The 72,089-nt window shown below is 46.7% G+C and overlaps 1 protein-coding gene across 1 annotated transcript in view; it reads right to left on the reverse strand.

Annotated features, from left to right (window-relative positions):
- LOC144827061 (E3 ubiquitin-protein ligase TRIM56-like) overlaps window positions 1-1,708 on the reverse strand; it is a 2,360-nt gene extending 652 nt beyond the window's left edge. The window contains exon 1 of the mRNA XM_078685510.1: window positions 1-1,708. This exon is cut by the window's left edge and continues 652 nt beyond it. Coding sequence (XP_078541636.1) covers window positions 1-1,708 — 1,708 coding nt within the window.
- Between the last annotated feature and the right edge of the window lie 70,381 nt (window positions 1,709-72,089).

The following is a 72,089-nucleotide window of genomic DNA, read 5'->3' on the forward strand; positions in this document are numbered from 1 at the left end:
GCAGCTTGATCTTCTGAAGCAATTTCTCCTGTAAAGTCAGGAATAGCAGATAGCAGCCAGAGGAGCATACAATTATATCCCCGCACATGGCAAGGCCACATAAAGGTAGGGAACCCTCAGGCTCAGGGGGAAGAATACAGATTCCAGCAATCCCATCTGGAGAGAACCATTTTAGGTCATCATTTGCTTTGTCGCACATGATAATGTCACCTGAGCGATTGACAGTCAACCCAGTTATCTTAGGCATTGCAAAATCCATGTATTGGTTTATCTCAAAACTTCCAACACAGATAGGCCTTGGGCTTGTAGGAGGGAACACTTTGTTCAGAAACCAGTCATCGCCATCGGAGGTTGCGCCTTCATCCGTTGAGTCATACTCGTTAGAGGACACTGATTGGTACAGCCAGCCATCACTTTCCTCGTCTGAACAGCTGTCCTGTAGAAGGATAGTAAGTTTAGGGGTCCACCTATGTCCCCGGTGCAACACTTGCATTGCTTGAATACTCTCTTTTGGAGGCATGGAGTCATTAAATGACAAACTCCCTTCCATAGGCAATGCAACGCTGTGAGGCACAGCAACTGCCAGGGAAACCCTTTTGTCAGCATTAGCATCAGTTCCTTCAAACCTTTCCTTGGTGATCCGTAAAATGAAGTGCTTAAACTCTGAAAGTGCTTTTTCCTTCAAACCTACAACTAGTTCTGGAATGTTAATTTCAAATCGTTGTGGAGTGAATCGTTCCAGTTCCTGGATCCGACCTTTTATCACGTCCATCATGGAGAGCAAGTCAATATCCTTACCCAAGTCAACCACCATTTGTGCAAATATTCTTGTTCTCTCTTCCATCTCCTTCTGGCCCTTGAGCTCCTGTTTCATGGACAGATGCTGCTGCCTTCTCTCTTTCAACAACAGGTCCAGTTCCATCAGAGTGGCTTCTTTTCGTTGGAGGAGAAGAGAGGTAAGTTTGTTCACATATTCATTGATACCTTGGTCGATGCCGGCAGCAGTTTTTTGCACGATTTCAAAGTCATTGTCCAACTGCTCCTCCCGTTCAGCAATGCCTTTAATATGCGATTCCAAACCTTCGATCATCGCGGTCACTTCGGGTTTGTTCTTCAGGACAGCCTCTGCTGTAGTGACCACTGGATGCTGGGGGTGGGCCAGTAGGTGGCATTTCTTACAGAGGACCATTTTACAAGTGTCACAGTAGAAAGTTAAGGGTTCCTGCTGGTGGTCTTTGCAGAACTGCTGCTGGCACTGTCTTGCCTCTACATCATGACTTCCGCTGAGGAATTCCCCAAGGTCAACTACTTTGTGGTCAAGAGTAACACAAGAACTTTCAACACTGTTGGCGCAAGCGTGGCATAAGAAGCCATTGCAGTTTAGGCAGTGGTAAGCAGGGCTAACTGCCTTCTGGCAGGAGGAGCAGCTGCTCATTTCTGGATTATTTATCTTAGACTGGAAAAGGTCTACGAGGCTGCTGAGGAAGGTGTTGGTCTTTAGGCGGGAGGTACCATCTTTGGCTTCCACAACCAGGCTGCACTGGGGGCACAGCAAGGATCCATCCCTCACCAGGAGTTTGAGGCATGCCTGACAATAACTGTGCACACATGGCAGAAGTTTCGGTGTCTTGTAGAGGTCAGAGCAAATCCCACAGCTCAGGAAATCCTTCTGGAGGACATCAACCAGACTTGCTTCCATGCGCTCCATTCTGTGGAAGAGAGAAACATAAATAGTTAGTGTCCTTTATATATAATTCTTTTTTTCATTTTTTTTTTTAAACTCAAGTGGAGGCGAATTACAGCTCGGGGAATAGTGATGCTTCGCCAGCGTTAGTTGCTGGCATTACTGCACTTACGTATTACTGTTGTCATCATGTAGATCCTTTAGCGAATAAATACTGGAAAAACTAACTACCATGAGGAAAAGCAAGACAGACCACATTTGCATATTTTCATCATCTATAAAAGTATCACCAGGGTTGAAATGTATCAAAGCTGTAGAAATACTACAAGCAAAAAATAAATAAAAAAAGCCAACCACCCACCCACAACTCAAGCTTGAAAACATAGAAGCTAATTTTAACACCCCATCATGGCTTAATTTCTTCTTTCTGTTAAGGGTAATTTCTGCGTACGTTCAGTTGCATTCTCACTGCCTTTTCTGTATTGCATCCCCATGCCTGTAAAAATGTTACAGATCAATCGCAGTTAAACAGAATTTTTTTATTTTTTATTAATAATCTCATTTTGCGAAAAATTACTTGGGAGCAGTTTACCAGAAAACAAAGTCATTTGCTTCATTGATATTTCAATAAAGTATGAAGAAATGCTTGCTAAAACAAATTAATACTACTGCTTGTCATTACCAACCATTTGGTATTTGTCACTCTCAAAGTATGATAGCGTTATCACACTGAGGTCAAAAGATGGCAAAAAGCTTCAGAGTTTGTATGGATACATTTTTATACATTTCTTTCCAGAACACTGCCCAGTAACAGGCCATTTGGAATTTCTGGCACTAAAGACTATGAAAATGGACTGCAATCACCCCACAACCCAAGAAGCATTACTTGATGGAGATGTGTTCTAAGTAACAATCAATCCTGTGACATATCCAAGGGAAGCCAAACCCTCATGGTAAGCCACACTAAAAAACACTAGGAAGCCAGAAATAGATTTTCAAAAAATAAAGAAATCAAAACTTTACCCTAATGCGTACGATGTGAATAGTAACTATTTAAAAAAAACACACAAAATAGTGGTAATGATTCTTATCAGGAGGATGAATAATAAAAAAATATTGCATCACGATTGTATCACAAAGCATATTTATACTGATATTCCCCACCCCACATTACTGTCAGCTAAGCTAAACTTAGTAGCAACGACCAAAAACTTCACGTTTCGGAGATGGTTCACACTCCCATACCTCCGGTCAGCAACAGAGCCAATGGTCAGCAAGTAACCGTGTCTGTTAGTCTAGTCTGCATCAGCAGACACGTAGAGAGACCTTCGAATGAAGGCGGGAAGCGCCTTCAGCAAAGCAAGGCCTCCATTTTGAGTTTCTATACAGAGTTCCTTGCTCTCATTCTGTGAAATCTTGCCTTTGGTTTAAAAAAGAGAAGTGAAGTTCTCTTTTCCATTGGTGGTCTATAAATGATTAAGCTTTCATAGAAACAGATAAGAAAATCCGTACAGAAAAACATATTCAAGCAGACTTAATAAACACAATGAAAGACAAAATGTACGAATGAGCATTTGTACTTGAAACCTATACCCAATTAAAAAGGATATATAAAATTTGAGAAGGGGCTACCTAGAAGAGAAGATAAATGATAAATATAACACCCACGGAAGGATAACAGTATACGCTAGGAATACGTTTTTATAGAATGATGCATGAAATACTAGACTTATTTCTTCTTATTCTCTTAAATATTCCAACAAGACTGAAGTACTGGTCTTTGGAAATAAGACCTCCCCGTGGTACTCTACCTGGTGGCCGATGGACTGAAGACCAACATCCACATCCATAGAACATGTAAGAAATCTGGGGATCAGACAAGCTAAACATGATGGAACAAGCCAACCAGTGAGCATCTCCTGCTTACACATCCTGCGCATGCTATGAAAGATTGCCAAGTGGCTGCCACACAACACCAGACAGACTGTCACACAAGTACTTATCACAAGAAGGCTTGACTTCAGCAATGCACTCTACACCAAAATCTCCAAGCAACTCCTACACAGACTTCAGACCATTCAGAACGCCACTGCGAGAATCATACTTTACCGCCCATGCCGCAACCGAATCGCATCGCATCTTAACAAGCTTCGTTGGCTCCCCATCCACAAGCGGAGTCAATTCAAACTCCCCACGCACTCTTACAAAACCCTACACAACACTGGACCCGCATACCTGAACCACACATTGACCAGCCTACCAGACATCTGTGTTCCAACTCACTCACAACCCACGCATTCACAAAAAGAACAAGAGGCCACACATTCTCTTACACTGCACCCAAAATAGGGAATGACCTCCCTCAACACATCACTATCTCCTCCTCACATCTTGAGTTATATAAAAGGGTGATCTGGCTCTTTGAATAAACCCACAGTGACCAAATGCCTACACACCTGCTCAAGCACCTGGATGCCCTCATGGGAGATTAGTACACTATACAAATAGCCATAACTATTGCGGTTCCATACAAAAGTAGAAGAAAACAAATTCTCCATATAAAAATCAAAAAGAATCTGTCATATTCAAATTTATTCCATTTTGACAATAGAGTCCTTAGTTAAGAGAATGAAAAAAGATCAAAACATTTTCGGTGCAAATTCATTCATTTTCTCCAGATGTTTATGATGGTGAAGTTGCCTCAAGTCTACTAAAAAATGAAGATATCAAAATTACAGGTGGAAATGGAAGTCATTGGTGATGTTGAGGATGAAGCATTAACAATTTGTAAAGAAGCAAAAAGTCAAAATTTTGCTGCATAAATATTTAAATGGAGGATGAAGCTGGCTCATTTTGCATGACAACACTGATGGAATGCGAGAAGGCAGGCCCGGTTGGTGGTCTGATTCTTACCAGAGTAGGCAGGGATGGGGACTACACTGGTGACGGCATTGGTGGATCCTCATATGGAGCTTCACCACCGATTAGTAAGGGCAGCGTAGTACAATATGCTCGATGCCGTCTCATTGATTTCATTATTTCACCCAATGCCATTATTACTGATGGTAGTTTCCAGATGGACATCCAGAGAAACTGCTTGAAATCAGGGCATGCACCAAAAAGCAGGTCTTAATTGAAGAGCTTGAAATGTGTGAAATGACAGTCCAGTTTTTACTTATCCTGGTGGATAAATTTCCTTCAAGTAATATGCCATCGCCTTACGACATTGGTGGTCAGTCAGATAGAGGTCGCCTCCATTTACGTTGGCATTAATGCAGACTTTGTTTACTAGGAAATAAATAAGAAATACACACATACCCAGCAGAGTTCATGGACATGTGTCATGAATGGAGTCTGTATAAGCTTTTAAATTTCGGGTGCAGATCTGACTGTTTGTGGGGCAAATATTTCTGCCACAGGTGAAAGATCTCTTCTTCAGGGTTACAGCCTTGTTTTATTAATCAAAGTGCACATTTATCAGATCTACTTTCGGCCACGACATAGTCAAAAAACTCTTGATCTGAACATTTGATCTAATTGAATCTGAACCATTTTCCAGGAGCCTATGATGAGGAGGAATGAATGAAACAGGTGCTACAAGTAATTCACAACTAAATCCTAAAAGGGTTACGAATCCCATGCTAAGTGATAGAATCACAGCGGAGTGAATGTCCTAGTGGGTTAGTGTATGCAGATATGCGGGATTGCCTTCTGTACAACAATTGAATTGGGGGGGGGGGGGGAGGGGTGTCAAATAAATCAATCTGTGACTGTCCATAATTTTTTTTCTTCAATTTCTCTGGCTTTTGAGAATAAGTCAGATGGGGTCATATCAATCTTAACTATTAAATTAAGGAAATCTTTTTGGGACAGTTCAAGCACGGGTTATAGGAGGGGCCCGACAAGGGTCCCAGTGTGTATATTCTACATTCCTCTAGGGCTGCTTGAATGATGAATGCAAGGGGGTCCGTAATGAACACAAAATAGCTCCTAGTGTTTTCTGCATTTAAATAAAGAATATTCATAATCTAAGGAGGAATAAGAACTTAAATGCTGGTAAACACTTAATGACTGATCTATCTACAATGAATTTGCAAGAGGACCTGAAATACTGCCAGAGAGATCTTGCAAACATAGGGGGGTTTGAATAATTTCCATTTCGACCCATATGTTGAGGAACTCTTTCACCACTGTGTACCAGAGATAGTGATTTTCAGAGAATGATTATCCTGTTGTACTCAGTGAGAAGAATACAGCTGCAATCCCTGAACCACAGGAAATGCACTGTTTAACCAAGAATGTAGTTTCAATGTACTAAATTTAAAAGCAAAATCAACTTTATAATGTGCATTAGAATGGATAAAACTCCAGTATCAATCCAGATGCATCACCATGGTAGAAACAGATTTGTCACAGAACCAGCAGTTAACAAAAAGCGATCTGTAAAGTTGATGGACTTGTGAAGAAATTATTTAAATTCTCTCATTTCTGTATCAGAATCATTTTCATACAGTACAATTTTCAGTGGTATAATTTCAATTTAAACCATAGTAGATGTTGCAATTCTCAATATTGCAGCATCTGGACCGCTTGTTGAAACTGCTGTCTCCAGCTTTTCACCAAACACCACTCTCAATCCCCTAAATGCGGTTGAGGATTGAGACATGGTTGGACTCTCCTTGGGGTAGGTCCACTAGAGTAGACAGAGGATGTGCTGCTCTTCTGCAGAGGCACCTTGGTATTGATGGAGTCTGCTCAACAGAACTAGCCCCGTAATAATGTTTTTCAGCGGAATTGATCCACGCCTTCCTGTTATTTTTCTCACCTTGAAATGTGGTAAAATTACTGTCAGTGTTCCTTCTACCCCAAGAACCGGAACAGGTGGGCTATATGATGGTCCAAAGACTTGCTGGTCAGGGATCTTTTTCGGACCTAGCTCTCCCAGCTGGGAAGAGACACTTGTTGACAGCATTTGTAACTGATCTTCACTGGTGGCAGAGTCTGAATGCTTCACATTGGATATATTGTTGTATGTTCTTGAACAGTATGTAACAAATTTAAATAGGACATAGAATCAGGTGTGCTGGCTTTACCACAACAATTAAATGTTCCATTTGTTGCAGTGCTTCACTTTTTTTGTAAGCTTTGATAAATAGATAAATATGACCACCAATGGTGTTGCTGCAGCACTGATACAGTGGCACTGATGCAATCACGTGCCAAAGCGAGCCCCTCATTTGCTGCTCTGACTAGAGTTAAACTAGGTCGCTCATAAATATGCATATCCTCTACCTGAGGTCTCAAAAGCACAGAAACACTATTTTCTGTGAAAGTGTAAGGCGTAGTTAGAGGGGGAACCAGTCAGGAGGATTTTCTACTTTTAGTGTTCCATGTATTGCCACTAAAATGTCTGCATCAATCTTAATTTAAATCTATCTTAAAGGTTTGCAGCACTGCCCTGACTAAACCTGCTGCACAGTTCACTTTTGTGCGAATTCTTTCACTTTCATGGGCCATCGTGTACTATACATGGACCAAAGGAATCTTATCCTATAGAACAGATACCCTTCCCCAAAGTGGTTTACTTCTTTACTGCCTTCGCCTTTGAATCTCTGAATCTGAAGTGCCAGTGTGGTAAATCTGTATCAGAGCCTTGTAACAAAATGCTGAATCTGGCAAAATACCTGTGGTAATTGGAAGATCAGCCTTCTTTCTGAAACAAAAAAGTTGGGCATGTATTTCAGTTCTATGTGTAGTGGAATCGACCAGGTCTTTAAGTTGCCATCTTAAAAACCTCCCTGCACTACAGCACATACTGCAGAGTACTTCTATTTAATGCCAACTGCATGCTGTGCAGAAGAGGATCTCATGATCATGTATGGTTAAACTATAATTTTGTGGAATGTTCTGTGCATATTGCAAACAATTCCGAGTGGAAAGTTTAAGATCATATTCATAATGTATGTGGCACTCAAAGGGGCTGCCTAGTGCACCCAACAAAAGCGTAGAGCTTTCATATTATAAATATTACATTTAATTGCTTCCAGTGAAGATATGGGGAACAAACGAATGATTTGTTTCCCCTGTGCTAGAAGACACTCCTTCAGTATTCCTCTGTGTACTGCAGTAAAACCTCTCAGCAGGAGTAAACTCTCTCAGAGGAATGTAAATGGGATCTGTATGCTATAGGTGATGTATATCTCAGTGCAAACTTCTTGTGTGTATCCTGACATGCCGGGATAATCCTAATTGCTAGGTGGGTCATCTAATCCCAGGTCTATAAATACTTGGGGCCTGATTTAGATCTCGGTGGACAGGTTACTTCGTCTCAATGGTGACGGATATCCCGTCTTCTGAAACATAAATCCCATAGGATATAATGGGATTTATATGCCGACGGATGGCCTATCCCTCACCGTTATGACCGAGTAACCCATCTGCCAAAACCTAAATCTGGCCCTTAGTCTCCAACATGTCTGCAGGCAGTCGATGAGAGGGGTTCTCTTGTCCAGTTATTCTCAGTTCCAATTCAAACAAGGGTTTTAGCCACTCGGCATTATGTGCCACGTGGGGCTCGTAGCTTTAATGAGTTTAGAAGTTGTAAAGTAGCAAACTGTCGCAGGAAGACAGATGCCAGTCCTTTGCCCTCACTGGATAATTCATATTATAGAAAATTAAAGCTATGATATGCAATTTAAGAAACATTTATTTTCCATTAGAAATATCTAACATGGAGTTCTATTTTTTTACTGACTAGGTTGGTCATTAATCCAGTGCCGTGACCATGTCGTACAGCGTGTGCATTTAAATGTCTGTAATCTCAACTAAGTCTACATGAATGGTTAGGTTTAACACTAGAACAGGAGGAATGTTCTTGGAGGAATGATAAGGTACAGCTATGCTTGTATATTGTAGTTGATCTAAAATAGCTCGAATATTGCGTTTAGCTTCAGATGATGTTCAGCCTGAACTTGGGCACACATTGGGAATAAAATCTTTGCCCTATTCCACTTTGCTTCTATAAACTCAGACTACTGCTTTCAGGGCCGTTCACACAATTTTCCTTGGCCCCTTCAGGTACCAAGTAGAAAATCACTTGCATTATTACCGCCTCCAGGTGCATCACTTCTAAAAAGCAAGGCTAGTCATCCACTGCAAGGAGGTCATAAGCATCCGACAAACAAGACTAGAATGTTGCTTTGATTTTTCGGAATAAATCACCCTTGATTTGTAGCTACTAAAGCCGGGTTAGTAGCGATACAAGAAATGCGCATGCGCAGTTTTCTCAAGGATTACCGATACGGCGAGGAAGAGGAGGGGGCAGACGGGGACACCGCATGCTAGGTAAGTGGTTTTAAATTACTATTAAGTAATGTAGATTTACTTGATAATATAGGGGAGGTGGGGGTGGGGGCTGGCCAACTCTGCTCTGGAGTGTGCAGAGGTTTGCCTTCTCCGCGGTAAGCGGAGGAGGCAATCTCTGCACACTCCGCGGGCGGAGCGGAGGCCTCCACCTGGGGTGAATCTCTACATCATAAACCCTGTCTGGAGGGTTCACATATCCATCCGGTGTCTCGAACTGTAGATTTTCTTCATTACCACATGCTCCTGGAGGGTTGGCTGAACTACTGTCACTTCTGAAGTGCTGTCCAGTAGAGCTACTGCACAAGTCCCGTTCTGCAGAAGAATACAATTTGCAGGGCATGCTTTTTCACTAAACCGGCTTCTTTGATTTTGATAGTAGGTTATTGCATCGGATGTCAACACGCGATACAGCTAGGGTGACCAACTGGCATTGGTGCAAATTCAGGACGGTGAGTGTAAAAATTCAGGACAGAGGGTCAAAATTCAGGACACAAATTCAGGACAGGAGGTCAAAATTCAGGACAAAACTTCAGGACAATAGGTAAGTTTTACAGACACATCAGAGGTCGCGCAATAGTATATCATTAAGCCCAGCCATTTTCAAACATATTCAACCATTTGCAAACCTATCCATCATGTATCCTTCCATCTATCATTTCACTCATCCATCCCTTCATCCATCCTTTCACTCATCCATCCATTATCCATCCATCCACCCTTTCACCCTATCCATCTGTACACTTATCCATCCACTCTTCATCCCATCCATCCATTCACTCATCCATCCATCCATCCATCCAGCCATACCCTTTCACCAATCCAGCCATCCTTTCACTTACTAATCCTTCCACCCATCCACTCTTTTAGTCATCCATCCATCCATCCTCCCTTTCTCTCTCCATCGACCCTTTCACTTAGCCATCCATCCATCCATCCATCCACCCACCCATCTACTCATCCACTCATGAATCCATCCATTGACCCTATCACTCATACATCTATAATTTCACTCCTTTACACATCTATTCATCCTTTTGTCCATCTACCCTCCCTTTCACTCACTCATCCATCCTTACAACCACCCTTTCACTCATACGTACATTCATTCACCCTTGCACTTATCAATCCATCAATCCATCCATCATTTCACTCATCCACCCACCCACCATCCACCCAACCATCCACCCACCCACCCTTTTCACCCACCCACCCACCATCCACCCACTCATCCATCCATCCTTTCACCCACCCACTCATTATCCATCCATCCTTTCACCCACTCTCCATCCATCCATCCACCCACCCATCATACATCCATCCATCCTTCCCCTCATCATCCTTCCTCCATCCTTTCACCCACCCCCTCATCATCCATCCACCCTTCCCCTCATCATCCATCCTTTCACCCACCCCCTCATCATCCATCCATCCACCCTTCCCCTCATCATCCATCCATCCATCCATCCATCCTCCCCCCCCCTCGTCATCCATCCATCCACCCTTCTCATCACCCATCCTTTCACCCACCCCCCTCATCATCCATCCATCCATCCACCCTTCTCCTCATCATCCATCCTTTCACCCAGCCATCATCCATCCATCCATCCATCCATCCATCCATCCTCCCCCCTCATCATCCATCCATCCTTCCCCTCATCATCCATTCCCTAATCATCCATCCTTTCACCCACCCACCCATCCATCCATCCATCCTTCCTTCCCCTCATCATCCATCCATCCTTTCACCCACCCCCTCATCCATCCATCCTTTCACCCACCCCCTCATCATCCATCCTTTCACCCACCCCCTCATCATCCATCCCCTCATATCCATCCTTCCCCCTCATTGTCCATCCTTTCACCCACCCATCCATCCATCCATCCCCTCATCCATCCATCCCCTCATCCATCCTTCCCCTCATCCATCCTTCCCCTCATCCATCCTTCCTTCCTTCCACTCATCCTTCCCCTCATCCTTCCATCCTTCCCCTTATCCATCCTTCTTTTCATCCATCCTTCCCCTCACCCATCTATCCATCTATCTATCCTTCCCCTCCATCCATCCATCCATCCATCCCCTTATCCATCCATCATTCCCCTCATCCATCCTTTCCCTCATCCTTCCCCTCATCCATCCATCCTTCCCCTCATCCATCCTTTCCCTCATCCTTCCCCTCATCCATCCATCCATCCATCCATCCTTCCCCTCATCCATCCATCCTTCCTTCCCCTCATCCATCCATCCTTCCTTCCCCTCCATCCATCCATCCTTCCTTCCTTCCTCCCCATCCATCCATCCTTCCTCCCCATCCATCCATCCATCCTTCCTTCCTCTCCATCCATCCATCCCCTCACCATCCTTCCTCTCCATCCATCCATCCATCCCCTCATCATCCATCCATCCCTCATCATCCATCCATCCATCCATCCCTCATCATCCATCCATCCATCCATCCATCCCATCATCATCCATCCATCCATCCATCCATCCATCCATCCTCCCCCTCATCATCCATCCATCCTTTCACCCACCCACCCATCCATCCATCCATCCTTCCCCTCATCCATCCATCCCCTTATCCATCCATCCTTCCCCTCATCCATCCATCCTTCCCCTCATCCATCCATCCTTCCCCTCATCCATCCATCCTTCCCCCTCATCCATCCATCCTTCCCCTCATCCATCCATCCCCTCATCCTTCCACCCTTCCCCTCATCCTTCCACCCTTCCTCATCCTTCCACCCTTCCCCTCACCCATATATCCATCCATCCCCTCATCCATCCTTCCTTCCTCTCATCCATCCTTCCTTCCTCTCATCCATCCATCCTTCCCCCTCATCCATCCATCCTTCCCCCTCATCCATCCATCCTTCCCCCTCATCCATCCATCCTTTCCCCTCATCCATCGTTCCTTCCCCCTCATCCATCGTTCCTTCCCCCTCATCCATCCATCGTTCCTTCCCCCTCATCCATCGTTCCTTCCCCCTCATCCATCGTTCCTTCCCCTCATCCATCGTTCCTTCCCCTCATCCAGCTACCCTTCCACCCATACATCCAGCTATTTATATTTTCTCTCCATCCTTCCCCTAACTCAATCCATCCATCCTCTCTCATTATCCATGTATTCAATCTTTCATTCATCCATTCACCCTTTCACTAATTCATCCAGCCATCCACCCATCCCTTCACTTACTTACTCGCCCACCTTTCCATATTATTTTGAGCTTAGCCCTTTTGAGAAGAGGCCCATCAAGAACTTCACCCTCACTGCAGGGGCCGTTCCAGGACTGGGACAGAAGCCACCCAGGGCGGGGACGGGATCCACCACAGGGGGGGACAGGAGCCATCACAGGCAGGGGTGGGGGAGGGGGACAGGATCCACCACAGTGGGGGCACAGAAGCATTCACGGGGGGAGGGGGGGGGGGGACAGGAGCCATCACAGGCGGAGGGGAGGGGGGACCGGAGCCATCACAGGAGGGGGAACAGGATCCACCAGGGTGGGCACAGGGGTGGGCATGCAGTATTCTAGTTTCATATTGGGCTGCTCGCCCCCTCCTGCACAAGACAACGAGATGACAGGCTCTCTGTCAAAAATGCCATCCCCCACTTTGATGTACAGTACTTACAGGAGATACTCTAAGAGAACTGGTTTAACTGATTGTCCTATGTTAATCAGTGTGGGTGCGATTGTGCCATTTCTTAATTGTATTACATTATAGACTGCATGTTTGAAGAACCGAGATTTGCTTACAATTTAGTGACAGTAATTAAGCTCTGTGACGAGAGAGAACCATGTGCTACCTCTGTGTAATCTGGTCGAGTCTAGGATGTTTGGGGCCCTGGGTAGAAATGGAATGTGTGAGCCCCCCTCTAAATAGCAGAGACATGATGCATTCAGGGCTGTTTGCATCTGAATGGATGCCCCTGCTCCAGAAGCTGCAGCCCCTCCCTCTCAGTCACCTTTAAGCACCTCTTAACAGCTCATCACGGGCTGAAGGTGTGATGGTTGCCACCGCTGTGCCTCTTCAATGCTGCGGGGTATCTGAGCTTTGGACAGCATCGGTGTCAAGAAGGGAGGTGGGTGGAAGCTGTGCCTGGTTAAAATGACGAACAAATGGCGTCCGTTAAAGAATCCTTCACGGACAACGGACGGACGGCCAAAATTACGGACTGTCCGTGAAATTTACGGACGGTTGGTCACCCTAATTACAGCTGGTTCACATTCCAAGCATTGGGGAATGTGACGGAGGTATCTTACTGACACCTTGGCAATTGCGAATAGCTTTGACTACTACATGGCGCTTTACCCAAAACAAGATAAGCTGCCAGAGCCACCATACAGTAATTTATTGATGGCTTACCCACAAAGGCACTTTCTGATATTGCTTGAACTCCGCTCAAAGCCCCCTTACAGTTGAAGAATAAGCAATCGCCCTTGCGGACCTACGCCCAGGCAAACTGCCGAGCCCCAATGTCATTCCCTGTTAATTCTTCAAAACATACATGCCACAGTTAGGCGCCCATTACTTGGAGGCGCTGCAACCTGTATTACAGGAAGAACGACTTCCCCCGGACTGGAGCATTCCAAAGTGGTGGTTTTCCTCAAGCTGGGCAGACCCCCAGAGCGCAACTTTTCATACTGCCCAATTTCTCTCATGAACATTAAGGCTAAACTACTTGCTAAAGCATTAGCTAATAAACTCATGCCATATGTCACAGACTTAGATCAAGCTGGCTTCATGTCGCCTTGCTACCCATCGGAATATTCACCAGGCTCACAATGCCTTAGCTGCATGGGACATCCAGCCGCTTTATTATTGGCCTATCTAGATAAAGCCTTTCACTCTGTAAGCTGGACCTACTTGTTTGCACTTCTGCAATGCATAAATATGAGCCCAAATTTCTATCATAGGTTGACTTACTCCAAGAACCTTACAGCTTTGGTGTGAGTGACCGGCACGGTTTCCCTCTAGCTCCCTAAATGCAGAGGTACTCTCCAGGGTTGTTCCCCGTCTCCTATCTCTTTGCTCTAGCTATGAAGCCTTTGGCGGCCCGGCTCAGACTGTACACCCAGCTCCGAGGCTTTGAATGGTCACGTGAGATCTCAGACCGGACAAATTTATATGCAAATTAAATCTTCTTTTCCCTTACTGGCCCCTATAAAATCATGCCCTAGACTCTTCCGCATTATGTAAGTGTCTGGAGTGACGTCCGGATTATATATGAATGCCAACAAATCCGTTCTGAAATACCTTGGCATCTTATCTAGCAAACCGTTGCGTGGAAACAACCTTGGTCCCTTGACTGAACACGTTAAGGCAGAAGTGAAATCTAGGTCCCACTTGCCCCTCAACCTTTAGGGGCATCTCTTATCAAATGGAGAACCACCTGTATCCGATACCGGCTGCTTGGTTTAGGCAAATCAAGCCACTTCTGAGCCAATTCCTTTGGGGTGGAGGTGCGGTGCTATCAGTCCACTTATTGTGGTGGCATTGCAGCCACAGATATTAAGTCCTACTATGCAGCGGCTCATTTGCAAGTGCTTAACAAATGGTGGTACAGCAATAGGGAAGATCCAGCTTGGAGGGGGGAGGGGGGGATGATGGCTGACACTTCTAGCCAGATATTCTTGTGTAGTGAGGTTGAATGTTGAGGCTTGCCACCTGCAATGAGAGTGGTGTTCCGAGCTGAAGTCAATCGCTGCGTCTGATGTGGTGGTGGGGGGCAAGCGGGGGGGGGGGGGGGTTGTCGCTTAACACAGGAAGCGACTATATGGCACAACAGTCTTCTCCCTCAGGTGGCCGCCCTGACTGGGTTCGGAGGTTGGGACAGTATTGGCATATCCTCATTGGGGGTGGTCATGCGTAGGACTCTTAAATCCTTCCAGGAGCTCCAAAGCAAATTTACTATGCCACACACCCAATTTTACAAACATCTACAATTTCGACGTGCCCTGATCCCCTATATTAAGGACCTAAAGCGCTCCAAGAACTCAATCTGCTGGAAGGTAAATGACTCATGGGAGAATTGGGAGAGCAATTACCAACAATTACCAAGATATACCACACTAGAAACCCTCCTTGCGACATGGAAGATTGACATAGGTCCAACAGAGTACGATGATTGAACTGAGGCCATAGAAGCCCCACAAGTCACTGCCATCTCTCCCGCCTAACTTTTATTCAATTCAAATATCGGCACATGCATACTTTACATGACAAACTATGGCGAACTGGGCTCTCCCCAGGTCACAAAATTGATTTCCTTACATTATAGTGACTAAATTGGAGACAACAAATACAAACACCTCCTGTTTTTGGCCTTCAGCATAGCTAGACTGTGGAAGGCCTCGTCCTCTCCATTACTAGGCATTTCGAAACAAGGCATGGATTTTTGCATGAGTCTGGAACTACCAATATTTAAAATCAGATGGTGCCCACAGTAATATTAACATTTTTGGCAGCGATGGACTGACTACCGCGGCTTTCCGCTGACACTTCTGACCAATGCAACATCAGGTTCAGAAGATGCACCCACATAGTGATACTGGCTTACTACACTATATATTCTACATACGTTTGAATACGTCTGGGCACTGGTGGTTGGCACCAGGAAAGTAATATATTGACACTGCACACAGTCGTTTTGTTATTTACGGTTTAGTTCTTGATTTTTACCAACATGGACAGCCATGCCATATTCATATACATCAATCGGTACATGTGTGGTTTAGGCCCTGTGGGCTGTATATGGCCGGAAATACAAATAAAATTGGTTTAAAAAAGAAATGTTAAAAGCGGTGGTGGTGCAAGACTTTGTTCTGTGGGTCACAGCTCCAAGGAAACACCCGTGATAAATTGAGTAGTTGGTTGAATGGGAGGGGGAGGGGGGGGGTGACCCCTGTTCAAGCAACAGTAAATTCCTATCACAGTGAACCACATAATACCACCAAATTAATCTGCGCATAACCCTTGGTAGGTTGGTCCAAAAAGCAGATATGCTCAACTTGGAGGCAATGTATAAAGTATTTATGCAGCACAAATAGTAACAAAGCGAACACACAACTCATGAAAAATTTCACACCAATTTAGAAGAATTTCAAGCTAGTAATAAGTATAGTCAGAATAAAAAATAAAAAAACCACACACATACAAACAAAAAACAAGTCACGCAACACAATTCAAAGTCTAAAAATATGGCCAACCACAATGGAGCGCGGGTTGAATACAAATGAACTGGGCTAGGTCATCTAACTTTCACACTAGAAGAAAATATTCTGAGAAGGTAAACGTACTGTAGCAAAGCTGCAGGCAGTGTCTGAGAAGGAAACAGCGCCGTTGGGGAGCCACAGTATCAAGTCCAGGTGAAGATTTCTAGGTTTTGACTTTTTTCAAAGTTGAAAATCTCCAGTGGAACAAGGCTTTATCTAAATGAGAATTCTAGGAGGACAGCTAACTCTTTGGTGAAGAGCATGGCAGGAGCTACCATGATGTCAGGCTGAATAGGGATGCACCTCCGGTGGATCGACAAGTAGGTTGGTCCCGGTTTTACCCATGTAAAGTGTCAAGTTTTATATTTCAACTGTCTGGACACATTTAGCACAACCAAGATTCCAGGACTAGAGGCGCACCACTGGGGAGTTAGTACTCACTCTAGCTGGGCCCAGGAGCAGGGTCAAGATGGTGGGAGCCTCTTATGTCCCTGTGAATCTGAACAGGTGGCCAGCAGACTAGCTGTTGGAGTCACTCTGGTAGTCCTAGGTTCAAGTGGAGAAGCAGGGCTAAAGCAGCAGGGCAGAGCTCAGAGGGTTCAAGGTAGGCTCCAGGCAGTGGCACAGTCCTTCCAGGTACAACAAAGCAGTCTTGTGGAGTACATAGCAGCAGGAAGTCCTCAGAGTCATTCCATAGGTCCAGAAAGTGAACTGTAGAGTGGGTCTGAGGGCCAAATGTTTTTACCTGGTGCCTCCTTTGAAGTAGGCGTTATAATAGTTGGAGATGTTTATAGAAGAAGTGGTCTTTTGAAGTGCTTGGAATTCCCTGGCTCCCCTGTCCTGTCTCCATGCTGGCTGTAGGGACAATGCAGTGGTGACAAGACCTTTGTGTGAAGGCAGAGCACAGGCTATTTGGTTGCAAGTGGGGCTGTGCCAAATTCAGCCACCCTATCCTGCCAACAGATGGCCCAGTCCTGCACACCTAATCCCTCAGTTGTTTGACTAGCTGGGAGAAATTCACAAAGGCTAAATGTCAGCTCCACCCAGTCTGGTGACCTAGCACAGCCAACAGGCACCAAATGGCAGGAAACTGACAACTTTCCAAAAGTGGAATTTTCAAAATTGTAATTTAGAAAGCAGGCTTCACCATTAAATTGGGTTTTAGTTATAATTTCATAGACACCAAACATGAAATTCTTACTTGTTCCCAATCAAAAGTTAGCACTTATTAAATATATATAAGGCAACCCAAACTTATCCTATGGGATTGGAAGGCCCCACAGTAGTGAAAAATGGAAATAGGAGTTTGTGATCAGGACATATAAAGCTAGAAATTACATGTCCAACCTTTTAATTACAATGCACCTTAGGGATGACATATTTACAATAAAAGGAGAGTTTAAGGCTTGCCATGGAGGTTATATTGCCAAGTCAAATTGTCAGCTTAAAACTGCATTCAGGCTGCAAAGGCAGACCTGGGACTTGGTTTAAAGGGCTACTTAAGTGGTAGCACAAATAATACCTCAGGCTCACTAGTAGCATTTAATTTACAGGACCTATGTATATGGTATATATTTCTACAAGTGACATACAAGTAAATTAAATATTTCAATCAGGTGTAAAGCGATGTTACTATGTTTAAGGGAGAGCTCACAAGCACTGGTAGCAGTGGAAAAGTGTAGAGTTCTAAGGCCAACAAAAATGAATTCAGCAAAAACAAGATGATAAAGGGAAAACATATGGCAGTGCCCTGCAGAGGGGGCCAGGTCCAACAACAAACATGCAAAGGTAGAAAGACTCACTCAAAAAAGAAGAAATGGATTTTGAGAAGCCCATGGACCACCAAACAAATAATTCTTCCTCAAGGAAGTGCTCTTGTATAATGAGAAAAGTATTTGGAGGTCTCATGACCAAACTGTCCAAAATACATACGATGAGAATTGTTGTGAGGTAAACGCGATAGGTTTAATTTGAAAATGCAGATGAAAATATTTGATGAAAGAAAAATATATAAGAATAGAAACAATCTGCAAGCAAAAATATCAGGGGAGTACTTTGTACCCACTCAAAGGGATCTATTAATTGCCAAAATACCCTTCTCTTGGTGGGTAGACCAAGCAGAGCTTAAATTTCAAACATAAATAAACACAAGATTAAACTTAATAAATATGAGCAAGGGCCCAGAGGATTTCTTAACGGGGCAAGCTGAATGCCAGTGCTGCCAAAAATCAAGGACATCAGTGTGATTTCACCTCCTGCCTCCTCTCTCCACTGCCATTCATATCCTCCAACTCACTCTTGCAGATTTCCTTCATCCAAGCTTTCCTCCTTTGACTCTTTTCTAGCTTTTTAGTCGCATTCTTTAATTTCGGCCTGTCTTGCGCAGTGTCAAAGACAGATGATAAAAAAAATCCTGACCTGCCCAACAAAAAGTCAGATTTACTGACCTGCAATATTCATTATGCCCAATCCTACTATTCCTCGCCATATGCGCATCAGGGAGGGGGGGGGGGGAATGAAATCCCACCTCTCACACAGACTGATACCAGAGCAAAAACACAGAAGGGAACACTGCCCACCCACGGGACCACAAGGAATCTACATCCCCATCATCCTCCTATTCATATCTAAGCTCACCGACAGCCAGACTTGCCAAGGGCAGAATCAATCAGGTAGTTGTGAAGCGCGCTAATCACCTGTGAGGGTCTCCAGGCATGAGGGGCAGGGGGATTTCACACAGGTCCGTCTCATCCGAAAAGCCAGGTCTTGCGGCTCTTCTTGAATGCTTGCAGTGTGGGGTATTCATCTGATGGGGCAGGAAAAATCACTTACAAGAGGAAGATTAACACAAGGAGTAATGAAGATTGCCTGTTCGTAAGCCATACAGTACCCCTATACGTCCCTATTCCTTATTAGCCATGGGGTATAACAAAGCCATAACCAAATGTAGGAAGCTGGCTCTTTATATACACTGTACCAAAGTAAGGTATGGTGTGGACAGAGTCCAGTGGATCCCCAAAGGTTGGCAGAGGTAAGAGTAGATAACACCTTACTCTTCGTTTGCAATAGTGTGGGCGAGCAGTAAGGCCTCATCCGGATAATGCGAAGCATTCATTGTACACACGCTGGCAAGAAATTATGTCACACACTTAATGACTGAACTTAGACCAATTTGTATGTATAAAATTATTTTGTGTACTTTTATTGTTGAAACCAAATCATAGGCAAAAATCGTACTCTCAAAAGGTAAGGTATGTTGAATATGCATTTGACATTAACTTGGTTGTTGTTGCAGGTTAATCGACTTTGGCAATAAACAGTCGAAATTACTTTACAGTTACTTTTATTACTCTGCGAGGTATCTCAAGATACCACGCTGGTACATTTCTTAAGAGAAGGAAATGAATACATTTTGCAATACAAACACAGTTTCAGAGTTACTCACGAGGCCCTCTTAGTTCTGAATGATCAACAATGAGGTTCCCGTCTGTGAGTAGGACTTGGTCAGATGGACACTGTTCTCATCACCAGTGGCATAGAGGCGGCCGGGTGCAGAGACTGCACGTTAGCCACGGGGCTAAGCAAGGTCATTGGTTTGGGGACTGCGGATAAGCAGGTCAACTTGGTGAGGGAACAAAAAGCTCCTCATGTCGAGGCTAGCACTGAAGGGTCCAATGTCCAGCACAAAAACTACACCGCCAGTGGCACAGAGGCAGCTGGGTGCAGGATGCGGTCGTTGGGAATACCAGGGTTTCCTCAGTTGAGGGCTTCAGTCTTGGTCCAAGCTGAAAATTTCGGTCGAGGTCTCCCGTGAGGAAGTCAGCTACTGGGTCAGTGAATGGAGTCTTTGGGAGTTGATACCTTGTGGCCACAAGTGGTCGCAGATGGAGTTAATCAGGCAGTCTGGCTCCTTGGATCACTTCGGTCAAAGACTTTCAGGGGTGACACCTTTGGTCGCGGCTGGAGGGGGCCACCAGGGGACCTCCTTTGGGCTCAGGGTGCTGAGTGGTGGGGGACTCAAGGAGTCATAGTCCACCGGTCTTGAGCAAGTCCGATGCTCACAGGAGACGAAGTCTTTTGATGGCGACGGCAGTGCAGGTCATCCAGATATTTGGGGGCTGCTGGCTGCAGGACACACTGAGGTTTCGCTGGAGGAGTCTGAAGTAGGGCCAGACTAGTAATGATGGGGCCATGTCAGTTGGTGTCCTCCAGCATGCTTCTTCAGTCCTTGTCTGAGGAGGCAAGATTCAGGGTTGAACCTAAATACAAAGTTAAGGGGTGTTACAGGTAGGTACAGGTTGGGACCAATGGGTCCCTTCCTTGAGGAGAGTACATCCCATGATATTCCACCCTCTAGTGGAGGGGGGCATGATATTCACTATGGTTGGCTGGGTCCCCCACCCCATCTTCAAGATGGTGTGAACTGAGTTGCGCTTCACCTCGCTTCCCCCCCCCCACACACACACACGAGGTATGGGTTGGCACACCTTTCCTCCTAACTTGGCTTTCCTACCAATTCTCACTGCCCATAATGGGGGTTAGAGGGGTGGTGAGGCTTGGCACCTCATCTCCGGATGTGCCTTGATTCAGGCCCCCGAGAGCAGCAGGCTCTTGACCAAGGGGTCCAGAAACCAGTGTGGTGGTGGCAGCTGACGAGCAGCCACTCTGCCAGGACACTAGTGCTCGGTCATTTTTCAGAGAGCACCACTAAGATGCCCTCAGAGTGCATTTTTCATAAAATCCCACACTAGCATCAGTATGGGTTTAATGTGTTGAGAAGTTTGATGCCAAACTTCCCAGTTATCAGTAAAGCCATTATGGAGCTGTGTAGTTCGTAATGTCCCTTGGGGACCCTTTCCCATTTGTGAGTGGGTTACAAACTACTTGAATTTGGAGGTAAAATGCGAGCATTTTGCAACCACATTTCAGTAGCAAAACATTCATGCATACCACTGCGGTATTTGAAAGGGACGCCCTCAACATGTCCTTTCCGAATAGCAAGCCCAAATTGTGATTCGGCAACACATTACTGAATATCTATTTGGGGTTGGTACATGACATGCCCGTTTGCGTTCGCAAACGGGCCAATTTTAAAAATAAGCCCATTTGCTATGTTGTACATTTGGCCCTTACCCTCCCAGTTGAGGGGAAAAAAAACGACCTGTGTAATGTAATTGATGCTCATGTAAAGACTTCCAATACCTTTGGTGGAGTTTGTGCTATAAACATTTTTCATAAAAATGCATTGGGGTATAAACAAAGCAAAGAAGACGACTGGCATTCAGCTGTAGACAACAATCAGAACTAATGACCATACTGTTGAAACCACTTACATGCACACAGAAGTGAAATACAGAAATTGAACACAGTTTATATTTTGGTGATTTGCGTAGAGGTATCCAAGAGGCGGTATCTCCCAAAGACAAAGTAACTAAGGGGAAGTTACATTAACAGTAGCAAACTGCACCACTCTGCTACTTATGAAGGAAACATTTTCAAAAAATGTTTTCAGGGATGTCACTTATCCACTCTGCTAACAACTGCTTTGCAGTCTTACAGCACACATTTGTGAGATGTGCACACTCCCTCTGTTCTGCACACTGCCACGCCCCGTTCTACTGACTCAGTCAGTAAGGCTTTACTTAGGTGCCAGACTTCCTGAGGAAGCGGACACGTAAAGACATGAAGGACTAAAACAGCATGACGTAGTGTATCATTCTCAGACATGGAATGAATGAATCTTTATTGTTCAATTAATTAAAATTGTTACAATACTCTATCAATGAAGTTGTTGGTCCTACCACGTGCAGGACACACTTTAGACCTAATTTACACTACTTCACTTGCTTTAAGTAGTGAAACTCTACTACCTCTGACTTTGTCTGAACATCTGATTAACTTTCAGATCCCTGAAAGCAGATGAGGCCAGAAGTGCTTACAGAAGACCCATGAGCCAATGCAAACTAGTATTACCTGACTTTCTCTCCAAGGCTTTTCAACCCCTGGAGATCACTCAGAATAGTGACATTAACTCCGCTCTAGCTGACAACCATAGCTCTCTTCCTGGTGTTCGACATTTGGAGTGCTTCCTGACAACCTTATAAGGGATTAGCTGGTAACCAAATGTTTTAATAAAAAAATTACGAGCTTGCAAAAATCCTTCTCTTGAAGAGGCTTTGGATATTGCCAATAGTATTCAGGACTGCAAACTATCTGCTAAAGAACTGAACAAGCACGCAGATGATAAAGTTCTAGTAGTTGAAGGGAGCAAGACCACTCTAAATCCATGTCTGCTGAAAGAAGGAAATCTAATGGTGGAAGTAATCTGTGATATTGTTGTGGATCCCAATTTCACTTTGCTTCTTCTAAGCAATGTCCCGCTCTTTGGAAAGAACAACAAGTGTGAAGTTTCTGGTCATTGTGCAAGAGTATACCGTATGAATATTAAGAAAAACTCAGTACATGTGGTATTTGATGAATTAAATCAAAGGTTAACAGACCGCATGGACAATATACTTTTTGTGTGTTAGGGTTCATGAAAATCATGTTCCAAAATCCAATTCAAATACTTTGCTAACGGACATGCATGTGTTGCTTTATTACCTAACTCAGGTTCAAAATCACCATTATTTCAAAAGGCTGTTTAAATTTTTAAAAATAGTCGAAAAAAAAAAAAACTATCAATGAAACAAACTTGTTTAAAATCTCACAATTAGTTAAGAATGAAAAGTCGTTTAAAAAGATTTAAAATAGGACAATAATTCTAATAGTCATTTTTACTATCTAGCAGTAAGGTGTTGTACATTGGACTTAAGGAAAAGTTTGATCATAGTCTCTCTTGCTTGATGGCCGACTGAGTACTTTTATGATTCAGTTTTCAGTGTCAGTGTGTCTCGGATTGCGTCTGAATTTCCCTAGTCGGGCCGTAATTTGAGGTCTTTAGTAGAGAAGCACAGGTCGGAAACTTCCCTGCAACATTGTAGGCCAAGCAACCTACAGATGGGGAGAACCAAGCGCTGCCGCTCACTGACTAACTTTGGGCAACATAAATACAACAAAGAGGGGAGAGAGAGAGACAAGTGGATTCGGTCTCCCTTGGCAATATAGTTAAACAAAATGGAATCCACTCTGGAAAGTGGTCGTGATCCCTAAAGTGATGGGGAGCACACAGTGTTGTTTAAATGCCCCTCACACACCAAAAGGCCCCTTGGTGTCATGCTTCATCATCGGGGCCTTCGCACCCCTCTACGGAGTGCGGCGTGCTACGACTTGCGGCTACGTAGGAGAACTTAATAGTGAACTACGTGTGGGTATGTGTTGAGGGAAGCAAAGTGAGTGAGTGAGGTGAGGTGAAAAAAGTGAAGTTAAAAAATACCTGGCTCGTAGGAAAAACACAATTTATTATGTCCTCGGCTGGTATTATTAAAAAGGTACGAAGAGGGTTGAAAATATACGTGTTAGGGTATATCAACCGGGAAGTGTCAACATGTTTCGGAGTACAACGACTCCTTCTTCAGGACAAGGATATGCACGTTATCCTCACCTTACTCACATGGGATGTCAGTGTATTCTACAAAAAATAAAACTAGGTGAAATGTACCTATCAATGTTATTTAATGGACATGCTCAGTTGCGCCCAATTGGCGTTGAAGAGAACCTGTGGAATGAAAAGGACATAATAAACATCATAGTCTGATGTCCAGGAACTCAGGAAAGGGCAATACTTTCAAATGAGTTAAGGGTAAAAAAGAACCCAAAATAAGGTTCAGTGACCCTGTAAAGGAAGATATAGAAAAAAGACACAGTAAACAGACACACAACTACATTGTGAATTTAGTGCCCCTGGTATGGTGGTGGAGGAGAGGGCTTACTTATAGTTCAAGATTAGGAGACCTCATGAGCCTTAGCGTGGTATAGGGGGATTTCTTCCTCACTGCTCAGTTTAAGCAACCTAAAGGATATTAAAGTTGGATAATAGGTTGTTTTAGTTGTAAGTTCAGCGTAACATAAAAAGTACAATGGTACATACCACTAGTTCGAGCCCTGTTGACCCAACTCACGGTAAAAGCCTGGTAGAATCACCTGCCTCCCTGCAACGCTGCTCCGATGAAGTGAGGAGTGAGGTTGGCGGTTTTCTATTTATACTGCCGTACTGCTAATTAGGTAGAGTATATTGGATAATTGGATACGGAAGTAAAGCCCAAATAAGGGTGTGCTAGGCACCCGGATCCGCTGTTGTGCTGTCGGTAGGGAAGCGGGTGCGCACGTGTTGGAAGCTAGTGTGGAAAGACTTGCGCAACCGTGGCACCCAGAATTCCTATGGGACGCGCATGCGCTAAAGGTTAGCGCGGATGTATCCCTTCTTTACTATGCGCAGGGAAAAGAACATGCAACAGTACACTACATGCTTACGGGACGCGCATGCGCTAAAGATTTGTGCGGATGTATCCCTTCTGTTCGTCAATGTGTGGGGGAGCAGTGCATGCTGCCGGATAGTCTTATACACAACCAGGGACAGAAAAATAATAATTTAATAATTTTGCAGTGATTGCGGACCCTGTTCCGTAACGGGTCCAAATGGTACACATTATCAAGAGATTTTAAATTGCGGATGTTTTAACGGGCCTGAGCAATCCCGGCCTAAGTTCATACCGTTAATAAGCATTTGATAACTGGGGATTATTGTGGATTATTCAGTAAGACATGTGGAAAATAAGTCTGGAGCACGGCGAGTAAGGTGTCATAGTATACTCAACGTAGCTGGCTCCAAGGAATAGAGTCATTCAGCCCAGAGTTATCTGTCCCCAGGCGGAACATCCACTGCTGCTCTTTTTCAAATAGCCCTGACTCTGTGGGTAGTTGTTCAATTACTGTCCACTGTAATTCATTCACACAGTGTTGGTGTTCTAGGGGCAACAGCACAACAGAGGGAGCTAGGATTCACGGTGGTAATTGCAGAGTCGGCAAGCCACTGAATTGTCCTGCCGAGCCCAAGTTGGGTTAAAATCCGTGACGGGCAAAGTGAGAAGTCTCATGTAGGTGATTCTTCGCTGAGCCAGGACTGTCAGAGCTTGCTCCAGGTAGGGCTGCGGTTTTCCCATGGTGCATGAGGAGTCCAGCGAGGAAAGATTGAATTGGTGATGCAGGCTTTCCAAGTCCCTTTCAAAAGATATTCTCAGACATGGAACAGCTACACAGAACCAGGTCAACAAAACCTGTGACAATTAATGCACTCTTGTGTAATGTAACTGGTGCTCATATAAAGCGTTCAATCACCTTGGGTTGAGTTTGCAATATCTAAGAACGCAAATAATTAAACTTGCATGAAAAAATGACTTTAAAAAGTCTGCTGTTGACATGAACTCAAGAAAGGAATCTTAAGCATGCAGCCAGTAAAACCCAAAAGCAGCCATAGGGGTTGGTTGCCGGCCTGACCTTTGGCTCCAAACTCATGGCATACAGTTGTAATCGACGCGTGTGCTGAATTGAAAGCCCCCCCCCACAGCTTGAGGCTGTGCTCTTGCCACAACTATTGTGAAGTGAGCGCTCTCTCTAGTAAACACTCTATGCTCCATGACTTTGCATGTGCTCTGTATCAGGAGCAGCGCATAAGACCTCTGGCAGCCGCTGTCCTCTCGTTAACACCGTGGAAATAGGAGGTCAGCATGAATTTGGCACATCTCCAAACGTTTCTCAAATAAAAGGTTGTAAGAGAATTTTTAGAAAATCACCACACGCCCAGAAAAGGGAGAAGAGGAGGGACACCGGAGAGGCAGTGGGGAATTTACAACACAAACTGCATGAGGAGGAGGGAGGTGCTAAAGGCAACATGGACAACGGGTGAATGAAAAGCACACAGGGTGGCGCTCGGAGATACAAGGCAGAGATCAGAACACGAGCAGGATACTAACAAAATGAGCCAAAGCAGAAGAAAAAAGTTGTGCACCGACACCAAACATATATTGCAGATCGTGAAATAATCAATGTAACAGGGTCAGTCTCCAGAGTGGAAACAAAACAGCCAAAAGGCGAGATACAAGTAAAGCATTTACCAAAGAAAGCAAAGGAATTTTGAAAGGCAGGCCAAGGAATGAATGAAAGGGATTGGCAAGGTGAAAGCCCACAGAAGTGAGAGAAGCCAAGAGACGGTGCATGCACGCTGCATAGGCACCACATGAACAAAATAGGTAAATCATGGCTTTAAAGTCATGACTCAGCTTTTGTGGCAATAAACCACTCTGAATGGATCTTTAATGATGTGGTGAGCTGTCCAGTGCATTAAATGGCCGGTACTCAGTGGTACCAAACATCAACTTCTCAATTCTCAACCTTGGAGTATCGGAACTTCTCTTACCAAGTACTCAGAGGAACAGCAGGGTAGGACTGTGGCATGAGTACGCAACTCTAAAGCTGTGCATCCGTGTTGCTCTGAGCTGATCAGCCGATGAATCATTTGCTGAGTCAGTACGACGGCCTGGGGGTTTGCAGAGCTTTCATCATATTGTGCCTCACAGCGCGGGGTCCATTGACCCTGTACAGTTAATCCCATTGTAGGTGTGCGATCCATTGTTGATCTGTCCCATGCAAAACGGGACATTACATCAAAGCTGTGTTGGGTGTTTTGCAGATTTGAGTGGTGTTGTGCTTCAGTAGAGTTTAGAAGGCAAGAGACAATGTGAAAAAACATTAGAGTTCCGTCTGAACGCAATTTTGCAAGGGCAAATAATTAAGCTGCATGCAGTTTTCTTCAGCGCCGCGTAAAATAAGGAGATAAAGTGGAAGGAGAGAGAGAGATAATAGCAGGAGAAGGAGAAAGAAAGTGGGGATAGTGAAGACAGAGTGAGCAAGAGACATATAGCCAAAAGGGACAATTCCATAGTGATGGGATTTGTAAATAAATAAGGCGTGATTCAATCAAACAATAACTCTGAAATATCAACGTTATACATGTGATGCACTTGTGAACCAAGTAAGACACGCTCATGCTTTAAACTGGCGCTGCTGCGGGATGGTGCATTTCATTCTGCGTCCTTTGCTTGCTCGTGGCAGCACCAGTGTTTTGTCTAAGGTGTTGTGCAATATAGGCAGGGTCTCTGAAATTATGCAGCATGGGATAACCAAATTATGCAGCGGGTTGACTACATTATTCAGCAAGAATAGGTCAACTATGAGGCCTAATACACCAATTTTATGATAGTTTTACTTCACTATTTTTATATTTTTACTTATAGTAACACTGTCTGGTAAAAGGTTTCATCTTTTTAGTATCGGCTTAATACCCCTAAACAGTAATTGGAGACTCAGATGACCAGTCACCCTTTGCAAAGGGCCATCCACTGCACAGGAACATTTGTCACTATGCTGTAGTAACTTTTGGCCCATTTAAGCTGGTAAACTATTTTTGGGGGGGAATATCTCTGCAGCTTATGCAGGAGATGATAGTTTATGCAGCAATTCCATTATAAAGCGGAAATGCAACAGCATCACATAATTCTTGTGGCCCCAAATATAGGGTGGCAAACCAGTGCCTTGTAATGCATGCACCAGGTGTTTGACCGCTGTGACAAGGCTAATACTGTTTGCTACCGATTCTCTGGCAGAGGGCTCTTCCTGGAGTATGATCTGTAGGCATGTCAGTCTGAGGGTAATAATGATTGACTGGCGGTCTGGCTGAGTGGTCCAATCCAGACTTTCACATGGGCACATTTAGAACATTCGAAAGGAGAAGAGAGACAATCTGGAGATAGGGTGAAAAGGAGTAAAGGGAATAAGAATAAGGGGTGAAGAACGCGAATGGAAGGTACTAAAGAAAGAAATACACAAAGATGGATGTAATGAGTGGTGAATACAAGAGCAAAATTAAGTAGAAAACAGGGGGATTCAGTCAGGGAGTCAGATCTAGTTAGAGAAAGGGACTGATGGAAAGCATGAGAGAGAAGAAGGACTTAGGGGGAGAAGGAGATGGGAAAAGTGCAGTTTTTTATTTAAAAATTAGGTAAGACTGCATCACTTTAAGGGGGTTCCACTTTCTTTCAATTATCTTGGCTCTAATATTCATTGAGATACTATTTTTCCTCAAAGTTACATGCGGAAATGAAGGAAATAAACAATGTGTATTTGTCGGAAATATTTAAAAGAGGCTCTTTGGCCCTTACAAATGAAACACAGGAGGAACTACGAATACAATTTCCAACTTTGCCATGAAGTCAGGGGACTTGCAACAAGACAGGGCAAATGAAGTCATCAGTACTTATTTCCTTAATCACATGGAGTGCCACAATCTGTTTTTGCCCTTCAAATACTACACATCAAGGTACTTCATTATTTTGTAACTTTAAAACTGAGTAGCACCAAGGTAGATGAATAAACAGGGTAACGGAATTCAAGGCAATTAGTGGAAGCACGGTAGTAAAATAAACAGGAACACTATATATAAGCATAACAGAGGTCTGACCGGCCTAACTAAAGCATAGGAGTCGCATAAAATCCAGCCATGCATGAACTGTCCTCCAGGAAGGAAGTGTTTGACGGAAATTCATTGGGCGTGCCTAGTCCCCCTTCCAATGAAAGAACTGAACCCGGCTTGGAAATCATTGAACAATATAGTCAGCTGCAGGCTGTGCAATTATAGGGCTGATCACTGGTACATCTACTATGCTGCTGCCCTGCCTTACTACAGCATCAGCGTATTCTGTTAAAAAATAATGTTCCTGAGACTTGGGACCAGTAGATGCTCTGATGCAGTGGCACTGCTTCGGTCAAGTATAGAGTCTTCAGACCTGGCCAAATTTGGCAAATATATGAACATGACACGAAGGGCCCCAATCGAAAACAACACAGAGGAAAAGAGTGGGGTGGCAACTGTTGAGCCCCCGGTAGCAACAGAAGGAGCAGTATGGTGAATAGCCCCTCCCAGGAAAGAACTGCACGGCACTTATAAGCCCCACAATGAATTAAGAATTAACTTCCCATGAAAACACAGGGAATACTGACCTTTGCTAATATTTAATTTTAAAAACAATGAATTTAATAACAAGGTCACACTTTAGATACGGTCTGGTATTACTGACCAAATGACAGTCCTAAGTTTTTATACACGTTTAGATAAATGTTTTACAATGTTGTGAGATACATATTTTACTGTAATTCTGGATAATGTATTGCAATTTTGCAAAGATTTTAAGTAATTATGCAAAAATATAATTCATTCATATAGATAAGTATAGGCGAAATCTGTCAACAAGAGAGGGTTCAGGGTATGTCCCCGTTTAGGTGTATTTCTCGAGCTGCACACAGTATCCTCTATTGTCCATAAGAGAAATGTTGGTCATATGCAATGTGCACACAATTCAAATTTGGAGAAAAAAATGCTAAATGTATCCTTTTTGCACTAATAATAAAAGCAGAAATGTTTCCATAACCTCATGCACCACTGTGCGCTGAGAGAGCCTTATTCTTGTTTGCACCGCCCCCAGCTCCACCCCAGACTGCACCCTCAGTCCAGGAAGCAACTTGGTGAGTACCGGCACTTGTTTTTCCCCCTAATTAAAGCAAGAGGGTGACTGTGGCTATGGAAAACCTATAACAGAAACGTCCCGATTGACCACCTGAACCAATGACATGAGAATTAGCTTCATCAACTCCTAGTTTTTCAGCCAGCATCATGCTGGGCGGCGTAAACATGGGAGTAAAAGTCCCAGTGTATGATCGATGCTGTAGGAAGGTCACCTCCATCAGAGAAATTACACTCCCATCACCCCCCATAATGTAACGTGAGGCACCACTCTTCCATTGGTCTTGGGCTAAATGGGGGCCCTTGAAGGGCCATATCGCTCCCTTAGCACCACAGACCCTGCGCTGCACCCCCGGCCTATAGGGCAATCAGGCAGTGACCTATGGGCTGGCCCGACAGGTCAGGGAGTGAACTGGTTTACAATTGATTTCCCTGATATTAAAACAAGCATTGCCGACAGAAAGCTCAAAACGCATATAAAGCATGTCTTTACAGGTTCAAAACTGCCCAAGTTTGCAATCAAGAGCCACTTTTGTAGCTTCCTGATGCGCTGATGGGGCTCACTTTTCCGTTGATGCCCGGGCCTCTTGTGTCCCAGTCCGACCCTTCTGCCTGGAGTTGGTCTAATTGTGTCAGCGACACAGACTAAGACCACAGCTCCCAGAATTCATTAGAGTGTGATGTGAAAGCGCGGTGTGGACATAACTGTGCCAAAGACCTGGGCGATCGCACGATGACAAGCGGTCTAAGGGTTTTACAAGGTACGTGAGACTGCATACACGTGTCCTTGCCTCATACAATGTGTGTGGTAGTATCAGAGACGTCAACCGCAAACACCAGCCCAGCAGCCCAGAACTCAGGCCAGAACGGCCAAAAGAAAGCCCACACACTGACCCGTCAGACCACCGCCAGCACAGAATGCCTGGCTGGCCAGTCCGACGCTGCGCCCTTACAAGTAATTTGCTTATCCAACCCCTCTTCAGACCCACACTTTAAATGCCCCTACAATGAGGACAGTTTGAGCATTTTAAAAGAATAGAAAGGCAGAGTCGGTTGTACTCGGTTTTTAGGGCGTCCAAAGGTACTCCATGCCAGTAACTAGTAGCTGACACTGGGGGGAGGGGAGGCACTCAGAACTCACTGCAGCAAGATTCGTTCACATCTAGTGAGCAGGTGTAACAGACACAATACACAAGGTTTGCATGACACAACCACGCGGAGAAAGCAGGACACATCCTGCAGCTGGTGGATTTATGGAGCGGAATGGGCCTGCCAGTGGCCGTGGCCGTGACCCTGGGGCACCCCCCCCGGCTGCACGTGGCAGGACGACCCCTGTCACCCCAGAAGGCGGCCAGCGGGCACTTACTCTGGTGCGAAGCAGCGGCCTCCCCATAAAGCGCCTATCCGCTGGAGCATCAACTTCTTAGCGCGAAGGTCCGCGTGCATCAACAAAGCTCACTATTTAACGCCTGTAGGTGAGCATCTGGAGCAGGGCATTCTGGGAGCCGGGGCGGAGGCTCCTCAGCAAGGTAAGTGAGCGGGACACTGACTCGAGGCAGCCCCCTCCTGCATGAGCACCTGGTACACAGCTCTCAAGGTGGCAGCCATTGCTGGTAATATCCGATGCATGCTGGTACTTGTAGTAGAGCGTTCCTAAATGCAAACTAAATGTACCAGAACGCAAGATGCACACCATTTCACTGGCAGAACTACGTCTGGCGCGCAACAGCATGAGATCTAAAGGGTGCCGCATGCAAGCAAACACTGTTCCACTAAAGAGCGAGCCTGCCTGTGTGACATCAAACCCGGAGTCTGTGTGTGCGTTAAATGTCCGCTCTGTGCTGGAACATACGAATATTATCTTCTCTGTCCGTAGGCTTATTTTTTACAATACCGCTCCTTGGCCAGTACTTGCAAGAGAAAAGAGAGGCTGCAAGCCCCTAAATGTCAGGTGCAATTCCTTAAAGAGCAGACGCAGGGGTTGGCTTCGATAGGTATGGGGCACCGTTGCATTAACATTAAAGTGCAGCCTCTGTTGAGCTGTATATTAAATAGCAGGTCCCTGGCATATTAAAGTGCAGAACGTAGTGTTTAAAGAAACGTCAGCACTTCATATTAAAATGCGGGCCCTGCAGTGGGATAGACTAAAGTCCAGACTTTGTTGAGCGACCCGGCGGTTGCCTCTTAAAGTGCGGAGCCCGTAGCGGAAGCGAGTCATTATCCGCTCTGTTCGGTTAATGATGGCTTGCTCAGCTCCCCTGTAATACTGCAACGCCTTCTAGGCGCTGGTAAAAGAAGCCCTCTTCTTTGAGGGGGATTTGGACGTCATCTGTACATAATACATGGAAGTCTGCGATACCTGTATGAATGAATGTTTTAATTATAAAACGCACGGCTACTCCGAGGAGTGTCCTGGCACTAAAGAGAGGGATGAAAACTCCTGAGGTGCCCGACTAATACTCCAGACCTCACAGTCTCACAAAAAAAAGCCAGGATTAAACAGCCTGATTCATCAAGCTGATTTGCGCTCGCAAAGGGCCAGATTCTGAGAATCTGGCCCTTTGCGAGTGCGATTTTTGCATTTGGGATTCATCATCCCAAATGCAAAAATCGCTATTACCGAAATCGCATATTTGCGAGGAATTGGATTTAAGGAATCTCTAATAGAGATTCCTTAAATGCAATTCATCAACCAATTAGAAATTGCGAAATCACAATATTTGGTCGCAATTTACCACCAAGTCTGACTTGGTGGTAAATTGCGAAAATAGTGTAAAAAGCACTTTAGAGCATTTTTTTCTTTTGCATGTTACACACACACATGTCCTTTGGACATGTGTGTGCGCAACACCTGTTCAAATGTGCATTTAAGGGGTGCTACAGGGACACCCCTGGCACCCTTCAAATCGCTATCTTATTTGCGATTAGCAAATTGCTAATCGCAAATAAGGAATACTCCCCATTCATTCCTATGGGCCTTTTGGCCCATAGGAATGAATGGGGAGTTTTTCCTTATTTGCGATTTAGCAATTTGCTAATCGCAAATAAGGAATGTGTAGGAATCGCATTTTATTTTGCGATTCCTACATGAATACCGTTTTGCGAGTCTCTAATAGCGATTCCTTATGAATCTCTATTAGAGACTCGCAAAACGGGAGATTGATGAATCAGGCTGTAAGGGCCCAATTCACAGAACTAACTGAAGACAAAATCCTAAACTTACTACCATTTTGGTATTCACAGAAGGCACTTACAGCCTGATTCATCAAGAAAGGAAACAGCGACTCTCAACTAGCGATTCACAGCGAATCGCAAATGGAAAGGCGCAGATCGGAATTCATCATAGATAGCGAGTTATCAAAGCGATTCGCACACGGGCGCTAAAATCGATAGCGAGAAAATGAAATCGCCGAAAAAGTCGCAAAAACCCAGACATTCCGTCTCTATTTAGCGCCACGCAAATCCACATTAGCGACATCTCGCCAGTAGCGAGAACTCACCAACGGGAAGTCGCTTTACGAGCGCCGTGATGACGTCGCAACCAGGAAGCAGGCAGTTGCCACACCCATTGTGAACTGCGAGGCTGACCGCGAGTCTGCAGCGAAACAGAGAGCTCCTACCGGGACACCTCCAAAGTAGCGCTAGTCACCCTTTAGCGACAGTAGCAATGACAGAGGAGACTGCACCAGGGCCCAGTGACACCGGGCGCAAGAGAAAGCTCAAGTTTACCGAGCCGGAGTTGGAGCACCTCATCGAGGGAGTGGTTGAAAACCACGCAAAACTCTTCGGAAAGGACTCCCGGAGGGTGCCAGAGATGGAGAGACGTCGCATCTGGCTCGGAATTTCTGCCAAAGTGAACGCTGTGGGCGTGACACACAGGTCACTGGACGAATTAAAGAAGAGGTGGTACGACCTCCGAGGTCGTGCCAAGGAAAGGGTGGCAGAGAGGCTGGGCGAGACATCTGGTACTGGGGGCGGAGACCCTACTGTCCCTCCCAATACCCCCATGGAGGACCGCGTGGAGGACACCCTCGAGACAGAGGCATGCATTGGTGTCACCAACCTGGACTCATCCCGACCCAGCCAAGACAGCCAAGGTAAGTGGCATGCGACTGGGACCCTGTCCCCTACCAATGGCCATGGCCCTATAGCCTCCCATACGCATTCCAAGTCATACAAACAATGCACATGAGATCATGGCCACAAGCAATGTCGGACATGTAGACTGCCCATAATGTAAAAGAACCCCAAAGCAGCCACACGTAACCCAAAATAAGCTATCGCTAAGCTGTACGTGTGACAGATACATGGCATTAATGTAAGTCCAATTCCCCTCACAGGTGGCGGCGACTACAGCAGCGACAGCGACATGCTGCAGATCGATGAGTCAGAAGAGGATGCGGAGGAGGTGCCAACACCAACACCTCCTGCACCATCAGGCGTAGCCCCACACACCGCAGCCAGGCCAACACCAACAGCTCCAGCACCATCATTGGCAGCACCAATCCCTGCAGCCAGGGCAAGACATACAGCGCCAGCACCATCCGGCGCAGCACCTAACCCTGCAGGCAGGGCCAGACCAACAGCGCCAGCACCATCCGGCGCAGCACCCAACCCTGCAGGCAGGGCCAGACCAACAGCTTCAGCACCATCCGGCACAGCACCCAACCCTGCAGGCAGGGCCAGACCAACAGCTTCAGCACCATCCGGCGCAGCACCCAACCCTGCAGGCAGGGCCAGACCAACAGCTTCAGCACCATCAGGTGCTGCACCCAACCCTGCAGGCAGGGCCAGACCAACAGCTTCAGCACCATCAGGTGCTGCACCTTTGCCAAGCACAACTCCACCACCCGTGGCACCATCTACTCCTGGTGCATCAACTGCGGTGACTGTGCACACACCCACTGTGGACAGCCAGCAGAGCAGCCATGTCAGGGCTTCCCACCATGACACATCATACAGCGGCAGGAGGGGGATGGCTGTGCGCATGCCAGGCATGAGCACTGAGCGCCGGATGCTACGCATTCACCAACAGCAGGCACGACGGCAAGGGGCCATCCAGCTGCAACTACATAAAATTGCCCGCAATGTGGCCAATGTGGGTGATAGGATTGAGCGCATGGCGGCAGCCATGGAGGCCAACACTGCTGCAGTTATATCGCAGCGCAACTCCGCCCGCCGACGCCACCGGCAGCTCCTAACGCGCCTGACAGCCTACACCCGCTCGAACTACATCATGGGGAATGCCACCTCCCAGCTATCACGACGGTGCCTGGCGCAGCAGCAGCAGCTGATACAATGTGTCGAGGATGTTGGACGGGTGCTGGAGCAGGTCACCACTGCCGTACTGGCACTCCATCCTACTGGTGAAGGCAATGTGGGGAGGGACGACACCAGTGAGTGCGCCTCCAGTGTCAGCAGCTTGTCTGCCTCAATGGTTGGCATGTTACGCCGCAGCACCAGGCCCACTGCAGGGACACGTGCCGTCCCAGAGGAAGAGCCAGAGCGTCGTTTGGGGGCTGCGCGGCGGAGGCGCAATTGAGTTACTTGCAAGTTGCCTAGATAATGCTGATGATACAAGCATGTCCAGTGGCTAGTTAGGAGCAGTATGGCGCAATACTGCTGCAATATTATGAATGTTGACTTTACGTTATTATTGTGGATTTAACAATAATATTTATTCATGCAACATACATGGGCCTCCTGTCATTTTTTACATTGCCATGCAGGAGTGAATGTTGGGTGAGTGGATTGTGGCCTTCAGAAACTGTTCATAGTGATGTGGTTGCGCCGTCTGTGTCCTTCAGCAGGGTTCTCCCCGCGTGCATGCCGCACATGTGCTGGTGGACGGTCGTCCCCTTCAGACTCACTGCCAGAGATCTCTACTGGTATCCGGCGCTTGGTTGCAATGTTGTGTAACATTGCGCAGACAGCCACAATGCGGCAGCACACATCAGGACTGTAGTACATGGCCTCACCTGTCTTGTGCAGTATGCGGAACCGGCTCTTGAGTAGGCCGAATGTCCGTTCTATACAATTCCTTGTCCGTATGTGAGAAACATTGTACCGCCGTTGCTGTGGTGTAGCCGGGTTGAGGTATGGGGTGAGGAGGTATTCCCGGAGGGCGTAGCCGCTGTCACCTGCATGTGAGGAGCAGAGGGTGAGTGCCTGTGCTGCGCAGCTACATCATTGCAATGTGTAATTGTTGACAATGTGTACTTACCAAGTAGGTGTCCTTCCCCAAATTCTCCCCTGGCCAGTCGTGTGTGGAGGCCGCTGTGCCGGAATATAAAAGAGTCATGGGTACTCCCTGGGTACTGGGCCACGATGTCAGTTATGATAGTCTTGGCATTGCAGACCATCTGTATGTTGAGGGAGTGGTATGACTTCCGATTCCGGTACATGTACTCCGTCGCAGCTGGGGGGCAGATGGCAATGTGGGTGCAGTCTATGCATCCTATCACAGATGGGAAATGGGCCACATTGTAGAAGTTTAACTTTGTCAAGTCCAGTTCCTGTTGGCTGGTGGGGAATCTGATGTGTCGGTGTAGCTGGGTGAGCATTGCGTCAACAAAACTCCGGAGGCAGCGTGACATGGTGGGCTGGGATATCCCCCCTGCTGCGGCTACTATCCCCTGGAAGCTACCAGAGGCCAGGAGGTGCAGGCTACACAATACCTGTACATGTGTAGGCACAGCATTGGTCCGCCTTGTTGGGTGCTGCATCAGGGGGTCAAGGTCGTGTATGAGTTGAATTATCATGGCCCCATTCAACCGGTACTTCGCATAGATCTGCTCCCTGGTTTGTCCCAGCAGGGTGATCCGCTGGCGGAATATCCTCTCCTGTATTCTGCGTCTCCTCCGTGCTGCTCGCTGTAGCCTTCGCCGCCTGACCACCATGTACATTCCTGGCATTGTGAGACACAAACTGCTGCTGCTGTGTCTCCTTATGTGTGTTTGGTCAGCCCTGTCCCTGTTCCTGATTGGCAAACTGTTTTTCAAAATTTTCGCTAATCACTTTTATGGTTACCACCTGCTTTGGGTTGTCCTTAATTTGCGCGGCGCTAATGGAGATTTTGAGGTTTTTCGCTATTAGAGAATTTTCATGAATTCCGATTGCGCTAGTATTGCGAATTCGCAAAATTTATTCTCTAATTCAGTGCTTTGGCGCTAACCTACTGGGATTCTGAGAATTTATTAGCGAATTCGCAATCTTTGTTTTGCGCTTTGGTTATTTTCTTCATGAATGCCGATTTGGGTAATTGCGGGCGCAATGGCTTTTTCGCAGCTATTGCGCCCGCAATTTAGCTTCATGAATCAGGCTGTTACTCATTTCGGTATTCACAGAAGTTAGGAGTCCTAACTCTAGGACTCCTAACTGCATTCTGTAAATAACGAAAGTCTTAAAGTTAGGATTTTTCTCAGTTTAGAGTAGTAAAGTTAGGACTCCTAACTTTACTACTCCTAAACTGAGAAAAATCCTACCTTTAAGACTTTCTGTATTCACAGAAGGCATTTAGGAGTCCTAAAGTTAGGTCTCCTAACTTCTGTGAATACCAAAATGAGTCAGTGCCTTCTGTGAATACCAAAATGGTAGTAAGTTTAGGATTTTGTCTTGTTACTTCTGTGAATCGGGCCCTAATTTTCCTACAGAAGCAGGCGTTTGATTCCGCTTGAGGGTGCCTTCAAGGCCCCCTCAAGCGGAATCAAACGCCGGTCCAGTGGGAGCTCATTCCAGGCTGTGGCTGCCTGAATGGAGAAGGCTTTGCCTCTCCTACGGACACGTTTAAAATGGGACCTCGACAAGCGAGACACGGAGGAGGACCGCAGTGAGCTTCAAGAATGATACTGTACAAATCTCTTTGCCAGGTAACCCGGAATGGACAGAAACGCTGCCCTGTGAACCAGGACTACAGCTTTGAATACTATCTGTTTCTTGATAGGCAGCCAATGGAGAGCTTTCAGAGCTGGTGAAATGGACGAGCGTCAGGGAAGACGCCAAAGGAGCCTAGTAGCCACGTTTTGGACCACCTGAAGATGGTTCACAAATGCCCCCGCAACTCCTAGAAGGTGTTAGCATAGTCAAGTTGTGAGGTGATCAACACATGCACCAACACTCTCTTCACTTCCAAAGGGAGGAGAGAAAGGGTTTTCTTTGTGGTGTGGAGCATGGTGAAACATTGGCCCACCACCGCCGAGATATGCTGCTGCATAGAAAGAGCAGTGTTGAGCTTCACCCCAAAGTTTTTAACCACAGCAACTGGAGGGGAAGGGGCCGGGAGTGTGGGTGGCCAGAGATCTTCCCACCAATTAGACATGAGAACCAAACAGGATAAATTAATTGCGTTTTTTTTTGGATTGCATTTAAGTTGGCTGACCTGCATCCAGTCAAAGACGGCATGCATGCATTCCTGAAAGAAGTTGCAATCGATGCATGGGAACCTGACTGACTGATCTCTGGAGTCCAGGGAGGACTTACACCAATCCCACAAAGTACCCCCACACCTAAGGCTTACAATAGGTGTAAGTAATGTAGGTCTCTAGTTGGCAAAGGTTTGCACCTTTGTCCAAATAGGGTGCTACAGCGGTACTGAAAACAACAGAATCCAACAGCTCCGGCCAACCACGTTGGTGTGGACCAGCGTTAGTGTCAGAAGACTCGTAAACAGTACCTTTGGTTCTGGCCGACTGCATTGGTGTGGGCCAGTTGTGCCAATCGTAGCAGTTGGGATGTGAAGCGTAGCGGTGCGGCGTGCGGTGCCCTCAAGTTGCAATGCAGGCAGCTGCTCAGTGACAGTAATACAGCAGCATCGGTAAGACCAGGGCTGCAATGCAGATTGAGGCGGTGCTTGTGGCAGTGCTGACAGGTCACGGTGCAAGCAACAGTGCCGGTTGATGGGAGCTGGTGTCGGTTGGCGGTGTGGGATGGGATGGTGCATCATGTGACTTACGAGCGGTGCTGACAAACCACGGTGCAGCCACAGGTGTCAAGGTCAGCGTACAGCGACGTCGTCGGTGAGACCAGGGCAGCGGAGTGAAGGTAGGCGGTGTGGAGTGCGGTGCCCACAGGTTGCGTTGCAAGCAGCGGCTCGGTGGCAGCGGCGGTTATCGTCGATAAAACCTAGGTTGCGATGCAAAGTTCGGCGGTGCCTTTTGCGGTGCCTTCAGGACATGGAGCCAGCAGCGGTGTCGTTGTTGGCTACTTTTCCCCTCTGTGGCAACTAAAACCCACAGTTGATACCCAGAGGTAAGTGAAGTCTTTGTTGTCCCTGAGACTTCGTGAACCCGAGACAAGCTCTATTTCAAGCCCTTGGAGGTACTCAGCAACAAGTGAAGAAAGTTCAGGCCAGTCTTTTCACTCCCTAAGGCAGAAGCAGCAACTGCAGGCCAACCCAGCAAAGCAACAACAGAGCAAAGGGGCAGTACTCCTCATGGCAGTTCTGTAAGAAACTGGCTCTATTTCTACTACACCAAAATGAGGTATAGTGTGTAAAGAGCCCAAGTGTCCCCAGAGGTACGCAGAGGTTAAAGTTAGGTAGAACCTTACTCTCTAAAGTGGTAGCTTGGTTAAGCAGTAAGGCAGTATCAGAGGACAGTGTTCAGCATTTGATGTACCCACTCAGTCAGCAAATGAATTCACACACTCAAGAACTGAACTCTAGGCCAATTGTTTTTGTATAAAAAATATACTGTTGTTTATTTTTAGAACCAAGTAAGCCTGGCACAAGTAAGCTTAAATACTTTTCAGTAATAAGTTACTGGATATAGAACTGTTTGAAAATGCAATAGGAATGGTACTTTGTTTGATTTACAGGGGAGCAGTAGTATGCAACCTTATCACATACAGTACATTGGAATTAATAGACTTTTTCAATACATTGAAGATAAGTTACTTTTACGTTACTTTTTCTAACTCAGTGCTGGATGCCTAGATTCAGCACTGGGACATTTCCTGTAAACAGGTAAGTAAATGTGTTTTGTTATTCGTGCAATTTTTAAAGAATATTTTCAGATTTCAAAACTCCACACTTAAAAACTTTTTGGAGCTGTACATTGAAATGAATATACTTTGTCAACAAATGGCACGTAAGTTACTTTTACGTTACTTTTTTAAACTCAGTGCTGGATGCCTAGATTAAGCACTGGGACATTTCCTGAAAACAGTTGAGAAAATGGGTTTAGGTTATTGTTACGATTTTTAAAGAATACTTTAAGTTTTCAAAACTTCACACTTGAGTAATTTTTTTCAAAAGAGAATTGTCATTGTTATCCTATGAAGAAAAATAGGTTATCGGCTTGCAGGTAAGTAAACAACTGTGGGAGTTAAGGTTCTGGGGTTAGACTCAGGGGTCCCCCAGGGTCAGTGATGCACTGTGATAGCACCCTCAGTGGCACTAGGGCGGCCCGGTGCAGGGTATTGAGGCCCAATGTTATCATATGGAGGATAAGGGGGCTCTGGTGAGTGGCTTCTGGCAAGCAGGCCACGGGGCTGTGGGAGCGAAGCTCCTAGGGTTTATCTCAGCACAAGTTGGGGACAAAGGTAGCACCAAAGGTGCACCCACAGGAGCAATAGGGCATCCGGGTGCAGGGTTTTAAGGTTGGGTGCCCTGTTGATTTCAATGGAGATTCTCCGGGACAAAGAAACACTGCCGGCTCGGGGACGAGGATCTTCCAGGTGCGACCACCACTTCGAGGGATAAGTTGGGATGTTGAGGGTTGGTTAGGCACCACTGGGTTGGGACTCAAGGCCGTGGGGCATCGGGTGCAGGGTTGCCTTTGGACGTCGGATTTTCTTACCTGCTCTGGTCACGGTAGGGGGGGTCCTCTGGATTGAGGCTGCAGGCGTCTGGAGGCTTGAGGCAGGTCAGGGGTCACCAGATCTTGGGTCAGGATCACGGGGGGGACCTCCTCATGCTGTTTTTCAACCCGAGCTCGGGCTGGGTTCGGCGGGTGCAGTGTGGGCTCACGGTTCCTGGCTGGCACCAGAAGCTGCAGTTTATACACGTCCGGTGTTCACAGGAGAAACAGTCTTGAAAGTGAAGGCAAGCAGGTCCTTCAGGGTTTGTGAGGTTGCTGGCTGCTGGACATGCCAGGGTTTTCGCAGGAGCAGGTTCGAGGGGAGACAGAACTGTAGGGCTGGGGCCAAGTCAGTGGGTGTCGTCCTCTTGTTAGCTCTGCACAGCTTTTCGTCCATCTTCTTATCTTCTTTTCTTGATGTTGCTGGATCTGAGGTAGGAAGGTTCAGGGTGCCCCCTAAATACTAAATTTAGGGATGTTACAGGTAGGTAAAGGGCAGGGACTAATGGGTCTCTTCCCTGGGGTGGGTACACCCCCTATTCTGCCACTCTCCAGTGGGAGGGGCGCAGGATCCTGTCCCTGGTTGACTGAGTTCTCCCATCCTCAAGATGGCAGGTACTCAAGGTTGTGCTTCACCTCGCCCCCTCCACCTGAGGGGTGGAGTTAGAAGAGGTGGGCACACCTCTCTTCCTCACTTGTTTCTCCCGCCGGTTCTCCCTGAAAGCAGCAAATGGTATGGAGAGGCTCACAAAGGCGGTATGCCTTTGATGCTTCTCCTTCATGAACGCTGCCCATACTGGGGAGGAGACCTGGCACCTCATCCCAGGATGTGCATTGTTTCAGGCCCCCGAGACAGCAATCTCTCGACCCAGGGGTCCAGAAACATGTCTGGTGGTGGCAGCCACTCAGTCAGGTCGCTAGGAATTGGTCGAGTTTAAGGGGGCATCTCTAAGATGCCCTCTGTTGTGCATTTAACATTACATCCCACACTGGTATCAGTGTGGGTTTAATGTACTGAGAAGTTTGATACCAAACTTCCCAGTCTTCAGTGTAGCCATTATGGTGCTGTGGAGTTCGTAATGACAAACTCCCATCACCATACACTTTTAATGGCAGCACTGCATTTACAGTGCCTATGAATGGACTTGGGCACTGTAGGGGTTCAGGGTTCATGCACCTGTACCCTCACCAGTAGCATAGGGCACCCGGCTAGAGGGATGACTGATGTATGCCAGGGCAGTGGTTTATGGGAATGGCACACAGGGATGTGTGCCATGTCGACTCTTCACTTTGCTCTGCACCAAGACACGCAGCCTGCAAAGGCAGTGTGTGAGTGTCAGGGTACAGGGTCTGTAAGGGTGGCACAATAAGTGCTGCAGCCCTTAGAGGTCTTCCATGGTCACAGTGCCCTGGGTATCTGTGGTACCATTTACCAGAGGCTGACCTGTGGACAGAGATGCCAATTGGGTTCATTTTGGGGAAGAACACAGGCCCTGGGAACCTTATTGGCAGGGACCCAGGGCACACCAAGGAAAAGTGCATCAGTAGTCTGGCAAAAAGTGGGGGGTTACTGCAACAGAAACCAACTTTCCTACACGTTCTTCCATCTCTTCTTATTGGCAGGTTCCTTGATCCAACTGAGTTCTAAAGTTCTGGGGTCTGAGCCTCAATATTTATACTCAGTTTAATTCTTGTTCTCCTGGGCAGAGAGTGTCTGTGCTCAGTCCAAACCAGATTGGCCCTCTCTGGGCCAGCTTCTTGGCAGGAGGTGGAGACATCATTGTCCAAGGCAGACCAGGCCCATACAGGTGCAAGTAAATCTACTTCCACTACTATAAATGCAGCCAAGGTCTATTAAGCACAGCCCTGACTCATCCAGGAAAGGCAGGACACACCTCGAGCACTCCCAGTGGCTGTCTGAAGAGAATGCACATACCCAGCCCCCATCACTCCAAAGCTAGACAGTCAATCCACAACCCAGCAGAGGCACACAGGATGGCTAAACAAGAAAATACCTACTTTCTAAAAGTGGTATTTTCAAACACAGAACATAAAAATCATCTTTACTAAAAGATGCATTTCTACATTCTGAGTTCAGGCATACTAAACTCCATTTCTCTATCTTGTCCCAATGGGAAGATAAACTTGTAAAAGGTTAGAGAGTATTCCCTATTTTATCCTATGGGACAGATAGCCTTTCAACAGTGAAAAACAAATGACACGGTAGTTCACTCTCAGAACATGTCACACACAGCAGGACATTCTACCTTTCACATACAGTTGGAAAGCAAAAAGATAGGGAAAACATGCCAAAAGATGCCAGATCTAACACCTGTCCCTCCAGCTGAAAGTAGGAAGAACTACCCAACCTCCTTGGAGTTCTCTTCACTAAGGCGGAAGAACCTGGACAGGACAACAGTGTTGGTGTGTTCTGTGCCTAGGCGTTGTTCTACCGTAAAGTCCATTCCCTGTAGGGAGATGGACCACCTCAACAGTTGAGTGTTCTTACCCCTCATTTGCATCAACCAACTGAGGGGCCTCTGGTCTGTCTGAACTCAGAAGTGAGTCCCAAACAGGTAGGGTCATAGCTTCTTCAGTGCTCAGAAACATGAAAAGCTTCTCTTTCTATGGCACTCCACCTCTGTTCCTTGGGGAGTAGTCTACTTCTAAGGAAGACTACAGGCTGGTCTAGGCCCTCAGCGTTCAGTTGTGAGAGCACCGCTCCCACACCATTCTATGAAGCGTTAGTCTACACTAAAAATTCCTTAGACAAGATGGGAGCCTTGAGCACAGGTACCTTCAGGGCATCAAAAACTTTCTGGCAGGCTTCAGTCCAGATCACCCTCCTGGGCTGCTTCCTGTAAGTCAGCTCTGTCAAGGGGGCAACAATGGTGCCATAGTTCTTGACAAATCTCCTATAGTTGCCGGTGAGACCTATAAAGGCTCTCACCTCTGACTAGGTCTTGGGGGGTTCTCAAGCCAGAATGGTGTGAATCTTAGGCTGTAGGGGCACCACCTGGTCACTTTGTACCTGGAGTCCTAAGTACACCACAGGAATCTTCTTGATCTGGCACTTACTGGCCTTGACTGTGAGGCCTGCCCTGTACAGAGCCTTCAACACTTCCAAGAGGTGCTGCAAATTGTCTTCCCAGCTGGAACTGAACATTGTAATGTCATCCAAGTAGGTGGCACTGAAATCCTCCAGTCCAGCCAACACCAGGTTGACCAACCTCTGAAAGGTGGCAGGGGCATTCTTCAACCCAAAGGGCATCAACCAAAACTGGTAGTGCCCCTCTGGGGGTGAAAGTGCAGACCTCTCTTTGGCCCCCCTGTTAAGGCAATCTGCCAGTACCTAGACGTCAAGTCAAATGTTCTGAGGAACTTTGCAGCTCCCAATCGATCAGTGAGCTCATCACCTCAGGGGATAGGATGCACGTCAGCCCTGGTGATGGTGTTGTGCCCGTGGTAGTCCACATAGAACCACAGTTCAGGAATGGCACCAGGTGCAGCAGCCTTTGGGACTGAGACCACTGCACTGATCCAAGGACTGTTAAAGGGCTCTATCACCCCTACCGCCAACATCTTAGACACCTCCTACGTGATGCTGGTTCTGAACTTGTCAGTCAACCTGAAAATCTTGTGTTTCATAGGAGGGTTGTCACCAGTGTCCACATTATGGGTACACCAGTGAGCAACACCTAGGGTCAGGGAGAACAACGTGGTGAACTGCCCCAACAATTCATAAGTCAATCTGCTCCTTTGGGGTCAGTGTGGGGGAGAGGGCCACACCTTTCACTAACCCATCGTCCTCCTTGGTATATAGGAGATCAGGGAGAGTTTCACTCTCCTCTTCCACCCCATCATCTGTCACAAAGAGCATGCTCATTTCAGACCTCTCAAAGTGAGGCTTGAGGCGTTTCGCATGTAGGACCCTCAAAGGGTTCCTGGGAGTTTGCAAATTCATCAGGTAGGTGACATTACCTTTGTACCCCACCCCCTCAAATGGACCAGTCCACTTGTCCTGCAAGGCACAAGGTTCATCTGGGGCCATGACCCACACTTTCCGGCCTTGCTTAAACTCTACCAGATTAGCATTCTGGTCGTACCATCGTTTCATCTCCTCCTTGCTTGCTTCCAGGTGCGCCTGAGCGAGTTACCTGAATCAGGAGGTTTGGTTCCTCAAGGCCAGCATGTAGCTAAATACAACCTGGGGAGCTTTCCTGGGAGCTGTCTTCCAGCCTTCCTTGACCAAACTAAGAGGCCCTCTCACGGGGTGCCTATACAGAAGCTCAAAGGGACTGATCCCTTAGAGACCTATGTGGTACCTCTCTGTATGCAAAGAGAAGGCATGGCCAGAGAACGTCCCACTTATGATCATGGGTTCTGTTAGACTCTTGATCATACCCTTCAAGGTTTAGTTGAATCTCTCCTCTAAACCATTACCTTGTGGGCGGTAAGAAGTGGCAAACTTGTAGGTCACACCACACTCCTCCCACAGGGATGTCATCTACTTGGAAATGAAATTGGTCCCTTGGTCAGATACCACCTCTCTGGGGAACCCCAAGTGGGAAATGATCCCAATTAGCACCCGGCCCACCACTAGCACTGTCGTTGTCCTGAGAGGGATAGACACGGGGACCGGGTGGCATGGTCCATCAAGACCAAGATGTACCTGTTGCCCATGGCTGTCTTGGGATCCAGTGGCCCCAAAATGTCCATACCAACCCTTTCAAAATGGGTTCCTACAACTGGAAAAGGTTGGAGTGGAGCCTTACACATTTCTTCCCACTCTTACCACTTGCCTGGCAAGTTTGGCAAGACCTGCAATGTGCATCTAACTGCCTTTGCTTTTGGGGCCAAAAGAAGTGGGTGACAAGCTTGTCAAAGGTCTTGTCCTGCCCCAAATGCCGTGCCAAAGGCACGTCATGAGCCAGATGGAGTAGGAAGGTCCTGAGGCACTGGGGCACCACCAGCACAGGGGCAGACCCAGGCTCAGCAACCTTATGCTCGCTATACAGGAGACCATTCTCCCAGTAGATCCAGCGTGATCCAGACTAATCACCCGCGGCCTGGTTTTCAGTCTGCTGCCGCAAACCCTCTAGAGAAGGGCATTCCTTCTGCTCCCTGTAGAATTCTTCCCTGGTGGGACTACCTTCTTGCTGCCAATGGGTCAGCTCAGATAAGTCTCCCAGTTCAGCTACCTGCTCCCCTTTAGGTACTGGGGCATCCTCATGAGTTCAGCCTCCTCCCGGACAGTGGGAACCTCAGGGGTGGGTTTACCACACCCCCTGCCCTTTCTCTTGGCAGGAACCTGGGCCACTGTTTCAGGCTCCAGGTACTTCTGATCACCCTACCGCCATTAACCGAGTGGTCACGAATGCCCACTCTGGAAACCCAAGCATCTCCAAGAGAGACCTGATTTCAACATCCTTCCACAAGGACTGCTCCAGGTTGTTACCTAGCAGACAATCTACAGGCATGGTAGAACTCACAACCACCCTCAAGGGACCTGAGACCCCCCCCATTCAAAGATAACCTGCGCTACCTTACACTGGGGCGCTGAGTTGTCCACAGCAACTTCTTGGTATAATGCCCCAGGGACTACTTGCTCCTCAGAGACCAGGTGGCACCGGACTTAGGTCATACTGGCTTCAGTATCTCACTGAGTGCTCTGCCCTTCTCCCATTGATGGTCACCCAGGTGCTGCATTTTTTAGTGGTTGCAGGTAACCCTGGGAAAAGCACTACGCTACGCTCGCGCAGTTTGCGAAGTTTGAGCTACTTCACACTACGCGAACTGCACGCAGCACAGTGCAAAGACGCGTAGCGTAGTGCAGCGGTCATTTTTTGCTTTCTCGCGGTCCTCAATTGTAAAGTTGGTGACTGTAAGCAAGCAAAATGACATTACTGCGAGACTTTTTCCTCGTTCGCGATCAGCAGCATCACGTTGCCGATCTCAAGCGTGGAAAATAAACCTCCAGGCGAGATTCTCAATGCGGGGAGGTCAGGTTTCTCATTGCGAGTGGTCGCGTATGCTCGCGACTGCTTGCGATGAGAAACTACCAGTCCACACTGAGAAAGCTGCCGCTCAAGTAAAAAAAGAATCTACTCAAGCGGCAGAAAACTACAGCTCGCACTGTGCAAGGTGCCGTTTTCAATGATTGCACAGGGCCAGATGCTTGTCCGCACTGTGCAATCATTGAAAACGGCATCTTGCACAGTGCGAACAGGGTACTACACAGTTCGCATAGTGCTACGCGTAGAGCGAAGTGCACTTTGCGTAGCTTCGCGTAGCGCTACTTCGCAAACTACGCCCAGCCCTAGCTGCAGGCACCTGGCTTCCTGGAACCATCTCACTTTGCCCTAGAGATGACGGTAATTTCTGCGGGATCCCCACCCTCCTGCGGGTACCCCTCCTCCTCAAGCGCTACACTAGCCAACACCTTGGACTGCCCACCTATGGGTGGCTGTGCCTTCTTGGGCACTTGGTGTCCCCCTTTAAGTGACCCCCCCTGCTCACAGGCATAGCACTTGTGGGGGCCAGTCTCTGCAGGCTTTCCTGAAGAGACCCCTTGTTTCCTGTCTCCTGGGTGAGGGGGCCTTTAACCTGGGTGTTAATTTGGGGCCATTTAGAGAACTCCTGTGCTTTATCCTTGTCTTTCCCACTCTTCTGCTATAGACCCTGCCCACCTTTGGCAGAGTCTCCCCCATACATCTTCTTGTGGACCCTGGTACTCACCCAGCAGTCCGCCTCCTTAGCAAGCTTCCTGGGGTCAGTCAGCTTACTATCAGTCAAGTGCGGGCACAGCACTGCAAAACATTGATGAGACAAGTGCTCCCACACAATCAAATTGTAGAGCCCCTGAAAGTTTGTTACATTGCTGCCTTCACCCACCCATCCAGTGACGTGCAAAAAGAATCCATACATTCCAACCCTGTACTAGACCTAAACTGATCTCAGTATTTATCAGGGGTGAGACAATACCTAGTGAAAGGGCCTCCTTCATGTCAGTATTGGTGATGTTGTACCCCTTACCCAAAGCTAACAAAGTGTCCCTCCCCTCTTCTGAGAAATGAGGCCACAACCCTGCTCCCCCGTGCTTTTCTGGGACCCCATTCATGTGTATAGATGCCTCATAGCCCTAAAACCACCTTTGTATGTCATGAACCTTTTTTAATTCCTTGCCTACACTCTTGGGAATGAGCACAATTCTGTCTGGGTGCACAGAGGAATTGCTGCCACCATCCGTGCTGGATTTACTCTTTAACTCCTGCATCTTGAGCCCATGTTCTTAGTCTAAAGCACAAGTTACTACTTGTGTAACGATATATCTGTAAGAGACATTAGTTAGTGATAGATTCCTTACCTTAGAATATCCCCAGGCGTCAGACTGGATCCGGAAATTTTTGCGTAGCAATACCCCTGCGCGTTGGTAGGCGTCGTCCGCGGCTCCGCGTCCGTCGTCGGCGTCGTTAGCGCCGGAATGACGTCGTCGGAGTACTTAGACGCCGTCCATGCGCGCTGACGTGAGTTCTGATACACAGCTTTTCCGTGCCAGATACGCAGAGCCATGATAGAACCAACACTGGCGCCAAGAAACTAGGGCCCTGAAAGGGGATGACCTTAACCCTAGATATCGGTTCGCAGAACGGGGAGGATGGGTGGGTCGGTAAGGAATCTGTCACTAACTAATGTCTCTTACAGGTATATCGTTACACAAGTAGTAACTTGTGCATCTGAAAGAGACACGTTAGTGATAGATTCCTTACCTTAGAATAGATACCCAAGCAATACCAACCCCGGTGGTGGGTCTGCGAACCAATAATCACACCAGAAAGTCCTGGAGGACGGAACGGCCAAAAAAGCCATCCCTCCGGACTTGACTGTCCAGGCAGTAGTGTCGTGCTAACGTGTGCAACGAGGCCCACGTAGCTGCCTGGCAAATGTCCTGCAAGGGCACTCCCCGGCCCAGGGCAGTTGTAGTCGCCGTGGCCCGAGTGGAATGAGCCCTCAATCCAACAGGGGGCTCCTTCTTAGCCATGGAGTAACATGCCTGGATACCCAAGATGATCCACCGGGAGATGGTCTGCTTGTGTACCGCCTTCCCCTTCTTAGCGCCCAAGTAACCAACAAAGAGTTGGTCATCCACCCGGAACTGGCGTGTGCGATCCAAGTAAAATGAGAGCGCACATTTTGGGTCCAGACGGTGGAGCCGCTCTTCCTCTTTAGAGGGATGCGGATGCGGAAAGAAGGTTGGCAAGGTGATGGACTGCCCGATGTGGAAGGCTGAGACAACTTTGGGCAGGAATGATGGCTTGGTACGCAACACAACCTTGTCCGGATGGACAGAAAGGAAAGGTGGAGTACAAGAAAGGGCCTGGAGCTCACTCACTCTCCTGGCAGAGGTGATGGCAACCAGGAAAGCAGTCTTCAGAGTCAGAAGGCGAAGAGGACAGTTGTGAAGTGGCTCAAAGGGAGCGCACATCAGGAAAGTAAGAACAAGGTTCAAGTCCCACTGGGGCATCACGAAGGGAACAGGAGGGAACATGTGTGTGATGTCCTTAAGAAACCTATTTACAATAGGGTAATTGAACAGAGAAGGCTGATGAGGCAGCCTCAAGAAGGCAGAAAGGGCAGAAAAGTAGCCCTTGACAGTGCCCAGAGCAGAGCCCTGCTGGGCAAGAGAGAGAAGAAAGAGGAGAACCTCAGAAAGGGGGGCAGAAAGTGGGTCCACAGCCTTTGCTGTGCACCATGCCACAAATCTGTTCCACCTGCAGGCGTATATCAACTTTGTGGAGGGACGCCTGGCTGCCAGAATGACATTACAGACTTCGGGAGGCAAGTCAAATGGCCTCAACTGTCGCCGCTCAATCTCCAAGCTTGTAGGTGGAGACTGGACAGGTTCGGGTGGAGGACCGTCCCCCGCTGCTGCGACAGAAGGTCCTCCCGAAGAGGCAGACGAATCGGGGGATCGACTGACATGCTGAGTAGCTCGGGATACCAGTACCTTCGTGCCCAGTCCGGAGCCACAAGGATAACCTGGGCCCTGTCGCGCCTGATCTTCTTCAGCACTCTGGGCAGAAATGGTATAGGCGGAAAGGCGTACAATAGACCGCAACTCCACTCGCTACGAAAAGTCTCCGAGCGAGCGCCGCCTTGGAAATTCCTACGCGCAGAACTGATGAGATTGCGCGTTCTCTTCGGTGGCGAATAGAACTAACCAAGGCTCTCCCCACTGCTGAAAGAGGCCTTGCGCCACGTCCGAGCTCAGACGCCATTTGTGATCCATCATGCACCGACGGCTGAGTTCGTCCACCCTGGCATTCAGAGAATCTGCCAGGTGTTGAACCACCAGGGTCACGCCCTGATGTTCCTGCCACTGCCAGAGGCGCAGAGCCTCCTGGCATAGGGTCCATGACCCCACCCCGCCCTGTTTGTTGCAGTACCACATGGCGGTGGTGTTGTCCGTGAACACCTGCACTACACTCCCCCGGACAGAGGGGAGGAATGCCTTCAGTGCTAGACGAATCCCGGTAACTCCAACAGGTTGATGTGGAGCCGGGCCTCCGCCGGAGACCAGAGTCCTCTGATCTCCGCCTCTCCCATGTGGCCACCCCAGCCCTGGAGGGACGCGTCCATCACAACTACGTGCTCCGGGTGGGGTAGGGAGAGGGATCTGCCACTGACCCAATCGCGGTCCGTGAGCCACCACTGCAACTGTCTTGCAGTGCCCTCCGAGATCAAGACATGGTCGGACAAGTTGCCCTGATGCTGGGCCCACTGAAACTTCAGGTCCCACTGCAGAGCCCGCATCCGCCACCGGGCGTGACGCACCAGAAGGATGCAGGAGGCCATCAGTCCCAGAAGCCGCAGCGTCAACCTGACCGAGACTCGGGATAAAGGCTGGAAGATTGGAATCAGAGCCTGAATATCCCGTACCCGCTGTTCGGGAGGGTAAACCCGAAACTGCGCAGAGTCCAGAACCGCTCCGATGAAGAGGAGCTTCTGAGAGGGACACAGGTGCGACTTCGACACATTGATGGAGAACCCCAGCAAGTGCAGGAGGTCGGCCGTAGTCTGGAGGTGGCTGACGACTGTCTGGGGCGAGCCCGCCTTCAACAACCAGTCGTCGCTGTAGGGGAAGACTGACACCCCTAACCTGCGCAAATGAGCTGCGACCACCGCCATCACCTTCGTGAACACCCGTGGGGCACTGGTAAGGCCGAAGGGGAGCACGGTAAACTGAAAATGCTCTGTAGTGTAGTTCCTATTATCCCAATAGGCTCTGCGCATTGGAATAATACCTTCAATAGTAAAGGCCTAGACCAGACGTTAACTAGGTCTACTACTGACGATATTAGACTTAAAGTTTTGGGTTTGCCAGCTAGCTCAGAGTTCACTAGAAACTTTCTCGAATGTTCAGGAAGGAATTAACTTCCCTGATTAGACAAGAAGGGATTTAGTTTCTGACAACCATAGAACATGACAACTTTGCTCTCCCCTAATCAAGAGTGTATCTCGAGAGTCGTGTGAACAAAAGGCAATTTATTTTACTCAGTCAGTACGTGCATTCTTAGTCTCATCAGAATGTAGAGAAAAGGAAGAGACGGGCGTGTTCAATAAAAAGGTGTTATTTATTGATCAGTCTCTTTTCTCATACAAGGGAAATGGATCGATATTATTGCAATACTTATAGTTAAGTAAAGTGCATACATTAAAAGCAGAAGTATAAAATAATACTGTAAAAACATTGATATGGTTTCTAAGCCATAAGATGTTTTAAAATGAATAAAATATATTATATACACATATACATTTGACTAAACGTACTCAACTGGTGTTTCTAAATACGCCTACCCCGTGTACCTGACCTAAGCCTAATACGTGGGCGGGAATAGAAAGTTACAGTTTAAGTTAAGTTTGTTTTTGCCAAGTGAATAACTAAAGAATTCTCTGCGAGGGGTTGTTCAGTTCTGTACCTGGAATTAAGGATGAATGAGGGATGGTATCTCTCTCTCTGGTCTCGATATTCCAGGCTGCCTGCGAGGGCTACCCGGAAGCGCCGGTGCTGGATCTCTCGGCAGGAGAAAGCAGCGCGTCTCGTTCTCAGCGCGTCAGGAAGGCGGGGCTGTGCCAGCGGGGTCTGCTCTGCTCTGCGCTTCGGCAAGTATGGCTGCTCCGTCTCGTCACCACCGCGTGTGTTTGCATAGGGCAATATCGGTAATATTTATACCTTTAAGGTGCCGAGATTGACGTAAGGATGGACATAGATACGTCAATAAGGATGTCATACGACTTGCTCGTTAGCACATTCTTTTGCTGAAGTTCTTGGTGAAATCAAAACAATGGCCGCAGGGTTTTGCCCAGGTTGTCATAGGTTTGATTTGTTATGAGAACTCCGTATGCCTTATCAGGGGCTGGAGGAATATCGCTTGTCTAATTAGATCGCAAGCGTTATGACCTAATCAGATAACACCTTCCTGTGCCGTAGTGTGACTGCGTCAGATAACGGTATCTGCATCATGGGGGTATTCTGCCTCATGGGCTGACTGCTAGTTAACTTGTTGGTTTGTTTAACCAGAATAGGGTCAGGAATAGGGGGATCGATTCAGAACCTATAGGAATACATCACACCCACTCCACGCTAACTATGGACATATTTACTAATCTATGCATAGTAAAAACATACTATAGAGTATAGTGTATACCTTACCACCCCAAAATACATAAATGCATTTTGAAATTTTTCAAATATACGGAAGAATTGCAATCATATGTATTGTATGCACTCAAGCTGTAGAATAATGCCAAAGTAATCACGCATTTGTATACATTATTGCTATTTGGTATATGAGAATTTACACATGAAATGGCTCTTAATACAGAAAAAAAATTCGAGACCATTCCATCACACAATAAAATATTTATGAACATACCAGCGGGCAGCTAATGTCTATAAGCTATCTAAAATTTAGAAACCTTAGTTCTCTAAGAATAGTTCTTACTTTAAGCAGAAGATAGTGTCCCGAAAAATATGCAAAAATATTTTGGGGCTGCTGAAAAATTGCTGTCCGTGAACTGGAGGTAAAATTGTTCATGTGACTTTATTTTTAAAGTTGAAGGCCGAATTCAGGGAACGCCGTGTGCGAGCTTGCTCAAAAGTCTCTGTTTCTGCTCTGGTGAGAACATCATATCATTTAGGCTTTCGAAAAAGCTGTCAACAGCTTCCTGGGAAAGTTCCACTAACTCGGAAAAAGGTGTAACCATGCATTCGTGCGCATGATTTTCTCCATTGACATTCTGATTCGCATTGCTGACAGAAGGTCGTACCTGTTCGATGCTGCTTTCATCTTGAACTTCACTACCCCTTAATCGTAGTGGTGAAGCTTCCACGAATGCCGTCATCAGGATTGGTAGCCGTTGAGGGCAGCACAAAGCGTGAACCTTGATCGGGCTCAACAATGTTTCTGCATCCATTGGCGCATCCGATTGTAGCGTTAGACAGGTGTCTAACACGCATTCTTCTCCGCATAGCAGACACCTTAATACAGGTAAAACACATCTTTGCCACATTGGTCGAAATGATAGAAACCAAGTCATGTTCAGGTCTCTAAGCCGGGAGAGTCCCAGGATTTTTGATATCCGGTCCCGGTATCCAATGGCTAGGATTGTTTCTTCCCTTGTCGCAAGAGTTTGGTCTGTGACATGGGTTGCCATAACGAAAAATAAGGACCAAGAATAGTATTCCTGCAATTAGTCCCAAGATCAGGGGAAGTCCGCCAAAAATCAAATGGACGAAATCTGGAAAAATACCCAGTATGGCTTTGAATGGTGTTAATGCCATCGAAAATACTGTCTTAAATACCTTTGAGACCCCATTGGTATCAGAAATATTTAAGATTTCATTCAGGATTTCTGCAAAATGTAAGGGGGAATTAGTCGATAACAATGAATGTATCTCTGCAGTCGTCCTTGCGACTTGTAGATCATACGTTTCCTTTGATGACGTGAGCCTTGTAGGCGTCTGAAGAAGCACTGTTTTCATTCTGCTTAAAGTATCTATTCGAATAGAAGTAATTTTCAAGTTGGGCCATGCCCTTGCCTCCCTGTCTGGAAAGGAGCTGGGGAACAATAAGCGTCCACAGCACTTGACCTTCGCAGTCGTAGTTACGAGATAAGGAGTCCCGGGCATAAGACTACAACATCTGCGATCTACAATTAGAATGTAACTCCCATTATAGAGTCTTTGAAAGAATGGTTCTATCTCTGTTGCAGGTGCGCCTTGCTGGTGACATGAAAGGTTGTATGAATTCCCTTCACAGGCTCCATGCAAACTAATTCCGTTACACAGAAGCGTGCCGCTTAGTGACATCGCACAATTATTGCCACTAAGAAACACTTTCTGTCCTTTATTACTGACACATGCATGTGAATAGGGCAGGTTCCATGTTGTTTTAATGTACCCCTTTCCCAATTTCACGTACATGCCAGCCTGTATATATTTTTGGCAGTATTGAAACCTGAAGGTTGAGATTGGAATATTTATTATCCCATGTATTATCCATTCACTGACAGGTCGTTCTGACATTGTCACTGGTAATCTTTCGAGTTTTTCAATGCTCAAGATTGTATAATCAGCACCCTTTTGTGCCATACTGATTTGTCTATCAGTAAGGTTAAAGATTTGGAATAGTGACGTTGTGTTGATTAAACGCCAAGGCACATATCCTGAACGCAGATTTTGTAACGTCCAGCCAAGCTGTACAATAGAACGCAATTGAGACCGACCGTGTTGTAATAACAGTAAGTCTTGCGATAATATGTCGATTGCTGAAGACACAATGCTGTCCAAAGAAAAAAGTCTGGAGGACAGAGTCATTAACCCATTGTCCACTACAGAAAGTGATTTTTCCAAATTAATACGGTCAATTTGCCGTATTCTCTCTGCTGTTTCAATTTGAGTAACCTTCCAGGCCTCATTGTATGCTGCATATACAGAGGCTGCTATGAAACGTTTCTGACGCTGTTTGCGTGGTCCCAAAATGAAATCACGCAAGTCAGCACCATCAGTAAGTAAAGTTAGGTGTTGCTTAATCTCTGTCAGTGTGGAAGTTTGTAGCCACTGAAGGCATAATTTGCCCACACTGTAGGTGGTTATTATCCCTGGGTGATGTCTTTGGGGATATCTAGGGTCTGGCCTGGTCATTTTGAACCCCTGTGTTCTGTTCAGGAATCTGTCTTGACAGTTATTCGTATCTGTGGGCCAGATCAACCACTGTTTTCAATCTGGATGTGTTCTGTTTTGGTTTAATACATAATTTACGTCTATCTCTTCATCTATAGTGCTATTGCTGTACATTGTTGGTTTTGGAATAGACGGTTTATTTAAGTCTTTGATTTTGGCTAGGCCAAGACAGGTAGTTTGTTGAACAGTGTCGTTTAAAAATATCATTTGTTCTGGGATCATGCAGGCTCTAAACAAAGATTCTATACCCTGTACTTGCCATTCTTTTGTACCCCAAACACTTTTCAATTCCACATTTTTGTCCCAATAATCAAAACCGAAAGTATTCATTTGTTCAAAAAATGAGTCCGAATATATCAATTTTGTGTTTGATATCATGGTCTTAGTTCCTGTCTTGTTTGACAATTTGAAATAAAATGCTTCAGCATTACTTATGTTAAAACCTGAAAAGTATGAATATTTGTCATAGAAGGTTCTTGAGCTTCCTTTTGGAGGGGTTGCACAATGTTCCCATTGATTATAATTTAAAACATTTCTAGGTTGTGCAGATCTATGTAGAAAATGGTTACCATAGTGGTTATAACAGTACATACTATCATAATTTGTAGAACCCTGCAAATAATCATGTTTGGTAAATTTAGCAGACATTACTAAGTCAGACATCATATTATTAATGCTTTCGAAGTCCCAATCATCAGCAAATGAGCTTGGTTTTGCAAAGTCACTCAATGAGATCTTAATTTGGTGTGGATATTTCAGGATTTCGACCGGACCATAAATTTCATAGTCAGTGTTGTCCCAGGCTACCCCACCCGGTATCGGATTGGCTGTGAAGTTGACTGAAGAAAGTTCTCTTTTCTCGACGTGTGACGATGTGTGTGGTTTGAGGATCAAGTTGATTTTCTGACTTGCTGTGTCCATTTTAGCATATTTTCCCTCAATGAAGCGTCCCAAAGTAAGTACCATGATGAGCCAAAGTATGAGGATAAATGCACCAAAACCCACCCAAAATTCGATCCATGGAGAAATCAGATATGTTTCTTTCAGTTGTTTCAAAAGTTCTTTAGCTTTATCTTTAAAGGTTTTTGATGATGTCTGTGTCTTTGATTCACTGAAGCCTTCAGAGGAATCATCGAAGTTTATGAAGTAGCCGGATGCAGTTCTGTCAATTGTTCCAATTGCTTCAGGATTACTGTTTCCTGAATTTTCGCTTGGTACTTCATTGTAGATTGGTGTGTCTCTGCCAAAAGTCTTTATTTGGGTTTTCAGAGGTCTGAGTTCTATTGCATTGTTGCATAGTCCTTGTTGTTCTTCTGTAGGCGTTTCGAATGTGATGAGCCTCTTCGTTAGGACCTCTGTACTGGTAGCAAACCTTGGTGTTCGGCTACTTATTGGGAGTCCACTTGGCCTACTGTTTGTTATCGGCCACATGATTGTGGTTTTACCAGGTCGATGGATACAACTCGGTTCTCCTTTTTACCAGCAAGTGGCGGTAGTACAACAGATCTTGTCCCGTTGATAGACAAGACAGGAACTGCTTTCCTGTAAGAAGGCCCAAATTCCTTCTTTACCGCGATCTTTTCCCTGACTAGATCCCCGACTTTTGGAATCCAGACAGGTCTTGCTGGGACAGGTGGTGGTTCTTCAGTGGTTGTTGGCTGTTGTTTCAACTTTATGTTGCTCAGGTCTTTTCTTGTTTTGTTTAAGTCCTGCAAAATAGCCAAACGGTCTTTGATATCAAAGCTTTTTTCTTTCACCACTGAAGTCTGACTATCAATGTCAGAGATCAACATCCTAGTTCCAAATAATAATTCGTACGCACTGAATCCCTTCAGAGAATTTCTTGGCAAGTTATCTAGACTACGTTGGACACTTATTAGATGTTTGACCCACCCAGCTCCCGAACCTAATATCCTTTCCGTTATAGATTGCTTTATGCCTTGGTTTTTTCTTTACACCATCCCGTATCCCTCAGGAAGGAAGTGAGAAGATTCCCGCTGTGCTATGCTCATTTGGCCATGTTTCCCATCAGGCTGGAGGGCTAGAGTGAAAACAATGGTCAAACGTAGCATGCTCTTAGCGTATATGCCATTTAGACTCGCAAATCTTTGTATAACAGTCCAGACGTCAGCCGAGTGCTGGTGATCTACATTATAAGTGGAAACTAGCCTGTATATGTTAATCGCAAGCCTTCCTTTTTACTCTTGATTTTTTCTGGAGTAAAACGACGAGGTATTAACTGTTTCTCTCCCCACTGCGATCTCTGTTGCAGTTTGGGCAGTTTTTTACAAACATGGTGTGACGCAGGCTCATGCCTGGCCACCAGTACCGTGATTGTAATTCTTCCAGAGAATCTTTTAGTTTGAGGTGTCTGAGACCCTCGCCCATATGTGCGTCTGCGATTAACAAGTTTCTCCTGTCCATGTTTGGAATCACTCTATCCCCCACTCCAGGGATTCGAGCAAAAGGGACGGAGTTTGCATCGATTATGTATGTATAATTGAGTGGATAGTTTATCGGTAGCGCTGAGCAGTCGCCTTTTGATGACGTTTTCACCGCCAGCACTGTTTCACCGTCAATGTATTTTAATGTACGCTTTTTTCGAACTACGGGAGCCGATTTAGTGGCTGCCGCTGCGGCTGTGTCAGCCAATGAATTCCCCGCAACGTGAACGCCATCACGCTGATGACTCAGTGAGTGTGTCACGTGAGCCCTTGGTAGCTCTTTTTGTAAAAGAGCTATTTGTTCCCAGAGCAGTTTCTGCTTTATTGGTGCATCTGTGTCATCTTTGTAACCTTTTTGAATCCATGTCTGCAAATCCTTGTTATATGATTTGACGCAGTAATATGAATCTGACACTATAAGTGTCGGGAATTCGCGATCCGCATTATCTAGCGCCATTTTCAATGCTAGTATTTCAGTTTGTTGTTCTGAATTAGTTTCTACTGAGTGTGTTTTTGTTAATAGAGGTTTTAGTTTACCTCCGCGCCACACTTCTTTTGTAATCCCACATGTGGGGTTGTATGCCTGTTCTCCCCAAACGGGGGGTTGAGCATGTCCGTCTGTATAAATTACACAGGCGTAATGTCGTAAAGGCAGAATGTCGATTGGCAGAGGGAATGTTTTCTCATATTCTAGATTTTTTAATTCTTCTAGTTCTGGAGTACGGCACATTTTTCTAGAAAATTGTCAGCCAGGCTATATTTGATAATTCATATCCTAAGAACAGGACTGTCAGATGGGCAATTCTGGATTTTTTAAAGTTGAATTTGTAACCCTCTGCTGCGAACCCAAGTATTATGGTGTTCACTCTCTTCAAGTGAGTCTCCAAGTCATCATCTGTTAAGTAAATGTCGTCGACATAAGATAATGCTTCATCATCATATATTTGTAGTAATTCTGTTACTCTCGCTGAGAATACTCCCGGGCTGTTCTTGTACCCCTGGGCTAACCGACAGAATTGTTTTTGAGTGCCATTTATTGAGAACGCAGACAAATATCTGCTCTCTGGTGCTATGTTTTGACAAAAGAATCCATTAGAGATGTCTAATGTTGTTTTGTATTTTTTGCGCACTATGTTATTCATTAGTGCAGCACTATGCGAATTTTGCACTGCAAAAGTTTTGCAACATGTGTTAAGGTGTCGGTAATCCAAAACTAGACGATATGAATTGTATGGTTTGGAGACCGGAAACAAAGGGTTGTTCATTTGTGAGGTGCAAGTTTCAATCACCCCCTGGTATTCTAGCTGATCTAGTATTTCTTTTACCTGTTTTTTAGCTTCTTGCTTAATTGGGTACTGCCTTTGTGCAGTAGGTTGTGATTTTAACTGGATTTTGTGAGGAGGAGAGTCCTCATCCCATCCCACGTGATTTTTATATAAAGCAGGAGCTAGAGCCACTGCCCACTTTCTAGCAAGTGTGTATTTTTTATGAATTGGGATATGATTTGAGAAGGCAGGCATAATTACTTCTTCGCCATGAGGGCAATCCCTGACAAACTCTGGTGGCCAGTCTTTTTCAGCTAGAAGGATATCATAGCCCTTGGAGAGATTATCCCAAAATAGTCCCCTTATTTTCCTAGTCTTATCTCCCTCTATACGTAATGTTATTTCGTATATTTTGTGAGGTTTGCTAACTCTGGTGTCTGCAGTTTCCACTTGAAGATATTCATTCGTGTCCACTGTCTCCAGATGATTCATAAGGACTTTGCGAGCTATGCTCACTTCTGCTGCGCTGTCTAGCATTGTCTGAGCCCATTCCCCGTTTTTCAGTTGTGTCCTCAGAATTCTCGGCATTGTTAACTATTTTAATGCTGGCTACCTTCTTCTTTGGAAATTGTAATTTCTTTTTTAGCTGAGCAGGTTCCTTGTCTTTGGACTTGGCGTGCTCTTCTCTTTGTTCTGATCGTCCTCTTCTTTCCGATTTCTGCGAGGAAGTCTGAAAAGATTGAGAGGGACGTGTATCAATGTCTTGATATCTATCAGGCTTTTTTATATTATCCCTATTTCTAAGGTTATATCTTTTCCCAGAGGGGTCACTCTGGGGTGACCTGTGTCTTTGGTTCGGAGATTTCTCTCTTCGCCTAGGAGACCTTCCTCTGGACTGGAATTTCTTTTCTTTGGGATTGGATTGTTTGTTTCCATCCCAGCTCTTTTTCTGTGATGTTGAATTATTATTAAAAAATATTTTTTCAGGACTTTCAATTAGTTGTGGTTTTACTGGTATTCCACCTAAACTATCTCTACCTAGTTCCTCATAGGATTTTTCTATGATTCTGGCAATTTCAGCTGGTTGGTCTGCTATATCTGTTTCCTTTAACCTCTGGCGGATCGCCACATTTGCTGCTTCTCCCTTTATGTTGGCTAATAATATAGCCGAGACCTGCTTGAAGTCTTTTAGTAATTTCATACCAAGAGTTAAAGCGGGTTCTGGACCGTATTCGTCTTGAATTTGTTTTAGCACATCTGGTATTACCGAAATGGATGGAACACCGTGCGTTTTTGTGTAGATGGAAGCAAAGACTGTACCCCAAGTGTCACAGTCCTCAATGTGTGGTGCGATTCCCATTGGAAGACAGATAGTCAGAATCCTGTGCTTTTCTAGCGGGGTGGTGTCTGTAAACACCGCCTCTATTTGGGTGATTTTCTGCGCTAGCCAGAATGGTATTTGTTCCCGTTTAGCCGGTACTTTACCTAGGCAGGACTGGATGTTCTGTGGTGTAATTTTATTTGTGTTCCCCTGGTGAGGGGTCAGCTGTGGGAGTTTAATCGCTGGCTGAATTGTTGAAGTCCGCATCACATACTGGACTAATTGTCTATGTATTTTTATTAATTGTTTTAGCTGTGTTAATAGGTTAGCTGCAGACATCCCGTCGATGTCTGGATGTGGTGTGTATCCGGCTAGGTCCGGCCACGTTGCTCCTTGTCTACCTAAAGGACCGAGCCTGGTGATGTGATTGTTATGTTTTAGGGCGCCATCAAATAAGAGCAAATGCTCTTGAAATTTGAGTGGTACTTCCACCTCCTCGAAAGGAGTGTAATTTTCAGGAGGTTCCTCTATTTTGTAATAGTGGAAGTACTTTGTTACAGGATTTGCTGCTGGAAAATTTATCCATGAATAGTATACCTCTGTCTGCCGATATTCGTGTGCCTCAATTACGAATATGACTGTACCACCTCTAGGTGTCAGTCCATTTTCTATAAGTTTTATGGTTATAGATTTCCTTTTAATGACCGGGATGAGTATTATATCCGGGTCTGCTTCCTGTATGGTAGCATCAGCTGCTGCGAGTTCAGTTGCTAATCTAACTGCCTCTCTTTCTTCATCACTGTCTACCATTTTACCGACAGGATGGTTATTTTGTTTGTTTGCAGATCAGGTTTCTTATGGAAACAAAGATTAGATGCACAATATTTTGGAACAGTGTATCCTTCAACGTTGACTATACCAAGAACCATACATAGGAGTTCCCTCCTGCGAGGTCTGGCGGATATGACCTTTTACCCACTCCAGACGTCTTTGGAGTATTATGGGAGAAAGGGGTCTGAGTGAGAAAGCACGACTGAGTTACTTTAAATGTCTTACGTTAGTTTTATCGCCCTTTCCAAATGCGTTGGGCGCCATGTAGTGTAGTTCCTATTATCCCAATAGGCTCTGCGCATTGGAATAATACCTTCAATAGTAAAGGCCTAGACCAGACGTTAACTAGGTCTACTACTGACGATATTAGACTTAAAGTTTTGGGTTTGCCAGCTAGCTCAGAGTTCACTAGAAACTTTCTCGAATGTTCAGGAAGGAATTAACTTCCCTGATTAGACAAGAAGGGATTTAGTTTCTGACAACCATAGAACATGACAACTTTGCTCTCCCCTAATCAAGAGTGTATCTCGAGAGTCGTGTGAACAAAAGGCAATTTATTTTACTCAGTCAGTACGTGCATTCTTAGTCTCATCAGAATGTAGAGAAAAGGAAGAGACGGGCGTGTTCAATAAAAAGGTGTTATTTATTGATCAGTCTCTTTTCTCATACAAGGGAAATGGATCGATATTATTGCAATACTTAAAGTTAAGTAAAGTGCATACATTAAAAGCAGAAGTATAAAATAATACTGTAAAAACATTGATATGGTTTCTAAGCCATAAGATGTTTTAAAATGAATAAAATATATTATATACACATATACATTTGACTAAACGTACTCAACTGGTGTTTCTAAATACGCCTACCCCGTGTACCTGACCTAAGCCTAATACATGGGCGGGAATAGAAAGTTACAGTTTAAGTTAAGTTTGTTTTTGCCAAGTGAATAACTAAAGAATTCTCTGCGAGGGGTTGTTCAGTTCTGTACCTGGAATTAAGGATGAATGAGGGATGGTATCTCTCTCTCTGGTCTCGATATTCCAGGCTGCCTGCGAGGGCTACCCGGAAGCGCCGGTGCTGGATCTCTCGGCAGGAGAAAGCAGCGCGTCTCGTTCTCAGCGCGTCAGGAAGGCGGGGCTGTGCCAGCGGGGTCTGCTCTGCTCTGGGCTTCGGCAAGTATGGCTGCTCCGTCTCGTCACCACCGCGTGTGTTTGCATAGGGCAATATCGGTAATATTTATACCTTTAAGGTGCCGAGATTGTCGTAAGGATGGACATAGATACGTCAATATGGATGTCATACGACTTGCTCGTTAGCACATTCTTTTGCTGAAGTTCTTGGTGAAATCAAAACAATGGCCGCAGGGTTTTGCCCAGGTTGTCATAGGTTTGATTTGTTATGAGAACTCCGTATGCCTTATCAGGGGCTGGAGGAATATCGCTTGTCTAATTAGATCGCAAGCGTTATGACCTAATCAGATAACACGTTCCTGTGCCGTAGTGTGACTGCGTCAGATAACGGTATCTGCATCATGGGGGTATTCTGCCTCATGGGCTGACTGCTAGTTAACTTGTTGGTTTGTTTAACCAGAATAGGGTCAGGAATAGGGGGATCGATTCAGAACCTATAGGAATACATCACAGCTCGTGGCCTACCGTGAACCGCAGGTAACGCCGGTGGGCCGGCAGGACGGGGATGTGAAAATAAGCGTCCTGCAAGTCCAACGCTACCATCCAGTCTCCGGGGTCCAGGGCAGCTAAGACCTGAGCCAAAGTCAGGATCTTGAACTTCTCTTGTTGGAGGAAGCCGTTGACGTTCCGTAGATCCAAGATAGGGCGCAGGCCCCCCTTGCCCTTCTTGGGCACCAGAAAGTAGTGGGAGTAACATCCACACCCTACTTCTGGCCCAGGAACGCGCTTGATGGCCCCCTTGGCCAAGAGGGCCGTGACTTCCTCTTGCAGAAGTTGCAAGTGATCCCCCGACACGCGGTGGAATTGCGGTGGCATGGCTGGAGGGGTCGCCTCGAAGGGGAGGGAGTAGCCCCTTCGGACGATTTGCAGCACCCACCTGTCCGACGTGACAGTGCGCCAGTGGGAGTGGTGATGGCGAACCCTGCCTCCCACAGGCGTCACATGGGCCTGAAAACTCGCACTAGGAAGGTTTTGAGGCAGGTGCTGCGGAGGGAGGTGTGGACTGGCCTCGCCGCTGACCCCGACCGCCGCCACGGCGGTTTCCACGGCCGCCACCGCGCTGCTGGGTATTCTGCGGTGCGTGGCTGGCAGCACGTGTGGGGATGCCCCTTCCGTGGCCACGAAAGGAGCGAAAGGCACCCGATTGCTGGCGCGTGGCCGAAAGGCCCAAGGACTTGGCCGTAGCCCTGGAGTCCTTAAAGCACTCCAGCGCATGGTCTGCCTTGTCGCCAAAAAGGCGACGGCCATCGAACGGCATGTCCAGAAGAGTGGCCTGGACATCGGCCGAAAAGTTGGCGGACCTCAACCAGGCGTGGCGACTAACTGCCATCGTCGTTGCCATCGCCCTGCCCAGTGAGTCCGTGGTATCCAGCCCACACCGGATAGAGTATCGTGCCGCATCTCGACCCTCCACAAGGGCTTGGGCGAGTTTAGCCCGGACCTCCTCCGGGCATTGTGGCAGCACGTCCACAACCGTGTCCCACAGGGTGTGGGTGTAGCGGCCCAAGAGACACACCGCAGTCCGAAACTCAGGGACGAGAACACCTTCTTCCCGAACAGTTCATATCTCTTGGATTCCCGATCGGGCGGGGCTGTCGGGAATGCGGTCTGGGAAGTGGAGGCCTGGATAACCAGGCTCTCGGGGGTGGGATGGGTGGACAAAAAGCAAGGGTCGCCCGGAGCCGGGCGGTAGCGTCTGGCCACGTTCCTATCCACAGGCGGACCTGTGGCGGGCTTGGACCAAGTGCCCACAAGAACATCACATAAGGCTTCATTAAACGGCAGCAGAGGCTCACTGGAGCTTGCCTGCGGTTTAAGAACCTCAGTGAGGAGGTTAGTCCTCACGGCCGCAATGGGGAGCTCAAGGCCCAAGGCCTTGGCTGACCTCGTCAACACTACGCTATAAGCAGCCCCCTTCTCCGTAGCCACGGTGGGAGGGGAGACAAATCCAGTGTCTGGCGAGGTGTCAATACCACTGGCCTCCCCAAGCTCATATGTCCAGTCCTCTTGAGACTGGCACTCCTGTGCCAGAGGGTCCTCAGACCCCTCCCAATCACCTCCGTCACCAGTCTCCTGTAACCCAGGGTCAACAGACTGGGCCTCCTCATGGAAATAAAAATCTCCAAAGGCCCTCTGAAGCGGCGCTCAACGGCGCCGTTCCGGCGCCAGAGTCGGACCGAAGGGAAGATTGGGGACGGCGTCCACAATGGGCGCCGGGGGCGACACCCTCGGGGCCGGCACCGGTGAGATCGTGAGGTCGACTGGCGACAACCCGGATCCGGAAGCGGATCCGGTGAGGTCCTGCGGCGCCGGGACCGAAGTCGCCGGCGGCACCGGGGCCGAAGCACCCGGCGGCATCGGGGCCGAAGCGCCCGACCCGCTAGGGCCTCCAGGCGGGACCGCTGGGCCCGATGGCGCCGCGGGACCGGCTGAGGAGGGAGGGACCTCATGGCCATGAGGTACCGGTCGACCTCATCCGGCGTCGCGCCCTGCCCAGGGACCCGAAGGTGTGGGGCAGGCGGTGACGCTTGCGACTCTCTTGGAGCCGTGTGGGCGGTGTCGCCCGAACCCCCGGCCGCATCGTGTGAGCGTCGGGGCGTGTCGGAGGAGCGATGATGCCGCTCCGACCTCTTATGCCTCCTACCTGAGGACTTGGATCCCGACAACCGATGTCCACTCCCGGAGCTGCGAGGACTCCGACCCCGCAACCGGTCCCTCGACCTCCCGTGGGACCGGGACCTGAAATGGCGCAGGAGCTCGAGCCGCTTGCGGGACCGCTCCCGCCTAGCCTTCGACGTCAGGGCCCGGCAGTCGGAGCAGGTGCGGTCGTCGTGGTCGAGGCCTAAGCACTTCAGACACCGGCGATGGGGGTCCATGACCGACATCAGTCGGTCGCACTTCGAACAGGGCTTGAACCCGGGCATCCCTACCGGCACCGTTAGAGTCGAAGACTCAAGTAGAGAAATGATCAAAAAGATCAAAAAGTTTAGTCAAAAAATGACTAGGGGTAGAGCTTCTCCGGATCTGCGCTAGCTGGCGCGGAAAAAAGAAAAACTGACGTCAGCGCGCATGGGCGGCGTCTAAGTACTCCGACGTCATTCCGGCGCTAACGACGCCGACGACGGACGCGGAGCCGCAGACGACGCCTACCGATGCGCAGGGGTATTGCTACGCAAAAATTTCCGGATCCAGTCTGACGCCTGGGGATATTCTAAGGTAAGGAATCTATCACTAACGTGTCTCTTTCAGATACTATCTTCTGTGATTCCATCATGAACCTCTTAAGCTCTGTTTGATTGCTCCTAGCTTCCCTTCTGTCCTCTAGCTCCTCTGTGGACAAACCACTGCATGCGCATAATTGTAATTATGTTTTGCGACTTGATGATAAAGTCTACTAATCTGAATTGAATGGTCTATTCTACATTGTTTTCGAGGTGTGAGCAGGATTTCATTGAAGCGGATAGCTCCAGTTCTCATTTATTATTATAATTATTATTATGCAAAGGCCAACGTCTCACAGAATAAAAATAAGCAAAAGAGCACCAGGCCTTCTTTCTGCTAATTATTTATTCTGAAAGATTCAACAATGACCAGAACGTGTTATGTAAGTTAGGAAGGAAATGTGAAGAACTAGAAAGCAACTTCGTGCTGGAAGACTGAGACGAGACAGGCCATACAGAATTGCTTCCCCTACTTCTGCTGAAGGTTAACGGGAGGCACACTTGGCATTCACTTGCTGGGCTTGTTAGAATGCCTTCCAGTGCAGATGAGGTTAGCTGGGAATGCTGTTATATTGAACAGAAGCTTAACTGTTCAGAGGGCAAAGAGTTATGTAAAGTAGTGGCGTATGGAAATGTACTATAAGGGCACACTGATGTAAGAAGCAGGTGGGTTCATGTTGGTGTCAGAGTCCTCCCATGTCAGGGAAGAACAGCTCCTCCAAACTTCTTTTAGGTGAGACACCGCGAAGCCATTTTGTTTGTGACAAATGACACAGAGAGGGCTTTTGGGTCAGCCTTCTTGGGATATTGGTTGCTTTGGACCTTTTTTTAAGACAGTGTCATTCACATCTTGGTGGTTTTGGACTGATCGGGACTGTGCATGATTTTCATTTGCACCTAAATTGGATACCACACTTTTGCATCTTTTGTGTCTAAACGTGCTTCTGTTCCTAGAAGTTATTTTTGCTCCTAATTGTGCTTTCCCCCCTAAATATTACAGCACGATTCTGCTAATTTTGCATGCGCATGTGTCTGTGTACCTGTATTGATTTTTTACTCCTGTATATGTTTTTGTACCTTAAAGTGTCCCCACATTCTAGTTGATGAAGTACCAAAGGTGACTAGTCTCCTAACTCTGTTTTTTGCACCTAAATGCATTTTTGCACTTAATGTCTCCAGGTTCCTGCTAATGTTGTGCCAAAGGTGACTAAGCATCTTGAATCGTATGTCTGAAACATTCTAAGTTATAATATAAATACGAAGCAGGTCTCTTACCTTAACTGCTTAACGACGACTCAACGAGGAGGCCGGGGCCCGACCGACTCCTGCCTGCAGCCCTGCCCACACGGCCCGATCCGAGTAGTGACTGACTGCTCACGAATGGCGTGTTGCGCATGCTGAGTGCGTCACACTGAGTGGGGGCTGGCCATAAAATCATGTCCAGGGCCGTCATTGGTAGCGCTTTCGCGCGCTACCAGATTGACGGCCCTGGGACCCACTGTCACCCGCATCATGAGCAAGGCCGGCGTCACGTCACCACCACTACGGCACCACCACCACCACCAAGCTAGCCAGTGGGGTACGTGCGTCACGGTGCGTGCGGTATTTGCGCAGACAGTGTTTAGTTCCCGGTCTCCTTCCCTGCCTTACTTTTACTGCCTGCGGCCTGGCCCGGGCCCCTGCGCGAGCGCGACGAGATTGCTGTGCGCACTGCGCAGCGCTTTTCCCATGATCATAATTTATTTATTCCCGCTGCCCGCAACTGCGGGGCCGGCGGCGGGGCCCCCCTGAGCGCGAGGCCCTGGGCATCTGCCCATACTGCCCATGGCTAAGACCGGCCCTGCTGTTCAAAGCAGGTATGCGAGTGTGACCCATCTTTTGAAATCTAATTAGGGTTTCCTTTTGGTGCTGAGTTTAACTCAGTAAGCCGAAGATATGAGGGAGGTGTTGATATAAACTTAAACAGCTAATATGTTGCAATATTTTCTGCAGTTCACAATAATCGTAAAAGTTACAATTACTATCCTTTTTATTTTTATAATACATACTAGACATATTGCGTGGAGAAGGCTAGGATCTTAATTTTAAAACGCATGTCTAAAACATAACAATTGTTTCCTAGTGTGCTTGAGGGTGCCTTTCTAATTTGAAAGAGGAATTGGATTCCACTGATTAACCCTGTGAAATGTTATAGAATTGTTTTTACATGAAACAAATCTCACTCAAGTACTGCTCATTGGGTTGCAGGGTTGGGTGCAGGAAAACAGGCTTTCTGTCTCATGTTGGAACAGTGCTTAGTGCGAGGCCTAGACAGCTTATTCCTGGGCTGCGTTCTGGAACATCCAGTAAACGTCACCAGGGGTTTCAGTGGTTTCTATGGTCATGCATTATAAGGAACAAAACACCCTCTTCCATACATTAAAAGGAGGTTTCAAGTCATCTTGCATTTCATGATCTCATGAAGACTTAATCTTCAGTCTCATTTAAAGTACATACTGCGCATATGCAATAACATATGGGCTAGTAGCGTTTTATACCTTATTTCTCGATTTTGATTTCTTCATGCAAAGTCGCTGAAATCAACCTGACAGGGCCAGAGCTGTAGAAAAACACAGAAATAAAAAAATGCCATGTTGAAGGATGCAGATGTTCCTGTACAGCGAGGGGATGTACGCCAACTGCTTTCAGGGCTACCAGTCTCCATTGGCTCTAACCTCACTTGAGTCCCGTTGATGTGACCAGGAGAGTGCCTTGCAGATTGAACCTGAAAGGATTTGGATCCTGCACGACAAGCTGCCATGAGAAAAGAGAGATAGAAGGATTCCTCTCCGCAAGAAAGGATGGTGTGTTTGCACTTGAAGCGTCACCTGCTTCACCAGACCGGAAACAAGCATTTGCAATGCAATAGGTCTTGCATTTACGCAGTTTGAGCTATTGGCATTGTAAATAACAATGCCTTTTATTTATGTTTTGGCTTTTAATACATAAATAAAAGCATTGTCATTTACAATGCCAATAGCTTAAACTCATGTACATGCGAGACCTATTGCATTGCAAATTGAACATGGGTACCTGAAGGTTTTATAGGAGTCTTGGATTTGGTACAGGCCAGTTTGGTCTGCGATGTGAAGTACTTCTTACTTAAAAAAAAACCAATGAAACAGGACAGGAGTCCACGCATTTTCTCGGCACCTATGTGCTCCCTAGATTTCATGAGACGCTGCAGAAACCCTAAATGATGGTCATCATAGTAGCGTCCATGAGTCGTGAGCACTAAAGTGCTTCTTAAGAGTGTTGAAAGAGGTCGGTGACCCCTGCATTACGGACCCGGTGGAAGCGTCCCAGCATTGTGAGCTTTAGAGCGTATCATAGGACCAATGCGGCAGTCCTGGGGTCCTCACGTTGTAAATACTCAGGGAGCCGCGGGCCAAGTCAGGAACTGCTATGTCGTAAGCAGTAGCCCGTAGTCTATGGATTTACAGCCGCCTCTGTGAGTCCGAGCTCCGTATATTCCAGCAAGTCCCAAAACAAGGCAACCAGGCGGTAGTGTCTTCAAGGCACTGGAAACGCCACTCGGCGATGCCGCTACCCCTTCGGCTCGCGCTCAGGGACCCTGCGGTATGAAAGCACCTATGCATCATCCATAAGAAAAATAAACAGCGACACAATGCTGGTGCTGCCCGGCCATGATGCTTGTGGGGAATGTGGGGAGGGCTGCTGAGCTCCGGGGAGGCTTAGAGAAAAAGAGGGGGTAAGGAGTGATAAATGGGGGCACGAAGGAGAGGGGGAGGGGAAGAAAGAGAGAGAAAGAAGGATGTGAAGGCTTGGGTATGAAAGAGAGTAATGGGAAAAGAGAGGGAAGGAGAGGCGGAGGGGGTATTGAGGAGAAGGAAGACACAGAAAGGAGAAAGTAGTGGAGCATGAAGAGAAGGGAAATATTTAACAAGCGCTCGCCATTGGGGAAGGCAGCCGCTGTTTATTTTTGCATCGCGCTTTCACTTGATGCACAAATAAACACAGGATGCCCTGTCTCCTTTTGGGACGGCCCATCTGGACTGGATCTCAACAGGCTTGTTTATATAACACGCCTCCTTGAGATAAGAAATTGCTTCAAGACAGCCGTGAAGCAGGCGATCCAGTCCGGATGGGCCGTCTCAAAAGGCAAAAGGGAGGCAACATAGAAGCTTCATTTTCAATGGAAGGCCACCGTTTACTATAAACAATGACACCTTCCAATGAAAATTAGGGGCGGAGCATCAAGTCTCCTTCTCAAATGTCCTTCATCACAAGAGGTCCCGCAGAGCGAGCAGCGTCCATGCGCTGCAACACAGGTCTGCAAGACCTAAAAAACACTGGTCAGTGGGAGGTGCCCCAGAGGCGCAACTAGACTCAAACTTATGGAGGGGTGCGGCCAACACATGTCAAACAGAGCTAAGTCAAAATTGCTAGTGGGGGGGGGGTCCTTTGCTGTTCTGGTGCAATGCTTCACATGGGGAATAATTCTTCTAGATTAAACAGCGAATAGCGGATTTTAGAATACTGTGAGCCAGTAAAATAGTTCTCAGCATGACATGATTTAATGTAATTTACATGAGATTGGGACTTCTGCTGTAATGAAATTAGTCACAATGAATGGTATATGTTTTATTTGATTACATCTTCGTTGCGGCCACGACATCTCAGCCAGTGAGCTTAAGAGCAAATGCATGTGAGTGAGTGTGAATAAATACGAATGAGTGTAAGAGGGTGTAGGAGAGTTGGAGTGTGCTGTTAGTCATGTGACACATCTTCCTGGAAAAAATGTGGGTCATATGATCTCAGTTTCTGTGATGTCATTAAGATCGAAGGTTATGTGATGTCACTTCTGCTACCCCATGCAGTTTGTGGAATCAACACCCATGGATGGATCTGACTACATATTTTTTATTTATAAATACAAGCTGCATTTAGGAATGATTGTAATAATTGACACATGTAACATCTAATTCTTGCTGCATTACAGTTTGATAATGTATCAAATATTCTTGAATATTTATTCATGTGATTTATAATGTGTGAAGGGCAGTCATTTTGTAGGCAAAAGCATTAATGATAACACATGTGTGCATGTGTCACAACGCATCCATGTGCCTACAGATTGGCAACAGCTGCTGTATCATTGCACCTTTTGCATCTTTTATTTCCTGTTGCATTGCAGCATTGGCAAAGGCATTGTGATAGTGAATAGATCCACAACGCCAGAGTGATTGGCTTTGCCAAAGCTTGTTCTTTTGTTGGTGTTGTCATAATTACATGTTGTAACTTTTATTGGATCTTATATTTCTTGTTCCACGTAGCGCTTGCTACAGGAGATGTGCAGCACTGGAAATGTTCTGAATCTATATCCATGTTACCCAACTCAGAAGGATGTAAGGCTGTGATGCACCCTGTTTGAATTTAAACCTGACGTTTTTAGATTTCTGTAGGAAACATTTATGCTGATTGTTATAAATAGGGGATTCTAGTTGGCAATGGTTTGCACCTTTGTCCAAGTAGGGACCCTTCTTCCTAGTCAGGGTAAGGGGGATACACTTCTAAAATAACCCCTGCTCACCCCTTGGTAGTTTGACACAAGCAGATAGGCTTATCTCAGAGGCAGTGTGTAAAGCATTTGTGCATGCATACAGAAACACAGTGAAAACAAATGGAGCCCACACCAGTCTAGAAAAAAACTAATCTTTATCTAAACCAAACAAGACCAAAACGACAAAAATCCATAATTCATTGATCAAAATATGACTTATAAAATGTAGAAATAGTTCTGTGAAAAGCAAATTGCAGATGCAACATTTTTCACACCAAGTACCTTGGATGCGTCACGCACACAAACAAAAACTGTCGCAGGTGAAGGTGATCTGTCAGTTCATTAGGCATAGGGAAGTTGATACGTCGGTTCCCAACTTCAGGGGAGGTGATGCCTCGGTGACTTATTGCCACGCAGGGGGGGGGTGATGCGTCGGTTCCTTACTGAAGAGGAAGTGATGCGTCGGTTTCTTACTGTGTGGGGAGGTGACGTGTCTGTTTCTTACTGCGGCCCTGGCATTCTTGCAGGCATGGTGCCCATATGTGATGGGTGAGGATCAGGGATGCGTTGGTTTCTCCAGTTGCGGTCCCACAATGCATTGGTTCTTGCAGCCACACAGTCGGGCCTGCGTCAAAATCGGTGCAGTGATCTTGGACTTTGTATATCGATGCACTCGGTGCGGAGATTTCTCGAGCTGTGGGCAGGCACTGCATCAGTTTCTTCGGCACTGCTTCAAAAATAGGTGCGGATGCGTTGCACTTCTCATTGTTGTGTTACTTTACCAGCTCCCAACAACATGAACAACCTCCAGAGGCCCAGAACAGCAGCATGCACCTCCTGGCAGGTCAGAACTCTCAGCAAAGAAATTCAGGAGAGCTGGGGGTGAAGTTTTTGTATCCCTGAGACTTCAAGAACAGGAGGCATGCTCTACTTCAAGCCTTTGGAGATTTTCCTCAAGCAGGGGGACACAGAACACAGTAAAGTCCTTGGGGCACATTATCAAGGACCGGTGTTAAAATTATTGCTGTTTTATCGGCAGGAAACTGCCGATAAAACTGTGATAATGGGCTTGATAATACGCCCTTGTTAATCCCCATAGAAGCCCATGTTCTTGTGTTAACATAGGCTTCTATGGGAATTAACAAGGGTGTATTATCAAGCCCATTATTGCCGTTTTATCAGCAGTTTCCTGCCGATAAAACGGCGATAATCCTAACACCGGTCCTTGATAATATGCCCCCTTGTCTTTTCCTTGGCAGAGAAGCCACTGCAGGCCAACCCCAGACAAGACACAGCAAAGGGGCAGTACTTCTCCTCAGTTTTTCCAGCTCTTCTCCTTTGCAAAGGTTCCTTGTGAATTCCTGAAGTAATATATGAAGTCTTTTCTATCTCTGAGACTTCCAAAAGGAGGCAAGCTCTACTTCAAGCCCTTGGAGAAA

The sequence above is a fragment of the Lissotriton helveticus genome, chromosome 4_1, assembly GCF_964261635.1.
Source record: "Lissotriton helveticus chromosome 4_1, aLisHel1.1, whole genome shotgun sequence".
Taxonomy (NCBI): Eukaryota; Metazoa; Chordata; class Amphibia; order Caudata; family Salamandridae; genus Lissotriton; species Lissotriton helveticus.